This window comes from Myxocyprinus asiaticus, chromosome 24 (assembly GCF_019703515.2).
Source record: "Myxocyprinus asiaticus isolate MX2 ecotype Aquarium Trade chromosome 24, UBuf_Myxa_2, whole genome shotgun sequence".
NCBI lineage: Eukaryota > Metazoa > Chordata > Actinopteri > Cypriniformes > Catostomidae > Myxocyprinus > Myxocyprinus asiaticus.
In genome coordinates, this window is record NC_059367.1 from 30091641 (window position 1) to 30163729 (window position 72089).

Sequence of the window (72089 nt, forward strand, 5' to 3'; positions counted from 1 at the left end):
TACTGTGTCTGAGTCCTTCTATAGTACTCACCTGCAGTCACAGCCAATATTACCCCTTAATGATATACTTGAAATTGAAGATTCTGGAGATCAAGTGGTGCCTTACCTGGGCTATTTGAACTCAATATCAAGTTCCCAGAGGAAATTGCTGGAAGAGCTGCATAGATTCACACATTAGCTTTTGTTGTTCCAGACTGTAAAACCAACACTGATGTTCATGCCTTGACTGGTACCGACACCTTAGATGCTCTTTACAGAACCTGTGTCAATGGTCCTAATTGGAAACAGTCTGAAAAACCCAGAGATTCATGTCTATGCAGCACTTGTAAAAAAGTTGAGTAGCAGACACAAAATAGAAGTTGAGAAATGGGAGAGTTGCAAATGTGAAGCTCCAGGGTAAATCTGGCCATACTGTTCCTGCTGGCCAGAAGATGGTGTTAAATTGCTTCTCCAGAAACATTCCCTTGCTTTCTGGAGTACCCCTCCTCGTTGAGCACCCAGATCACTCAAACTTACCTGGTGGATTGCTTTTTTGTAGTTATCTCTTGACCAGCCAAGATGAAACCTCCTTTAAAGTACCCATCCTTGTGAAGAATTGCACTATTCATGACATTACAATTCAAGCTAGGAAAAATATTGCTGAGATTTCAGTTCTCTCTCTCTATGCTTCTATCCACTTCCAGTCAGGATTTTCCAGCCTTTGTGCAGTGCAATGCAGTGAATTCAGACACCAAAAGTCCCATAAATTTTGACTTTGGCGACTCCCCATTATCAGGAGAATGGAGAAAGATAATAACAGAGAAGTTAAATTCAATTCCTGATGTCTTTGCTGTTGGTGATCTTGACTATGGCCACGCCACTGAAGTCAAACACTGCATACACCTTTCTGATCCTACACTGTTTAAACAGCGGGTGAGATCCATCCATCCATCAGAATATGAAGCAGTAAGACTCCATCTCAAAGAGCTGTGTGATGCCAACATAATTCGTGAGTCTGAGAGCCCTTTCGCTTCACCCATTGTAGTAGTGAAAAAGAATAGTGGTGCTATAAGATTGAGTTGATTACAGGAAATTAAACAGCCAGACTATTAAAAATGCTTATGCCCTACCAAACACTGAGGAAACATTTGCAGCCTTGAATGGGTCCAAGTGGTTTTCAGTATTAGATCTAAAGTCCGGCTACTATCAAGTCAAGGTTGAAGAAGAGGACAAACACGACTGCCTTTGTGACCCCCATGGGATTTTGATTGTTCAATCGTATGCCACAAGGGGTCACTAATGCACCTAGCACATTTCACTGTGTAATGGAGAAGTGTGTTGGTGGTATGAATTTGAAAGAAGTCTTAGTATTCCTTGATGACCTTATTGTGTTCTCCAGTACCCTTGAAGAACATGAGGACTGTCTCGTGTGTGCTCAACAGACTTCGGACTAAAACTGTCACCAGATAAATGTCATTTTTGTCAAACTTCTGTTAAGTACCTAGGGCATGTTTTGTCAGAAAAAAGAGTCGAAACGGACCCTGAAAAGATTGCTGCACTTACCTCCTGACCCAGACCAAAAACATTAAGGAGCTAAAATCCTTTTTAGGAGTTGCAGGATACTACAGAAGGTTTGTGAAAGATTGCTCAAAAATTGCAAAACCTCTCAACAGTCTCACTGCAGGCTACCTTCCACCCAAAAGGGCAGCCAGTTTAAAAAAGGCTTCACATCCCTCAGTTGACTGGAAGCAGCCTTTTAAAGAGAAGTGGACCACCGAATGTGAAAATGCTTTCAAAACATTAAAAGAAAAGCTGACAACCGCACCTGTGTTAGGGTTTGCAAACCCAAAGCAGCCCTATATATTGTGCACTGATGCCAGTTTACATGGACTTGGTGCTGCATTATATCAAGAGCAGGATGGTCAACTTCGTGTCATTGCTTACGCAAGTTGTGGGCTGTCCAACTGTGAAAAGCGCTATCCTGTCCACAAGCTCAAATTCCTTTCGTCTGAAATGGGCAGTGACAGATAAGATCTTTGACTTTCTATACGGGGCTAATTTGTTGTCATGACTGTGTTGGGCGCTTCGTTCAGGAGCGGATTTTGTTATTAGCAATAATTAATAATTCTTAAAGATAATTATGAACTATTAAAATCAATAGGATATTGTTTAGAATCAACATTAGCTTTTTAATCCTTCAAATCAACAATCATCAAAGATAATGATCAACTATCAAAATCCATAGAATATTAATAAGGATTAATATCACCAGGGCACAACCCTGGAATCAGGGATTAATAACCAGACAGTATAGCAGTCTCACTATAGGATTGTTCTCTTAGGAATGTCGACATCTGGAGAACATCGACATTCAAAGGAAACCAATGAAGGCTTGAATCCGAGCACTGACATCCCCTGTCAGCCCATGCCACAGGTGCATGCAGAACAATACCAAAGCACTTCTCTTTAAAGTATAGCAAAGTTTATTAATGCAGTGATATCAATTAAAAATCAATACAATGCAGTCAATAAACTTCCGACTTCCAACTACAAACTAAACAATAACATGATTAGTTATGTTAACAAATAAGCCTATGAGTGTGAATGTGAATGTGTGTATGGAGAGACTGGTTAATGGCATCTGCCCATTTAACACGTGTCTCCACTGGTACGATAACTTAGGGACAAAGCTGGACACTGTTGCCAAGTTATCTGCTCGCCAAATGTGTATGCGGTTATGTTTGTGAGGGGTCGTGTGTGTGGTTAGTATGAGAGAGAGAGAACAGAGTGATGGCACCGAAGTCGGTTTTAGAGAGGGCAACCGTTATTTTATCATTCAGAGACGTGGACAACGGCTCATAATCTGTCCGCCGCGGTCGTTGGTTCTTTAATGGATAAACTCAGTGTGCCGGTCTCACCTGCGATGGTGGAAATTCACAAACAGTCCAACGTGGTTGGACTACAACACAGCGAATCTCATTTGTGGTAACAATAAATTACAATAATCCCTTGAGTATTATTAGCAGCATTGAGCAGACTCTGCTGTCCGTAAACTGTATAAGCAACAACCTTGATACAAAAGAATTACACACTATAATAATCTATCTCTGCCCAGACATAAACCTCTTACTTGAATCATGTGAGGACACGGGTAGAATGTGTGTTCGTCCGTCGATTGACTCCGACTTGGTTCCTTGAAGCTCTGGTGATGACGGGAGGCCGTTTCCTTGCTCTTTCGGCAGGCGGTACGGTGGCTGATTCTCGGCGGGTCGGCGGAGAAAACAGCGAAGTTGACTCGGTTGAAGAGGGAACCAAACTCTTACATCCAGAAACTCTGGAAAAGCCCACTGATAATTTTAGGGCCATGTCATCATGGACATGATTTTCTAGTTAATTTGCAGGGAACCGCACAATGCAGGGCAGTTCTGCATGCTTCTCGTGTACCTAAACCCCTGATGCGTCCTTGTGCATCTCGCAGCTACTGCCGCAGAAGAAAAAAAAATATATATATTTGCTTGAGCGGCAGCCGCATTGGTCTGCAATCAGTCTGAAATCTTTAACTACCAACCAAAGTAGTTTTTCTTTAACCGCAAAAACATGGAGAATAATAATTTTGAGTCATAAATTTAACAGAATTGTCCTTCAAAAGTGTCAGAGATACAGGCTAAAAAAAGACGTGAATATGTTACCCAGTGGTTTACAATAAAAATAAAATAAAATAAACATTTCAAATAAAAATGTCATAACCAACTAAATTCATCCAATAACATGAAGTTTAGCTTCATACACAAACTCTGTCATCGAATAATACATTTATTTTATAGTCTATAATATAATATAAACAAAACATTTCACTGCCCAAAATATCCTAATATTTTATTGTGCATGGTTGGATGTTGTGAATGGTTGACAAATGCTATAAAAGAATGTATTTAAAGCAGCTCAATCAATAATAAATGGGTGCTGTTTATCTGTTTAGAGTTGCTGTCTGCTTTAGCAATAATGCTGTTTTCCCCCAACTATTTAAAAAAGTTACACAGTTAATTATTCAAGCTATTATGGACCAGTTCAAGCTGACAACACTGCGTGGACCACAAGAGACTACAGAAGCCTACATGTGTGATACATTATGCCTAAAAAGTCTTAATATCCAATATTAATACAATTTGTATGTATTTTTATTTCAGTATGCTGTTTTTAGTAAACTGTGAGAGACATGATTCAATGAAGTTCTTGATTTTAAGTTTTTAACCACGATGAAACCGCAATACAAGCACCATCTGGGATGCACAAACACCACACGCAATTTTACCAGTTGTCAGGTCCTGTGTCATGTGAAACTGCCTTGTTTAGTTTCTATTACATTGGATACATACCCGTCTTTATGTTTTCGTCCTGCCAGCTACCTCGGTAGTCGATGTTATACAGTAGTCTCTGTAGTAACATTGAAGCGTATTGGTTGACTGATGAGTGTGCCTGTGCACGTGCGTATGTGTGTGTGCGTGTGTTTGCTTAAACACAGTGAAACAACTCTAGCTATGTCTATGACTTCAGGGGCTAATACAGCTGCATGTAGACAGAGATGTGTTCATTAATTTCTGTTTTGTTATTTATTTATTAATTTTTTTCATTGCATCACAAATGTCATGGTCTCAGAAAAAAATCCAGAGTCCCAAAAGGCTCGAGTCCGAGAAAAAATTTATCCGAGTCCGTGACAAGTCCAAGTCCATTAAAATTGGACTTGTGACTCGGACTCGAGTCCGAGTCCAAACTCGAGTACCACAAGTCTACTGTGTAGATCATTACAGCAAAATATTATTTATTGTAATAGGAAAAGATATAATCTGTTGATAAAATGCACTGAAGGTCATTTAAGCACTGTGATGACTGTTTAAATCATACATAGGCAATGTGTATGTATTTATATTTTGTAGATGAGATGTATTTTGAGTTGTTAAATGTGTGTTTGCTCCCACATTTTGATAGAGATTTGAACGAGCAGCCACAAATACTAACTGGGACAGATCTGAAACCCCATATTTGTTATATTTAATCTAAACTGATAATTGAGTGTATTGAGTGATAATGAGTACTCTGCATTTATGCAGGTTTTTTTTTTTTTACTAAGTGTCTTTCATTGGATGAAGGTTGATTCTGGATCATGTGAGTCAGCAAGATTTATGTGACATCACAACACACCACCTAGTGGAGTGGAGCTTTTCATCCAGATTACAAGGAGTGCTTTGACAACAGGTAAGAGATCCAAGAGATTCAAACACTTAGAACACTTTGAATCATTTGACTTTGAATAGTACAGTATTTTTTCCCTCATTGGAATGTAAAGGACTGAGACATTTTTTTTATTTTCTTTTTTCAAGAAAAAAGAGCTCTTTAAACTTGTTTTTTTTTTTTTTTTTTAATTTATATATGTAGGCCTGATTATATGTTTTGTATTTTTCCATTCTGCAGAAACTTAAAAAAACATTAATACAACGTTACACTTTTCTATCTCAAACATATGTGGTTTGCTGTCTAAAATCCTCCTTTGAACCTAGAAGGTAGTGTGGTGTTTATATCACTGTGCCCATCTGAATTAATTTAGATAGCTAGATTATTATTCTGAATACACCACGCTGTGTAGCGGTTATAATAATAATAATAAAAAAAGAAATGAAAAAGTTATTAAAAAATGGAACAGTATGTTTTACAGTATTTTTGATCAAGTAAATGCTACCTTGGAGGACAGGAGCATCAATTTCTTAAAAAAATAAAAAATAAAATAAAAATGTCTCAGTGATCACAAACCTTTGAACCGTAGTGTATGCAGCAGGTATAGTCAAGTACAACATCTTTTGCAGTAGCCTTTTAAAGGCTCTAGAGGGCAGTGAGAAGACACAGTTTAAAATTTTAAATGCATTCATGCTGGTGCATTAAGACAAGCATCCATATTGCTCAAAGACTTTAGGGTTATGGATATGAACAAACCTCTTATGTTGGGTATTAAGCTCCAGTTCAAATACTGTTTATAGACATGAATGATAGGCCCTACCTTAAATCATGCAGCTTGTTGAACAGAGGTGTGATGTTATTTTGCTGTAAAAGAACCAGACTCACGACTTATTGCCTGTTGAATGAAAAATACACGTGAAACAATGTAGACTTTACATTAAAGGAGGGGGGAATCGTTATGTCTATGGAGAGTCCTCATAATGATAGCTGCATCAACATGTGTGTGTGTGTGTGTGTGTGTGTATGTGTGAGAGAGTGTGTGTGTGTGTGTGTGTGTGTGTGTGTAATGGAAACTTGGCACACTACGGTACAGGAAGTTTGCAGTTGACCACAGAGTCAGAAAAAAATAAGACCGCAGGTCTTAAAATAGCTCTTATGTGACAAATTTAAATCAGTGATGGTCATATTTACATTAAATGACTGATGAATGGTTTAGAAACAATTAACAATTGTTTACAAAAATAACATGAGATATGAAGAGAATCTTCCTTATCCCCTATATGCAATTTTTTTTTTTTTTTTTTTTTTTTTTTGCATCATTCTTAGTAGATGTATGAAGTCAGTTTCCATCAAGATCACAGAGAGTAACCAGATAAAGATATAGTTCATGGAAATGTCCCACTAGGTTTGACAACTAAAAAGTGTCTAAATACGTTTTGTCCTAATTTTGAAAAATATATATTGGTAAAACTGTATAATAAGGTTCCATTTGTTAACATTAATGCAATAGGAATCATGAACTAACAATTAACAACATATTTTTACAGCATTTATTAACCTTTGTTAATGTTAGTTAAAATAAAAAATAAAATTGTTCATTGTTGTTCACTAATGTTAATATATAACTTTTCATTTATAAAATGAATTACTATATGTTAAAATTAACATTAACCAACATTATTAAATACTTTAAAAGTATTGTTCAATGTTAGTTCACGATAACTAATGTTGTTAACTAATGTTAACAAATGGAACCTTTTTGTAAAGTGTTACCGATATATCTTGTGTTCGTAGATAAATGACACTTGGCTTTATGGTTGATATGCAAAGGCATTCTTACTTTTTTAATTGTGGTCAAAGTATCTAATTACTTTTGGGAGCTATCTGTGAGGTTTTACTTATTTCGTTTGCTCATTTGGTTAAAACAACATGAGGAAATTCATGATATTGAGTAATCATTGTGGTTTTAAGCACACTTGCGTGTGCGCGCGCGCACACACACACACACAGTGGCTCTTGCAAAGCTTTGCAGAGAAGTGTAAACTCTTTTGGGCTATACAGGAAGTAGATATGGCGGAACTTGGAGATGCTGTTTGCGTCACTAGTAAGTACAGCATAAGAACCATGATACAATAGATGCAACAGTCTCTAGGGGCTGGGTCGGACAAAAGACAGAGAAAAATGGAGGAGGACATTAGAAAAAGGGGGATGCTGTACCTACAGCAGCAAAGGTTTGGGAAGGTAAGACAGAACATGCTTTACCAGGAGGCTTTTGAATCAGTGATAATTCAAGAAACAATATATAAAATCCAACCATGCATTCTCTGTACCAATAAAGGGTTAACACTTAATATTGTCTGAACACAGAATGAAGGCAGTGTTTTAACCAGAAGGTTGAAATAATGTTCAAATGATGCGACTACATTACATTAATTGCTATAATAATAAAATCCATGCTTGTTGTAAAAGAACATTTGTTTTATACTTGTTTAGTCTCTTTGATTTTAATGTCGTAAAACCTTCTGTAGCACAGAAGTTATCTGAGTTACCGTAGACTTTGTCAGTTCAAACCAGTCTTGCCATTCTATGTTGACTTCTCTCATCAACAAGGCATTTCTTTCCACAGAACTGCCCCTCACTGGATGTTTTTTGTTTTTGCCACCTTTCTTTCAAAAATTCTAGAGACTGTTGTGTGTGAAAATCCCAGGAGATCAGCAGTTACAGAAATACTCAAACCAGCCTGTCTGGCACCAACAATCATCCATGCGATTACCTAATCAGCCAATCGTGTGGCAGCAGTGCATAAAATCACGCAGATACGGGGTCAGGAGCTTCAGTTTACGTTCACATCAACCATCAGAATGAAAAAAAAAAAAAATTGATCTCAGTGATTTGGACCGTGCTGGTGCCAGATTGGCTGGTTTGAGTATTTTTGTAACTGCTGATCTCCTAGGATTTTCACACACAACAGTCTCTAGAATTTACAACGAATGGTGCCAAAAACATCCAGTGAGCGGCAGTTCTGTGGATGGAAATGCCTTGTTGATGAGAGAGGTCAACAGAGAATGGCCAGACTGGTTTGAACTGACAAAGTCTACAGTAACTCAGATAACCGCTCTGTACAACTGTGGTGAGAAGAATAGCATCTGAGATGTGGGTTTGCGATGTTTTGGCGGTACGAGGGGGACTTACACAATATTAGGCAGGTGGTTTTAATGATGTGGCTGATCGGTGTATATGTCATTGAAAGATGACATCTTGTTTATACACTTGTGCGCAGCTTGTTGAGTTCGGTCTATAAATTTCAATTAGCAGCTTTCACTTGGCTTAATTTGAACCACATGTTTGTTGGCACATACTCCCAGTGCTTGGCACTTGAACCAATGTTAAAGCTGTAATAAGATTTCATTATCTTGATAAATTATCTACATCTGTTTCTTATTGGTATGGGTGCACATTTTACCATAGGGCTTGAAGGGAGAAATTTGCGCTGTTTGCCATCTTTCAATTTAAAAGTCTTAGAAAGTCTTTAAAAGTTTTGTACCGTATGACTTGCCATTGTCTTCATTACTGCGGGAAAGAGACACTGAGGGTATTTTTGCCTTTCGTCACTTCCCATTTTAGGGTCAAAGACAAGCTAAATATACTTCCAAAATATTGACACTACTAGTTGCATACTTTGGATCGCTGACACAATGAAAACTGTTTTCAGTTTTAACTATACAGCATTTACATACATTATAGCATCAGGATAAATTTATTGGCAATTTACATTTCATATCATTTTCATTTTCAACCTTTGTAACATAATGTGGGGTTCAAAGTGAAAATGCTTCTATTTTCTTATATTATCAACATAACAATATGATTGAAATGTTGAACAAATTAACATGAATTCTTTTGTATTTGGTATGTCCCCCTTTTGTTTTAATGAAGGCATGTGCTCAAGCTGGTGTGGACTCCACAAGTTTGTGCAAGACATGATGATAGATTTAATCCCAGTATAATTTGAGAATGTTCCAAAGAGCATCTTGTGCACTTCAGTGGATGCAAAATAAAAATAAAAAAACAATAAATTGTCATGGTCAATGTCACAAATTAGCTTATTTGATTAGTGACCTAAACATAGAGCATAATCTTAAATATGTCGTATTAATTTTACATCATGATGTTTCTTTATTAATTGTTTTTAACCTTTTTGTTTTTTTTTTCAAGTTTAAATTACATTTTGTATTATAGATTTTCAATGTAGTCTGAGACTTTTGGACTCCACTTTAGTTCTGCAAATGCTTTCAGACATTCATCCTTTTTTTGTTTTTGTTTCAGAAATGGCGCAAGGTCTGGTCCGTGCTGTACCGAGAAAGCTCCTGTTCTATCTCTCGTCTTGAATTCTTTGAGTTTAAAGATGGAGCTGGCAACACACTGGAGAAACCCAGCCGTAAACAGGACAACAAAAAGGTGAAAAAGAACATAACAAATATGAGTGTTCAGATTTTCTCTCTACAGCAAACAGAACAACGTAACACTATGACGTATCTTTAATTTGATGTAATTCTTTGATTTATCACTCATGGTATGCCAACAATCAAACTCTGTGGGGGGTCAGACACATGACTTATGCGTAGGCAGACATGCACAAACAATATGCAGGAAGTGCCATTTAATCTGTTCCCAGTAGAGCTATGAATTATGACTTGTTTGAATGTATGCAAGAAGAAAACAACCCAGAAAAAGAAGACAAGCAAACAACTAACAGAAAAAAAAAGAAAAAAAAAAAAGAAAAAAAAAGAACGAGAAAACATTGTCATACAAAATGCCACCTTCAATAATTAATGCATGTGGATAAGGATCAGTTCTGGGAAAGCACATTGCACATCATGCATCAAACCACTCAATCAAACTGCAAATCTGGATCAGCTTGGTGCATTGTACGAAACAGATCTACCATATACAAATATTTAAGCAGTTTATTACAGACACATTGAGCCTGTTTACATGCACACCAATATGCCGATTACTCCCAAAAATCAGCTTATTTAAAAAATCAGACAAAGCAAGAAATAAGCTTTTACATGAGTTTTTAAATAATTGTGTTATTCTCTGCATTTCGACATCAAACCATGAAGAGGCATGTGCACAACACTTGGGCACATTGAATTAGCCAATAAGAACGCTGGTAAAGGTGATATCGGGGTAATGGGCAAAAATCTATTCATTTATTCTTAAGCAGTTTATGACCGTTTACATGACCGTTGTCGGCTTATTAAGCATAACTGTTGTAGGAACGTGCATTTAAATGCAGTCACTGAGTATGTAGGTTGTCCAAAAGGTTTGAATTTTAGGAATAATTTTAATGAATCATTTGTCATTCTTCTTCTTTTTTTTTTCTTTTTTAACATTTTCATGCTGCTCTTTTCCATAAAACAACACTTCATAGTGATCATGTCTGTCAAGCTCCAAAAAAAGAAAAAAAAGAAAAGAGGAACAGATTGAAATTTAGCCTTTATTCACTGAAAATCTTCCCCTCTGCTATAGCTCTTAAATCATATATGGTGCCTGTAACACAGACTTGATGTCAATGACATCAAATGTAATTGGTTCTCATGTGTCTCATGACCAAATGTCATTGGCCAAATGTCAAACCTGATGCAACACGTCTAAAGGTGCCATAATTGATTTTAGAGCTGCAGCAGAGGGCAAGACATTTTGTCTGTTCCTCACACAAAGTTATTAGAATGACAGAATTTAAATTTTGGGGTGAACTACTTCCTTTCAAGCATTTGTTGGCCATTTGTTGACAAAGATTTCAATATACATAAAATATACAAATAATAATAATAATAAAACATAATTCTTTAGTTTTTGTTGTTGTTGTTACAGGTGATAAAGTTGAGTGATTGCATTCGTGTATCAGAGGCTGATGTCGAAGGCTGCCCACGGGACTGTGGACCATTTTTGGTGGAGACAACGGAAAAGACATTTGTCTTCGCTGTTGAGACAGCTGAACTAGAGGATTGGATGCAGAAACTCTGTGAAATCGCTTTTCCGGTATTTAACAGTGACTGTAAACTGAGTCCCTTGTCTCTGTCCAGTTTTTAAAGGTGAAGTGTGTAATTTTTTCTTTGTTAAAATGCTTTCTACTATCCTAATTTAACATGCGGAAACCACTGTATGTAATCCATTTGTAGGTTTATTCCCATGAAAAGTGTAAACATTGTGTCTCTGTTCCACCAGGGTCAGAAATCACCCAGGGCTCTTAGCAAAAATGGCACCGCAAATGACGAATATTTTGGGGCAATGTATTTAATAATATTCTTTTAATGGGTTTACTGCCTCTGCAGACACTGTAGTGACCAAATACTGTAATCTGTATGTGCTGTCTCAGAGAGTGTTGTTGAATGGGTAGCCAATGTGAAGTGGTTTGTTATTTTATGGGTAGCAGCCATAATTGCTCATACTGAGAATTTATTTAATTGGTTCACCTAAAGTATTTGACAAATATGCCTCTGAAAATCAATCCTAGGGGGCAAATATTACCCATTAATAACCAAATTAAAGTTCTGACACTTGTGTGGTGCTTTCAAAACTTTGCTCTGTTTGTTTGAGCATCCTATCCAGCTTGACAAGGCAACATTGGCTCAACCAGTAGTGTGATTTAGGGGCGGGACTATCTGTTTGTAGACAAACAAATGATTGACAGGGAAAGCTGTTTGCAATTTAGTTTAGTGATGCTTGTGGTCTGGAAATGACACATTTCACCTTTAATACTAATTGTGCTTTTCTCTTCACAACATTCGCATTACTACAAAACAAAGGTCCCTGTTCTTTTGACTATAAATACGAAAGCCCGAATCTGTCCTTTTATGGAACATTGTGGCCTAACAACTCATCAGACACTTGATTGCAACAGTGTTGAGAGGCCGCGTCAAAGTTTCCAGTCTTTTTCGTAATCACAGCACAGCTGAGTTTGTGTACTCATGTTGCATGCCATTTGGTGATCATGTAGCCTACATGTTTAGCTCTGTCCTCAGCCAAGACTACAGAAATTGTCTGTGTTGACACCTTATGCTGAAATTTCTGCAGACGTAAGGTAAAAGATTCAAATTGTCATGGCTTGACAGGGTTTCTTGTCACATCAACAGAAGGTAAATACCCTTTGAGGCTGATCAGAAAACTTTGCTAGTGTGACTCACTCTCAGCTTCCTTATACTGCTCTAGTTAATGCTAGTGCAGAGAAAAGCTTCTATAGTTTTGGTGGACATGTTTCTTTTATCTTATAAAGAAACAGTCACGGGGGAAGTTGTTTTTTTAGTTTTGTTATCTGATGGTACCATGCATTTTCTTTGTTTGTTGTAGGTGTCCGTAATAATTCAAATTAAGGAAGTAAACAACAAGCAACATGGACTAAATGGATGCTAGAGCATCTCTTTGGGCAGTTGCAACTTGCAGAATCTCTGTCTCTAGCCATGAGTCAAATTTAATGCATTGTAACATTACATGAGGAAGAAGTATACTCAGTGATAGGGGCCGGGAGGTTGCATTGCTATGTCCTAGGTGGTTGCTAGGTGTTTACTTACGAGCCAAATAAAGTCTCTATAATATTCTGGTTCCTAGATATGGCTCTGGTCAATCGTACATTAGTTCTCTTCTACTATAAACAGTACATCTCTCCTTAATAAGCCACACAATTTGGGTTCAATTATTAAAATTATTCTTGCCATAGCACAAACGGTGTGAGACTAAATTTGCATTTACATTTAGTAATTTAGCAGAACAACCCCCTGTGTGGCAGGGTGGAGGGTGGGGCCAGGTGTTCAGAATCATGACCCGGTCCCGCCCTCCGCCCTGCCCCCCCCCCATTATTTATACCATGATCAATGGAAACTTGGGTAAATGCTTCATGCTGCAAATATATAAAAATATAACAATTTTAATACAAATAAAAGGGATTAGGGCTGTGTAAAAATGTAGATTTTCCCATTAATAGTGATCGCTATTTGAATGATCTCAATACTGATGTATTTAAATCCCAAGATCTATCTTTTAATATGCAAAGTTAAGCACAGAGATCCTTTCACTGCGTGTTGAGAGTTAAAGTTTGGTATGACCTGTTCCATTTACAGTAATGAGTGTTCAAAGATGAGAACCACACAATCCATTTGGCATTGATAATAACCTTTCTGTTCTTTACAGTCAGTTGTTGATTAAAAAAACTACAAAAATAAAATAATTTCTGATATAAAGAAGCAGTGCGACTGCACTATCGTTTATATGTGCTCAACCAAAACCAAACACTGAACTGCCAGTTCTCCTAAAGAGACAGTTTAAGCACTTGTTCTACATACTGTATCAATGTAAATACTTGTAACTAGTACACACTGTGCATGGAAACATATAAAATTAGGCAGAGGCTATTTGCACTATGTGCAAATAGCGACAGATTCTATTTTCACTAAGTGTAAAAAGCAACAAAAAGCATCTTCTTTGCGCTAAGTGCAAATAGCATTAGATGCTATTTGCACGCTAGTGCAAATAGTGGCAGATACTTGTACACCCTTGTTTAAATACTAACATACAGTATAGTGGCATCACTGCAGCATTTTTATTGTGTTTATTTGGAGTCCCACAGACACCCTACACCTACCCCTAACCCTACCTTACAAAAATAACCATGGTTTTACTACAGTAAACATCACCATGGTATTTTTCTAGTAAAATCATAGTAACCACAAAATTAAACATGATTACTATTAACTACTATTAACAACATGTCACTTAGTTACTACAATATTACTACAGTAAAACCATGGTTAATTTTATCTGGATCAAATCCTTCTCTCAACTCCCCGACCTTCACTGTGACCAAATCACTGTGAGAAATTTATTTTATTTATTACTATAAGTCATATTATAGGAAATATTAAGAGTAGAAACATGGGAAAAAGTATGTCAGAGGGTGGGATTCAAACATGGATCTCCAGTTTGACAACACATACACATACCATCATTACACCCACACCTACTACAGCTGTACATGGGGGTGCACTTTGTTGTAATATCCTGTGTTTCCACCAGACTATTGGAGCACAAATAGTCACTTAGTTATCCAATCTCTTAATCCACTAAATGTCTAAGCTTTTAACCAGTTTAATGTCTCTGCCCCATCATGAAAAATTCAAATATGCCTGCCTTCATTTGATCAGCAGTTGATTTCCAAATAAATCTGACGTGGCTGTCTTGAGTTTGGTCTGAGCAGTGGTGGGAGGAGTTAGCGTAAGTAGCCTCTGCCAACAAGATGGGTTATTTGCACTTAGTGTAAATAGACACTCTGATAAAGGCATGTATATATATATATATATATATATATATATATATATATATATATATATACACACACAACAGTTAGTTCCGGTCCTCGAATCTGATTGGATGAGAGACGTTCCATGAGCACTGATGGTCTCACACCATCAGCACTCAGACGCTTCACAGTGTGTGTATCACTCCGCTTGTGTTCGTGCCGTTCTAAAATAAAGTGTAAGAGCAGTGTATATGTGTTAAGAGCTACTGTTTGTCTTTTGCCACCACCTGCAGGCTAACATATGTAATGTAAAAAAAAAAAAAAAAAAAAAAAATACAAACAGTAGCTCTTAACACACCTGCACTGCTCTTACACTTCAGTTTAGGATGGCACGAACACAAGCGGAGTGATACACACACAGTGAAGCGTCCAAGTGCTGATGGTGTGAGACCATCAGTGCTCATGGAACGTCTCTTGTTCAATCAGATTTGTGGACCGGAAATAACTGTTGTGTGTGTATATATATATATATATATATATATATAATTAGATTAGTCAAATAATTATTTTGCAATGTACCAAGTTAGAAGGTCCCTGTATAATTAACAGCATTAGTCTGTTCTAATTGCGCATTTCATGCCTCATTTGGCCCATTTTTGTTTTTTTTTGTTTTTTTTTTAAATGTTTTAATTGTTGTTGATAAATAAACATCATGACTAGCAACTTCCTCATTTCATTTGGTACATCAGGGATATTACAATATTAATAATCATGTTAAATTATATTTAGCCTTTGGTACACATCTTAGGTTCTGTGTCAGTGAAGGTGTACTTGAGCATAGCTGATGGTGCTGTGGGGGTATTTGTGGCAAAAAAAGGCTGGAAAACACTGCACTAGTGTATAGTGTAATTGCACAGTGTATAGTGCAGAATTTGAGACATAGCTACAGCTCTTTGCTCTCCTTGACTATGCACTAATGAATCACCATATTTGATCAAATATGGCTATATGCTATACTTTTATGGTCAACTGGTCAATCTGGATTACAGCTTGCTATAAGTGAGATTTTAGGGAGCAAGAGCCTTTGGATTTTTTCTAAAAACAGGATGCAGTCTTTCAGAGTTATTATCAAAAGAGGTACTACAAATAAAAAAACAAACAGTAGAAGCTGTGGTGTTCCTTTTGACTGAGGAATGCTTTATGGAATGGACAAGTTTGGTCTAATGTGCTGGGGAAATGAATAAGGCTTTGTTCTGTGAAGGTTTTTGTTGTGCAACATAATATGGTCACTTTGTAACTGTTTTGGAGAGGGATTTTTAGGATCTGCTTCTTCAACAAAGGCCATTTATACAAACCTCACAGTGGTGAACTCAAACTGTATCTCAGCTAGTGCAAAAACAAAACGAGAGAAGCTCTCCATAGCACGCAGCACTATGGAATTGTATTGTTAAAGGTGACGTGTCATTTCTGCACCACTAGCATCACCAAACGGAATTGCAAAAATAATGACCGTTTCCAAACAAGTTTGGTATTGGTCAAAACAAACAGGTTGTGCTGCCCCAAACTCACAGCATTGGTTGAGCCAACATTGCTGTGTAAAATTGCTGGGCGGAATTCTCAAAACTGGAAATCAAGCTACAAATGGCTTACTTATAGTTGTCTCTGCATATTAATCTGGGAAAGTAAAAAGTATTTTACCAATGAAAAAAATACACACTCCACATAAAAAATGTTGTGTACATGTTCTGTGAATATTCTAAATAACTTAATTGAGTGTTTGATGAATTGTAATTGTTGTAGCTGTAATTATGAGTGCTTTTGGGTTTGTTGCGTGCGTGTGTTTTATAAACAGCTGTATGTCTGTGTATGTTGTAGATGAGTTGGACAGAGAGAGGAGCAGGGAGAGGAAACAGTTTACATTCTGATCCTGCTGATGTCACAATGTCGGACAACACCCTCTACTGCAGTAGAGAAACTGGTAAGATCAAACTGGTTGTACAAAAACAAACAAAATTACAAAACAACAAATGTGAATACTCCAGACATCAATTTACAAAATGAGTTGCATGTGGAACTGCTTTGTTGGATAAGTTGGACTCAGTGATCTGGTTAAGTACCTTAAAAAGGTCAAATACCGCTCATCTGCCAGTTTCTGTGAGAAACACACGCTCAGAAAGTAGAAATAGAGCTCAACCGATTATTTAAAATTTTCCACAACTGACAGTTACACTATGAAATTTGCTTGTTTACTTCTAGTAAATGTATGCCCTAGAAGTACAGCGTCTGACACTTCGAGTACATTTTATGCTGTCAATATTCTAAACCAGAACAAAACTTCTTCATTCTGTGATTACGTAGTGGAAAGTTGTGGCTCGTTTTTGTTCTCTTGTGGTGGAAAAGAAATATCACAGGTGTCTGTGCAGATTTTTTTTTTTTTTTTTTGCAGACTGACCACCAGCTGTGTACATGCGCAATATCCTGCTGCTCCTTGTCCCCATTTACAACTCATTAACCAATGTAATCCCACCGGTCGTATTTGTGACCAAAATTTTGTTTGACACTTGAAGGGTTTAAAAAGGGTTTTTGATGCATTTTACACTGAGTTGTCATTACATGGGTAGTGCAAATAATCATGTGACCAGAGCAATTTAATTCCTCTTTACCCCTCTGAAAGTTGATGTCTGTGTCAAAGCTCAATAAAAGGAAGCTAGTAACCTGTCATAATACACATGAATGTTTAAAGGGTGTATTATTGGTTTATTTATAAAATAGCTCTAGCTCATAGAAATCATGCTGACAGGACAAGTAAACATGTAGGTGGTCACAGTTGTGACCAGTAGGAAAACACATAGCCTCATTTTTAAATAGGTTTGAGTCCCATTATATAATTTAAGATTTTGAAGTATTGTTACAATGAATGAAATTAAGTAACATTAGAAAGATATATGCATTTATTCTTGATTTATAATTTCCTTTGCCTCCAAATTTGCTTGTTAGTAAAACATTTAATAAATTAATTACTTTATTGTTTCCTAATTTGTATTGGGTTTAATTGAGCAACTGAGCAAAATTTTACATTGTAGTTTACCACCAGTTACAACGGTGACTAAGAATAAAGCTCTTTCACTCAGTAATAATATAGCACGTTTACTAATTTAAAAACAAATGCCTGAATTAGAAAAAAATATTCTGTTTGTTTCATTGGGTTATCCAAGGTGTAAAATGTGCCCTCTTTGCTGCATGGGGAAAATGGATTAATGGAGGCCTAATGGTCTTATAGCTAATATAGTGAATTTTGCTTTATAACAGTATATTTATAGACTGTTACAATGTTAAAAGTGAAGTGTGTAACTTTTTCTGTGTTAAAATACTTTCTCTTTTCCCAGCTTAATATACTGATACAACTGTAACTAAGGCATTTGTAGGTTAACTTTGTAGGTGTCTCTGTGGCACTATAAAAATTTATTTTGAGCAACCAATCCATATCAACACAATAACACTGACTCAACCAATAATTCCGTGAGTTGGAGGGACTATCTGTTTGTTAGATAAACAGCAGACAGGGGGCATATTCAGAAAGCTGCTTTAAAAAAAAAAATTTTTTTAAATTCTGTGGTGCTAGTGGCACAGAAATTATGCACTTTAGGTGTAATTCGGGAGTGTGGTTTAACTTATTTTTGCATGCAGTTATGCAAAACTTCTAGGATTGCTTAAAAAGAGAAACTGTATGTGTTCATTTTTTTAACTGATTACACACGCATTCTGTCACTCAGCCATTCTTAAATATCAAAGAACAATTTAATGTATTCGTTCGAGTTCTGACATTTATTTATAATGTTGCGACGTTTGAATGTTACAGGGATAGTTCCCCCCAAAAGGAAAATTCTCTTATAATTTACTCACCTTCATGCCATCCCAGATGTCAGACTTTCTTTCTTCTGCAGAACACAAACAAAGATTTTTAGAGGAGTATCTCAGATCTGTATGTCCATACAATGCAAGTGAATGGTGACCAGACCTTTGAAGCTCCAAAAATCACACAAAGGCCACATAAAAGTAATCCATATAACTGCAGTGGTTAAATCCATATCTTCAAAAGCAATATGATAGGTGTGGTTGAGGAACAGATACATTTCTAATTCCATTTTTACCAAAAAATTATCCTCCCTGACCAGTGGGTTGTGATATGCATGAGGAATGTGAATCGCCAAAAAAAACAAACAAACAAAAAAAAAAAGAATCTGTAAGTTAAAGTGGAGATTTATAGTAAAAAAAAGACTTTTTTTGACCTTTTTCTAACCCACACTTCTCATATCACTTCTGAAGACATGGTTTTAACCTCTGGAGTCTTATGGATTACTTTTAGGTGGCCTTCATGTGATTTTTGGAGGTCTGGTCACCATTCACTTGCATTGCACTTGCACAATTTTCATTTTTGGGTGAACTATTCCTTTAATGCTTTAAAGGGGAAAATCAGGATCTTACTAAGATAATATGCCTCAGTTTGAGTAGTTTTTTGCATGACAGTGGGATGAATCTACCAAACGCTCTGTTCTTCAGTGTTTCTACTTGTCATTTATTTTTCCATCTTATCAACTAATTTGTTTGAGTTTTATCCTGCTTGCAATACATCTCTAAAACATTCCCTGTCAGATGTTGGAATGACATTCCGCAGATGTTTATGATTCGCACATTAATATTTAGGATGGATGTGAACCCACTCGTTTTATGTTGTTTATCAGTTGTTTGTACACAATAATGAGAAAGCAATGCTTTCCAGATTATGTGCTCCTTAAAAGACGTCTTGCCGTCATATGTGTCCATTATTGGTACCAAGTGTCCTGTTAGTATATATTACGATAGGGTTACTGTTGGTTTACTATGCAGCTGCTGTGAATGTGTTAAAGGCATATTTAAATATGTTATTAATACATGTATAGTGTGATATATCTGACATATGCTCTGTTCTTCAGTGTTTCTACTTGTCCTTCCTTCTTCAATCTATTCAAATTCACTGAACAATTTGAAAAACAAGCCAACAGACAATCCAACAAACAAGAGAAACACCAAAAACAGAAAAACATCCGTAAAGTTGGAAAAGATAAAGATAAGTTCTCAGGAGACACCTTTAACACTGGTTCAAAGCACAGATGAATGACAAAGAAGAGAGAATGGGAAATTATAAAAAACATATATACTGTATCACTGATGCTGCACTGGTGCCATGAAATCTGTCTCAACTAATCTGATTTCATTGGGCATTTGAAAACAACCCTGTCTGTTTAATCGTGGGTGATTATGTTGTTATATAAGGCCTCAGTCAGAAATAGAGTTAAAATGATCTCATTACACTAATTGATTTATTTCTGCAAAAAGTTGAGCCATACAGTGCATTCAGAAAGTATTCAGACTCCTTCATTTTGTTTTCACATTTTGTAATGTTGCAGCCTTATGCTAAAATGCTTTAAATTATTTATTGTTTTCACATCAATGTATATTCCATACCTCATAATGACAAAGCAAAAACCAGATTTTTGAAAACTTTGAAAAAACTGAAATCACACTGACATAAGTATTCAGTCCCTTTGCTATGACACTTGAAATTTAGCTCAGGTGCATCCCATTTCTCTAGATCATCTTTGAGATGTTTCTACACTTTGATTGGAGTCCACCTGTGACAAATTCAATTGATTGGACATGATTTGGAAAGGTACACACCTGTCTATATAAGGTCTCACAGCTGAAAATGCATATCAGAGCAAAAACCAAGCCATGAGATCAAAGGAACTGACTGCAGAGCTCAGAGACAGGATTGTGTTGAGGCACAGATCTGGGAAAGGCTACAAAAAACAAAACAACAACAACAACAACAACAACAAAAAACAGCTGCATTGAAGGTTCCCAAGAGCACAGTGGCCTCCATAATTCTTAAATGGTAGAAGTTTGGAACAACCAGGACTCTTCCTAGAGCTGGCCGCCCGGCCAAACTGAGCAATTGGGGAAGAAGGGCCTTGGTAAGAGAGGTGACCAAGAACCCAGTGGTCACTCTGGTTGAGCTCCAGAGATCATGTGTGGCGATGGGAGAAACTTGCAGAAGGACAACCATCACTGCAACACTCCACTGATATGGACTTTATGGCAGAGTAGACAAATGGAAGCCTCTCCTCAATGCAAGACACATGAAAGCCCTAAAAGGACTCTCAGACTGTAAGAAACAAGATTATCTGGTCTCATGAAACAAAGATTGAACTGTTTGTCCTCTATTCCAAACATCATGTCTGGAGGAAACCAGGCACCGCTCATCGCCTGAGCAATTCCATCCCAATGATGAAGCATGGTGGTGGTAGCATCATGCTGTGGGGGTGTTTTTCAGTGGCAGGGACTGGGGGACTGGTCAGGGTTGAAGGAAATCTGAATGCAGCAAAATACAGAGATATCCTTAAAGAGCACCTATTATGGTTTTTAAATGTGCCTAATTTTGTTTTAAAGATCTCATACAATAGATTTACATGCATCCAAGGTCAAAAAACACTTTAATTTGCTCATAATTTAAATTGCATTATTACCTTTTTTTCCCAGTGTCAAAAACGACTCGTTCAATGATCCGTTCTAAAGGATTCATTCTAAACTCCTCCTTTCAGAGAGCCTACTCTGCTCTGATTGGTCAGATGTCCCAGTCTGTTTTGATTGGTCTACCGCTTAGTGTAGTGTTTGAGGGCGGGTCAAAGCTGTTCGCGAGCAGCCAATGAAGAACAGAGGTGGGTTTTTTTGTTACCAAATTACATAGATTAGTACAGGAAGTAAGTCTGGAATTACTAACGACTCGTTTCAGGTGTTCAGAATCGGTTCTTTCTTTTGGGAGTCAGTAACTCCATTTGTCTTGCACTTTGATTTTTGAAACTTTGCAGACTTTTTTTTACATTCACAAACTAAAGCTATATAACACACTACATGAAAGGTAATATTTGAAGAACCATAATAGGTGCTCTTTAATGAAAACCTGGCCCAGAGTGCTCAGAACTTCAGAATGGGCCGAAGGTTCACCTTTCAACAGGACAATGACCCTAAGCACACAGCCAAGACAACACAAGTGTGGCTTAGGGACAACTCTGTGAATGTCCTTGAGTGGCCCAGCCAGAGCCTGGACTTGAACCCAATCGAAAATCTCTGGACAGACCTAAAATGGCTGTCCAACGACAGTCCCCATCCAACCTGACAGAGCTTGAGAGGATCTGCTGAGAAGAATGGCAGAAAATCCCCAAATTCAGGTGTGCAAAGCTTGTCGCACCATACCCAAAAAGACTTGAGGCTGTAATCGCTGCCAAAGGTGCTTCAACTAAGTACTGATTTAAGGGTCGGAATACTTGTTATTGTCAATGTAATATTTCAGTTATCAAAAATCTGGTTTTTGCTTTGTCATTATCGGTGTAGATTGATGTGACATTTAAAAAAAAAAAAAGCATTTTAGCATAAGGCTACTACATAACAAAATGTGAAAAAAAATGAAGGGGTCTGAATACATTCTGAATGCACTGTATGTCTGTGCCAGCTATCCCTGAGCTCCATCATTCTGTTTTTTTTTTCTGTCTTCTCTGGAAAGTGTTGGGCTTAGGGGAGTTTCATATTTAGACAGTTTATCAAATCCATCTGTTTTAATTTAAATATAAGAAGGCCTTGTTCTGTCAAGCAACAGCAGGGTATATCATAATTCTGATGGGAAATGTAAAACTGCATCTGTAATTAAAATACATGAACATATTTACGTGCTGATTGGTGACTTCAAGGCTCTACAGTTTCACCACCAACACAAAATATTTAAATGAATCAATGGAGCACAACCACTGGTACAGTTAGAAAATAGTAATATGAAATAACTTGTTTTATACCATGGTCTGTTCGAATACTTGATTCTGTTTGGATGGAATGCATGCGTTAAAACCGTTTAATTCACAGGTAGTTACAGTCAGTTTTAATCACTGTTCTATATTAATGCACCTACCCTGCTGTCCCATTACTCACTCAAAGTGCTTGTAAGGAGAGTATGGTTTGACATTCAGCTGTTTTGCACGAAGGTGGAGAGAAGGTAACCGGGACCCATCAACCTGGTTCATATAGACATATGTGGTTTCACATACTATTTCATATTAAATAAACTAGCTTTGGTAGCTCAGAGAAGAACATTCTGAAGATACTCTGCCCCCTAGATCAAGATTTCACATCTCATAGGTCATTATTGCCATTTCATATGTCTTAAGAAAGAGGTTTGTAAATCAGTCTACAGGTCTATGACTTGGAAGAGAGCAAAAGATCAACAAATATATTATGATATTGTGCATTGGTCCAGATGACAATTCACTGTCAATTCAAGCTCAATGTAAAGGTTTCAAACTAAAACCATAAACCACCAAAATGCCATTACCCTCAAAAAATGGCATTCTGCAAATGTTTTCACAACATTAATGATTTAGAATTAATTTGAATCTGCTCTTTTTAAGATGTTTATCAGTTGTTTGTACACAATAATTCGAATGCAAGGTTTTCCAAATGTGCTCTTTTAGGGGTGCTTGATATAAGCAAAAGTTATATTGCAATATTCTTAAAAAATTTGTTCGATAACGATATACTGTACCACGCTATTAAATTTTTATGGAAATGAATTTAAAAACTCCTGAAAAAATTATGAAAATTCCTGATTAAATACAATGTCCAAAGTAATTTAATGTAATGTAATGTAATGGTAGACCTAGAAAAATGTCCATTGCAATAAAACAATTAACTTTAACAATAAATATAATATAATTATATAATAATACATTTTTATTATTAGTTAATTATTATTAGAATAATTAGTTATCTGTTTTATACACTCGAAAGTTCTTTTTAGTTACATACATATTTAACATTTGCTTTGATTTTGAAACAAACCCCTTAATTGCATATTTGTTTTAAATTTAGCCATCCACAAAGCCTTTCAATAATACGGCTAACATAACAAATGGCGGTTAAAAATAATATAATGATTATAATATTATGATTATTTGTAGTGCACCCTCTGATAGGAATGCATATTCCCAATGCAACAAAATGAAGTGAAAGCCGCACATTAGGTGTGTAATTAATGGTTTATCTAGCTATTTGATCATTCTCGTGTAGCTACATATAATGATGGGAAATGTAGTTATATTGCACAAGCCTGTTGCTGCATAAACCAGTGAAAATTAGTCATATTTTCTGGCAAGCTTTATTGTTATTCTTCATTACAAGTGCAAAAAGTGTATACAGACTGAACTGCACAGTCAAAATCCACAAGCAAAACAGAATTATTACCAATAACAACTTGCTTCTGCCATGATTCTTAAATTGACACGCCCCCAACTTGGAAAGTCGATGCTAAAAGAAAATCCAGAGTTTCACACGTGTAATTACGACTTTGTTCATGTGCGCTCAACTCACAATCATTCCACATGACTTGAAAGCACCATTAATAAAAAAAGCACCTTCAGTTTGTAATTTGCACAAAAATGCCTAATCGATCTCCATCTAAATTTCCACAGAACTTTAACTGTAGTGCTCTCACTCTTTTCGAGTAAAGCCAAGTGTCATTCTTAAAACCAGTTGAAACACATTAAACACAAAGGTCTAGATCACATGTGTCATCTCAGATTGAGCTTTAAAACACATAATTTTTGTTACTTAAATAAGTGATACTTATTGTAGGGTCAATTATTCCATTTCTAAAATTAAATTATTCAATGTAACAAATTCCATGTTTCTAATGCTTCATAGTCATTGATTTATGCATACTTGTGGTTTAAGCTGGTTCTAATTTTGAAGTAAATTAGAATAAATTTAAATCTGAATTTATTGATGAAGCATGATTTCTGTTTAAAAACGTTTGCATGCATGTTTCACACTCAAATATATGCGTACATGCTGCTGTGAATGTAAAAAAAGCATATTCTAAGATAAATGAGGTATTTGCTCCAAATGCACCTTTAAGTTTTGAGGAAAGAGAAGACTTCTTAACTACTTCCTGAAAACACACCTGGAGGGTAAATGAGAGATAGAGAGCAAGATAGTTTTATGCAAATGAGGTCATGTGGAAACTAAGGTGGTTTAGAGAACTGGAAATGGCGGGTTAAAACCACAAAACAGTTGTTGTAAATTTGGTGTAATACCAACATGATGACAAAAGTAGAGACAGAGAAAGAGAGAGAGAAAGACAATTCAAAGTCAACTTGAATCTCACCAATTCTTGTTCAGTGGAAACAGGATGCAAATGTGGATATGCTCAGAGACTCTCGTTGCAGTTTTACACCAGATTATTTATATATGTATGTATATACAGTACTGTGCAAAAATCTTAAGCACATAAGATGTTTCACAAAAGCATTTGTCTTAAGATGGTTATTTATATCTTCAGCTTTAGTGTGTCAGTAGGAAATATAAATGTTAGACTCCCAAACATTACTTTGCAAATAGAAAAAATTAGAATAGAAGAACAGGGAGCCCTGCAACAGATGTCATGGCCCCCACAAAGCCCCCCACTGAACATCATGTCAGTCTGAGATTACATAAAGAGACAGAAGCAATTGAGACAGCCTAAATAGATAGAAGAACTGTGGCAAATTCTCCAAGAAGCTTGGAACATCCTATCCTCCAACAACCAAGAAAAACTGTGTCCAGGTGTACCTAGGAAAATTGGTGCTGTTTTAAATGCAAAGATGGTCACACTGAATATTTACAGGCACCACTGTATATTTATACTGTATATATATTACGGCTTTTCTGTTCTTTGCAGGAAGGAACAGTGTCATTCTTTCATTTGCAGAGAGGTTTAGAGTGTTTGCTTCTGTTTTAACAGCTGCAAATAGAAGCTAGCATTGTCTTTGCAAAGGCACACTTCCTCTCAATGAAATTTTTCTGTGGCTGGAGTAGCCACATGTTTTAAATGTAAAAGATATCTCCAGACCACATTGCTATGGAACACAGTTGTGGTGTTTAATTACAGTTAAAAAAGTAGTATCTTTACTGTAATGGACTTACTTACAGTTGCACTCAGTAACTTTTGTCTTTGTATCATCTTGGACTTACACTGACACCTAGCGGCTTGGATGTAGCATAATTTAAAATCAATAGTTTTCAGTTTCAGATGCCATTGTAGAAATTTAGTATTCACAGTCAGCCATGATTACTTTAATCAATGAGTGAAAGTGTCAAATAACAGTACGGTTACTGAGATTAAGCAAGTGGTATTTGGCTGATCATGTGATTCTAAAATAACAGCCCCCATGTGTGGACCCTCTCCATGTAGAATAAGCTTTTATAAGGTTACTGATATGACTGGAGTCTTCATTTTAATGTGAGTGGTCATGATCTCCTACATACAGTATTTCCTACATTGCAAAATTACAATTCATGTCATTAGGAGTTAAACTTTTTAATGAGGAAAAAAACTGCACCTCTAAAAGTAGTATACAAGCATTCTGTCTTGCCCTGTTATGGACTTCAGGTTCATAATTGTGACAACGGACCTAGGACATTCCATGAATTAATGAATGAATTCTTGCCCCTTTAAATGTACATATATAAATAATGTTTTTTATGAAGTTGTTGTATAGATCACTTGAAGGGTCATTTGAAATATAGAAATTAAATGCAGTAAAATTAAAAATAAATTGTGCAACTTTTTGTGGCACAAAACAGAACTGCAATCTGTTTGTTTGTAATTACACACTTGACCAATATCTATGTATTTATTTGGAGCAATGTTTAAACCTCTTTGTGTTTCTTGAGAAACATCTACATTTCTATTACATGTATGCAAAATCTGAATTAATATCCCACCCCCGGGGTGGTCTCGATATGGTGTTCTATGAGGTTCGTGCGACCAGGGAGAGGTGAGAACACGTCCGTAAATTCCAATTGCAACTTGGCCACGTCTGTGAGCTGCGATGGCAAGAGGTGGTCTCCACATGGAGCCGGGGTGAATTAATTTGGTTTGAGAGTAACCTCCGGCCTGAGCTCCGCCCTCTCTGGAGCCTACCATCACCAAAGCCACAGGGACCGCCTCCCTCCATGATTTTAGGAGGTTGAGTTAGTACATTTGATGTGCCCCTCCCCTATCCATTCGCTTAACCTCATAATCAAGATCTCCGACTCACCGTGTGACCTCAAAGGGCCCTTGCCACTTGGCGAGTGATTTAGGGCTTGAGGTGGGCAATAATACAAGCACTTTATCTCCCGGTGCGAATTCCCGTAGTCGAGTGTCCCGTCATAAAGTTTGCTTTGACGTTCCTGAGCTTGGAACCAATTCTTCTGTGTTAATTGACCCAAAGTGTGGAGTTTTGCTCTATGATCAAGAACGTATTGAATTTCATTTTTACAGTCTGAAGGTCCCTCCTCCCAAGCTTCTCGTATGACATCGAGCACACCACGCGGTTGACGCCCATACAACAGCTCAAATGGGGAAACCCTGTGGAGGCTTGTGGGACCTCTTGCACTGCAAATAACAGGGGTTCGAGCCACTTATCCCAGTGCCTAGCGTCCTCGTGTACGAACTTCCAAATCATATTCTTCCATGAGGGCTTGATGTTGGTCGTGCTGGATGCCTGTGAGGGACTTGATTACTTTGCCCAGTGGTGAATGGTCCATGATGACGTTATCCTCCAAATCCCGGGTTTTGGCACCAGTGTAACAGAGTTCGTAATTTCAGGGCAAATGGAGGAGTCAGGAGGCAGCAGAACAGTCAACATAAGTATTTTTTTTACTCCTTTAGCGTCAGACAAAACTTAAGCAAAAAGGGCTCTTTATGGCCAAATAAACACACAGGCAAGTCAAATGAGAGTTCACATCCATATTTGTAGTCACATACACAGCCGACTCTCTCTCTCTCTGCTTCCTCTTTCTACCGACTGATGCTCTTGTTGGCCTTTTCAGGTCTCCCTCCGCCATCACTACAACGAGAGACAGGTGTTAATGATAATGACAGCCCAGGTGACGAGCCTTACCGCTCTCCCTCTCCCGCAGACAGACACACGGCCACGCCCCCATCCCCAAACATACAAATCTCCTTTTGACACTTCACATCATGAAATTAGTTAAATTTGATCATGTCTTCTCCTGTGTAGGAAAACATCTGCATGTGAGCCCCCGCATATACATTCTCTCTGGAGAAACAGAACAGTCTCGTAGGCCACAGAGTTCACACTGTTGTTCAGAAATAACGAATGGGGTTGTTGACCTCTTCTCATCGAGAACATCTAATGAGATGCTTTTTTTCTCAGCTATGCTTGTGCAAATCTGTACACTTGTGGAAAAAACCATTATAATGCACACAGTTCACACAAAAAGAAATCTGGTGAGAATAATTGTACATATGTGAGACTGTAACCTCTAATACATACTGTCTGCTTTAAAAGTGAGATTGAAAGAAAGATATTATTATTCTAATTATTATGACAAAGTATTTTTACTTGTAGAATGTTATCATTTTAATACATTTGACTGCTTTTAAAGTCCCCTTTTAACTTTACCTTAGATGTGGCTGATATTAAAGCAAAATCACATGAGCAAGAGAGAGTGCTGTTATGGCCGCAAATCCATAAAAGATATGCGGAACAGCATGATTAAAAGTGTGATATTGCTTTTATATAACAGTTCAACAAATAAATAAAAAACTAAGGAAAAACTACAGACTGTCCCAAAAAATGCACATGGTTGTGGAATAATTTCTAAGGCCACAGATCAGGATCTAGTTACTAGTTCAAAAGATCCCCCCCAAGCATCCGTTACAAATTCAAAACCACACTTTAGAACCAGTAACGATGGCTTAGGCTGTTTCTAGCAAGTTATTGGAGTAACAAAGACGTGTGTGTGTGTGTGTGTGTGAGAGAGAGAGAGAGAGAGAGAGAGAGAGAGAGAGAGAGAGAGTTTGAGCATGTGTGATTACCTTCGCCTGTTAGTTTATTTCTATTCCTCAGTTGTAGTGTGGTAGTAATCCTTTACGTGCTATGGGAATTATTCTATGAGTATGTCACTCACATTCAAGTGTTTTTTTGTTGGAGAGAAAACATGGAGGACGGCAGTTTCATTCTTGTATATTTCTTGGGGAACTCTTATTTTGACTCTTATTCTCTATCTGGAGCAACTCTCAGCTATGATCGGCAGTAATGCTGAAGCTGTTAGTTTAACTCTTTTTCTCAGCTATACTGTAGCAGTAATCTAAGCAATCATGGACTAAGAGACAATGCCAGATTACTTCAATGAAACTCATGCACCGACTGACAGCTCAACTCGCTCATAACACATAAAATACGTTTTTTGTCGCCATCTGCTTGCTGAAATGTTTAATGTCACAGGGATGAATGCAAATCCCCACATCTAGCTGCAGCACATCTGCACTGCTCTTACACTTTAGTTTGGAATGCCACCAACACAAGAGGAGTGATACAAACAGTGAAGCATACAAGTGCTGATATGACTCCTAGGAATGCCTCTCGTCCAATCAGATTTGAGGACCGTAACTAACTGTTGTATAATATCTGCAAATTTTTTGCTGTGATCTTTGTCATTTTGTTAATGTAAAGCTTCTCTTCCCTGTTGCCTTTAGCAATGAAAGACTTTAAGGTGTCAGTGAGGCGCACAGATGCCTCTGAGAGATGTGGCCTGAAAGGATTGCTGTTGTTACGGACTGATTTTGATAGCCTCCTTCTGAAAGAACCTAAAACGGGAGAGGTTCTCTACTCCTGGCCCTACCACTTCCTCCGCAGGTTCGGACGTGACAAGGTATGACTTAGGAACTGATCTTCAACCAGTCATTTATAGCTTGATGCAATGCTTGAGCAAGTAATGCTGATTTTGCATTGCAGATGATTGAGACCATTTCTTAAAAAATAGAGCACCTTTCTTAGCACCTTTTAATTTTGATTTTTAATCTTTTCTCATTAATAAACAGGTCACATTCTCCTTTGAGGCTGGGCGAAGATGCGACTCTGGGGAAGGCAACTTTGAGTTTGACACCAAGCAAGGAAATACCATCTTCCAATCTATAGAGACTGCCATCAATCTCCACAGAGCCAGTTTGCCTCAAAAGCAGTTATCAAGTGGGGAGCGAGAACCTGGCCCATCTACACCTCGAGTGAAAGCTCCAGTAGATGATATCAGTATCTACACTATGGTCTCTGAAGGAGCAATCAAGGAGAGTCCCAAATCACAACAAAACCCCCAGCACTCCAGACTTGAAGCCCCAACAGAGAAGCTTCTCACTGGGGTTAAGAGTCTGACCCTGGACACCAGGCCTCCACCACGTAAAAGCCAGGTGAAGAACTTCAGAAGTTGTCCCTTGGCCAGCAGTGAAGATGAGATGTATTCCCGGGCTATGGCACCAGGTCCAGACCGTGGGAGTCCAGGGGAGAAGAGAGGCCAAAAAGACAGATGTTCCACCTGCTCCAACCCTGAGGACTCAGACTACTCTTTGCCATTTGACACCATTGCCAAGAATGTTATGGTAGATATTTTGGCAGCATCTAACCCACCACCCACTTTAGTAGAGGCCAGCTGTGAAAGTGAGAAGAAAGTCAATGTAGACAGCACAGAACCCCTTTATGACAGTATAGATGAAACTGCCATCAGAACGCGTTTCACACATGGACCAAAGAAACACTCTTACAAACATGTGGAGCACATCTATGATGAGCCAGAAGGTTGTGGTGTGGCCACAAGTGGTCCTCCATCACTCTATGATGAACCAGAGGAGGTCAAAGGTCATGCCTGGAAGATGCTAGGTACAGTAATGGATCCAAGTGGTCATGAGTATCCGTACAACGCTTGTGTCGATGACTATGCGGTTCCTAAACCTCCCAGGAGGGCCTTGCTGCCAGAACAGAAAGACAATGATGAAGATGACGGTTCACCATATGATAATATCATGGTGAAAGTAACGCAAAAGAATAACTAAGGACTGCTTCAAAATCTTTTATATCAGAATCGCAATGATTGGTGATGCTCAGTTGTGTTATGCATTACCACTACAGAGAACACTGAAAAGAAATGCGAATGAGCGACCGAGTTAGAGAATAAGTAAATAAATGAGTGAAAGAGTAAATGAATTAATGAGGAAGTGAATAAAAGAATGAATGAGTAAATTAATGGATAAATGAATGAGTGAATTAATAAAATATTTAACCAACAAATTAGCATAATGGATAATACTTATAAGAGTGCTTAAATGCCCTGTGATAGCGGTGATGTGCACCTAGAAAAAATCCACTGAATATAAATGGGACATGAAAAACTCCACTCCAAACATTAAAGCTCTGTGTGTCCTAATAGCAACCAAGCAGATCTACTATTACCTTCACTATCTACAAAGTCATGATTTATTTTATCAGCTTATAAATTCAGTAGTAATTTGTTTCAACATGGGACTTCAATAGCCCTTCTTCTTTTCCTTTTCTTGCCCTCATTTCAACAGGACTGTGTTGTGACTCAGGTAATTAAAGTCCTGCAGATCTCTCCCTGTATGGATGATGCCCATCACTTAATACTCTGCTTCTAATCGTGGAGCATGGAGTTCCGCAGTGTGTCGTGATGGTGTTATTCAGGGCAGACTCTAACTCTCCCTCTCACAGGCTTCCTATTTTGAGGAACACATGAATAATAATAACTTGACTTATGGAGGGAATCTGGGGCACTGTTAGGATGCTTCCGGGCTCCCTGCCTGCTACTGTTCATGAGTCCTACACAGACTTTACAGTTCACATCCATACAGTTGCTATATATATATATATATATATATATATATATATATATATATATATATATATATATATATATAAATGTGAATTGCAAAGTGAATTTCAGTTCACTTGTATTTCAATGTGTGGTACATGATATGACTCTTTTTTTTTTCTTTACTGTAAATTGCCTTTACCATATTTTAAAGGAATAGTTCACTCAAAAATGATCAATTACTCACCCTGTCTCCCATGGAACACAAAAGGATTTATTTATATCAAAATGTCCAAGCTGCTCTTTTCAATAAAATTACAGTGAAAGTGAATGGTGACCACATAAATAAATACAATTTAAATGTTTTCTGTCTTCCTCGCACAAGGCTATTATATGGCTTCAGAAAACTTGGAATATAATACTTTAGTCATATGGACTACTTGTATGATGCTTTTTGTCCTTTTTAGAGCTTGACAGCCCCTGGTCCCCATCCACTTCCATTGTATGGATAAGAGCAGCATGAACATTCTTCAAAACATATCGGTTTTTTTGTTTTACTGAAGAAAAACGACATGAGGGTGAATAAATGATTTCAGAATTTTAATTTTTGGAGTGAACTATCCCTTTAAATGCACTCAGCATATTGCGATCTCTGCAATTAGACTGGATAGCCTATAGACCAAAGCATACATGATGACCATTTAAAGTTATCTGCCATCATCAGACTGCAGAGAGGAGTGGACCAATGTGGCGTCAGTCTGCTTTTGGAGCACTTTATCACAGTTGTGCAACTCATCAACTTCAAGTATACTGGTGCAGACTTCAGACATCATACGGTGTATGCTGATGCACTTATTCCAGCTTTGGGAGTCTGGTATGAGATGAGAGCTTTGCAGAAATGCTGAAGAAGTTGAAAGCTCTGCTTAGATTAGACTCTATGGCCTAGTTCCTTGTTTTGTAAAATAGGTTGTTAAACACCGGGGGGCACTGTTTCTCCTCAATAGGGGAACAGTGTAATAACACTTTGCTGTTGGATTGATGGTATGCGTCTTTGTGCGAGAGTGTTAAGCTGCAGGGGTGTTGATTTTTTAAATAAAAAATAACATTTTCTCTTTTATTGCTGCACAGAAATCGAGTTGAAGTATTCAAAGGTAGGTTTCAAGTTATTAATGGAGAAAATAAACTGAAATGTGCTTGGTGTTGCCCCACTAAATAAATAAGAGCACTGCAAGCTTATTTTAGGTGGAGATTATGAACCTCATGCCAAGTTTTCTTTCATGCCTGCAATCATTATGAACTAGACTTGACACTAAGTCTAATCTGGAAGCTCTGCAAACAGACATAAGTGATGCAAACCTGCTTCTTCCTGCCATTATGGTCTATTTTTGTATTTTGTCTTTGGACATGTATGGGTGAATGCAGGTAAAGTGGGACACTTTCTGATAATTTGTCGTTGTTGTTTTTAATATATAAATTGGCTACACAAATGTCACCCATATTGGTTAAGAATGGACTTTAAAAGCATAGTTCACCCAAAAAATGTATTCCTCATGTTGTTCCAAACCCATATGCTACACAAAAGGAGATATTACACACAATTTTAGTCTCAGTCACCATTCAATTTTATTGTATGGAAAAAATATGCAATTAAAGTGAATGGTGACTGAGACTAAGAAGAAAGAAAGTAATACAGGTTTGGAACAAAATGAAGGTGAGTAAAAAAAATCACAGGATTTTCATTTTAGGGGGAACTATCATTTTAATGTTGATATTTTAGTGATGGAAGAATATATAATGTACATGATTGATTGTTCACCCAAAAAATTTAAATTTGGTCATCATTTATTCACTTTCTTCAGGGTTCAAAACCCGTATGACTTGATTACTTGCATGGAATACGAAAGTAGATGTTAGGCAGAATGTTAGATTTAGTCACCATTCACTTTCATTGCATCTTTTTGCCATACAATAAAAGTGAATAGTGACTGAGGTTAACATTCTGCCACAATCTCCTTTTGATTTCCAAGAAAGTCATTGGGGTTTGGAACAAAATGAGGATGATGATAACAGAATTGATTCAATTATTATTTAGGAGTGAATTATCCCTTTAAGCTTAAGTGTCACACTTTACTAGTTGTCCCACTTTACCTATTTTCACTCTAGAGTACAATTGCCCCAATTGTGCACACATCACTGACAAGAGTATGGAGAAAAAAACCAAAAAAAAAAAAAACCCCAAAAAACTAAATGTTACTAACGACACTTTTAGGCATATCTATTTCATACTAAATCACACAAGTGCTTGTAAAATCTACCACTTTTCTTTCTTTTTTATAAACCACATAAACCATGGAGGAAAAAAAAAACAAAAAACAGAATGATCAAATAAAAAATATACTGTATGTGAAGATAGGGTTGTGCTCCAGGGTGCATTCTTAAGTAGCAGAAGTAGCCATAGTATTTTAACAACTAACACAAAGGTTCAATCCCAGGAAACAGTGATGTAGCAATGACAGATGAGGCTCTGAATTTACAGTCCTGCTCAATCATTATGATGCCCTTGAGCAAAGCACTTCACCCCAGGTTATCCCATGGGCATTGTGTGCACAATTAGTGCACTGTAAGCCACTTTAGATGAAAAGCATCTGCTAAAATGGCAAATATCTATCCTGAATAATAAGCTGCAGTTGCATCTTCATACTATATGCAGACATGGTCAAACAGACTTAATCTCTTTTTTAAATGAAAGACTCTTGTTTTAATTATTTGTAATAGCATATTTATTACATGCATTGTTGAAGAGGGTTTTTGAGCAGCGTGCCACACAATGCTGATGACCCCACTTTAAACCAATTGTGTCTGATCAATAAATACATGAGGATGTGCAGCTTTCAGTGTCTTGAAGTGGTTAATTGGCTCCAGTGGGTCCAATTTACCAGTGGCACTTTCTAATGATAAGCAGCTATCTAATCGAATGGATTTAGCTTAACAGCCACTTCACATACAGGAGCAATGCCTTTTAAATTCCACTTCATCAACACTGATTACACTAATGAAAATATCAAAAAATTCCTATGCACATGGTGTGGTTGTCATGAGACTAGATGCATTCATTCATACTTGAGAGCTTATTTCGCAATCTGGTCTCATACAACCACATTACTATATCTGGCTTGTTGTACGTATTGTGGCACTTTCCTGGTAAAATATCATGATCACATGAGAAGTGGGCATTTTGTTTTCCGAGAGTTCCGGTACTCTAGTATAGGCCACATTATGCCGACTTACCGACAACCGGCATCTCCTATCAGACATTTTTGCATCATGTCCATTATTTACCTTCCCCTGTGTCAGACGTCAACAGCGTGGGAGACCCAGGTTCAGATCCCGCGTTGATACCAGGAAGAAATTCTATTCATATAATCAGTGATGAGCATGATTCGTGGGTTGCATTTTTCCACCTAACATTACATTTTTACTTCACTTATGGTTAGGTTTAAGTTTGGGGTTTGGGTTGAAGAGTACAGTTTATAAGATGTGCTAATGTGCATTCCTCTTCAGTGTATTACTGTACATCCTATACAGTAGAAAACAACTCGCTTTACAACTCGCTTTTGGTGCACCTCCGTGGACCTTTGACCATGAAAATGGAGCTCACACGTGCCCATATGCCCGACAACAGTTACCACTTTGGCCACTGGGGGCAGTGTTTTGCATTTTGGTAAGCACAGACCGATTTCAGCTAAAGAAAAGTCAACCTACGGTTTCCGATTTTACTGTGAGATCAGTCTGGAAATAAACACAAGAGGCGCTACAACAACAACACATTTTATTCCCTTTCACACAAATCATGAGTAAAACAGCAGATAATCAGTTCATAAACACTTAAGTTTCGCCCTGTTCCAAGCACAATGCTATCTTATGACATCAAAACACATATTTACATTACATAACCAACTACATTTACAATCTTGTTCGAGTGCAATCAAACTGATAGAGTGTTGAGCTTATGATACAAAGGACTGGGGCACGAGTCCTGAAGAGCACGTGAGCTGAAAGTCATAGAACCACAAAATGACGTGGTTGCTTCAGCAAATTGCGTTTTTCATTTCACATTTGCTTTTTATGACAATATCGGTTAGGTTTACGGTAGGGAGGTCAGTTTTATTGTTTTAAAACTTGCATTGGAGCATTAACCTTAAAAACGTTTTCTGTTTGGGAGAAAATTTAAATCGCTTTTAGCACAACTAAATTCTCCTTGGAACTGCTGTGGTACGTGTAAGGAACCACATAATATCATTCTGCCAAAAATGTCGCCACATTCACATAATTTTCCTAAGATATTTCTTTTTCGTGAGCGAAGGGGTGAATCAATTATTTTTTTAGATATTTCAATCTGACTCAGATTCCGATTTGTGCAGTGACATCAGAAAATGAAAATAATTTATTTTCCAACACCCTGTCAGAGGAATGCTGTGCTGACAGCTTAATATATGGCATTTAAAGCCATTTCACCAAAAGCACTCTACCCTCTGCATGGTGCGTCAAACAGGGTGTCAGCAAAGTAAGGGGATACTGTCACTTGAAAGACGTATCAGAAAACATTAGCATATTTTTTAAAGTGTAGAAAGTAATAGAAAGAGTGATAGAAATTCACACCTTCTGATATGATTCAGGAATTTAATATATTCTTTTATTTCATCAAATGAACATGATCTATGCAGTCTTGCAGTACTTGACTCACAGTGAAGAAATACAGAGATCTAAGTGAATAATAGATTGAAACTGGATCAAAACCAACAGTAGGGAATCTTGCTCTGTGCAATCTTTAAAATGATGTATGCTGATTAAACAAGCTACATGTACACATAACATTCCGCCACTTGATTAACTCAGTTGGGCTGATGTTACTGAAAAAAAAAAGAAAGAAAAAAATCAGTGTTTACAGAGTCTAATTGTTAGGTCACAGAAAGGGAGCATCCTGTCCTCATGCAATTGCTCTCATCAGAAACAACTGTAATTAAACTACATCTAAGTCCAAATAAACATATGAGTAAGAGTTTATCAGACCTGCTTGTCTGATTAACTGCTGTGTGGAGGTGAGTACAGCAGATAAACACTGAAAGCACACAGATCTGGAGCCTAATGTATAAACGATGCTTACACACAAAGTGGATATCGAAATGTGTATATGACATTTTTCATGCACACATTGGTATTTATGTAAACTCGGTGTAAAGATGTGTATACCATGCACTCAATCTGGGCTATGTGTACGCACGCACACTTACTGGTGGGAGCAAATTTGGCGATGTTGATGGGCAAGCAACGAACTAAAATGAATGCAGCAAAACTCATAAAACACAATTTATGCAATTCTATAAATCCACCTCCATGTATGGATTGAAACATTCAGATAAAATGTAATCATGATCCATGTGTAAAAATCTTATATTGTTTTATGTGACTAATTAAATTAAAATATTAACTGTAAAATATAATATTGGTAATGTTTTGGGAGACTTTTTCCATTGTATTCTATGAAGGCAGTGTATTTTTATTGACCACAAGTTTTTTTGTGATTCCTGGAAGCAATGTAGAATCATGTTTTGAATAGCATAAATCAAGTTCTGAGTTTAAAGAAAAGCATTTTCACTCAAGTAAACATCAATCAGGGATACTTGAAAATGACTAATGTGAGCGGCAGCCTGGCAAGACAGGCAGTATAATGACAGTCACTGCCGAACACGTTTGGTAGTCGAACGGACCATTGGTCTGTGGAAATGTCAGTAGTCAGCTGTTTGTAGGTCTGATCAGATGGCAGAGTACTGTACAGACACACAAAGATGTGCTGTAGTGCAATGGCATGTTCAGCAATGCACAACATTGCACAGAAAAATAGGTTGCCTTTCCCCCTTAACCCCAACCAGATCACTAGATCTGTTTCTATTGAGGATACACTACCTTGAGGTGAAAACATTTAAATGAGGGTTGTCAATTGTAGGTGCTACTGGTTGTTTAGATCAGTGTTACTATCAGAAATAATTAATAAATATTTCTTTAGTTATTAATTAATATTTAAATTAAATAATAGAATCCAACTCATTAAAGCCTCACATGGGGCACCATTAATGTTGTGCGCTACATTCAGGAGCGGGTTTGGTTATTAGCAATAATAAAATCTACAGAATATTAATTATTAAAGATAATCATTAATTATTAAAATCAATGAAACATTGATTAAAATTAACACTAGCTTATTGATCCTTCAAATTCAACAATCATCAAAGATAATGATCAATTATCAAAAATTAATAGAATATTAATAAGGATTAATATCACCAGTGCACCACCCTGGAATCAGGGACTAATAACCAGACAGTATAACAGTCTCAATATTAGATTGTTCTCTTAGGAAAATCAACGTCCGGAGAACATCGACCTTCAACAAGAAACAATGAAGGCTTGAAACTGAGCACTGACATCCCCTGCCAGCCTTTGACACAGGTGTATGTAAAACAAGCCAAAACACTTCTCTTTGAAATATAACAAAGTTTATTGATGCAGTAATATCAATTAATAATCAATACAATGCAGTCAATAAACTCCCGACTTACAACTACAAACTAAACAGTGACATGATTAGATATGGTTACCAAAATTAGCTTATAACACATGAGAGGAAGATATGTGTGTGTGTGTGTGTGTGTGTTTGTGTGTGTTTGTGTGAATGGGTGTGTGTATGTAAGGAGTGACGCGAACAAAATGGCGGACGTGACTCTTGTGGAGAGTACGTCACGTGAGATTTCTGGCCAGAGAATATGTATTTAAGAAGCCGGTTAATGGCGTCTGCCCATTAATCGCTGGTACGATAACTTAGGGACAAAGCTGAGCTTTATCACTAAGTTATCTACTAGCCAAAAGTGTGTGGGAATGTTTGTGAGGGGTCGCGTGTGTGTGTGGTTAGTACGAGAGAGAGAGAGAGAGAGAGAGTGAGAGAGAGAGAGAATAAAGTGGCGGCACCAAAGCCGGTTTCGTGATCGTGGGAGAGAAAGCGGAAACACACAACAGTCCAACGTGGTTGGACTACAACACAGCAAATATCTAATTCATGATAACAGTACATTACAGTAATATCTTAAGTATTATTAGCAGCAATGAGCGGACTCGGCGGCCCGTAAACTGTACAAATAATAATCTTGATACACAAGAATAACACACTATAATATTCTATCTCTGCCCAGACGTAAACCTCTTACTTGAATCACGTGAGGACGCAGGTAGAATGTGTGTTCATCCATCGTTTGACTCCGACTCCTTTCCTCGAGGCTCGGGTGATGACGGGAGGCTGTTTCCTCGTTCTGTCAGCAGGCGGTACAGCTGCTGATTCTCGGCGGGCTGGCGGAGAAATCAGCGACGTCAACTTGGTTGAAGAGGGAAGAGAAATCTTCTTTCTTCACTTCTGCAGGCAAATGGATGAAGATGCGGACTGCTCAGCGGTCTCCTTCGGATCCGTTAGAGTGTTCGGTGGAACACAGAGTAATATCAACTCATCCAGCGAGATGGAGATAGTATGGCCATAGTTTCAAGTCGTATGTTTCTTCCTTGTGCCACGAGGCTACACCTGAGAACAGCGATGAGCTGCGTCTACACACAGCAAACAAAGTTGCTGGAAGCAATGCCCAGATGGATCTCAGAGGTATTTCTACTCCCGATGACATCATGGTTGAGGGGCGTTCTGTCGTGTGCCTTATCCAATAGGATCCGATAGCAAGGCTTCATGAGATTTGTAGTCTGTTTTGGACTCCCTTTGTTTGATTTTGGCGTGGTTTTTATCAGTAAGATTTATGACTTTGTGTGTGGGCCTCATTCGGGCTTTACGATTGTGAGCAGGCCTGCCTTTGTCTTATATCTGAATACATGAGGCCCAACACAATTTAGTGTGTTAATTTAGTTTGATTAATAATATAAAAAATAGTGTGTTCAAAAGTTTTCGCAATTAATCCTGCTTCCAAGCTGTATGAATGTTTTCTAATACCAAAGGAGCAATTCAAGCTTGAAATACCACCTTTATATTTTTGCAAATCTCAGTCAACAGGAGGCTGTCAGCGCAGCTTCAGCTGTACACGCAATAAACAACACTTACCGAAAGCAGAGGTGCAAAATAAGTCTTACTATAGCAGTATGCATTCTTTTGTTCAAATACAGCTGGTCAGAGCAGCTGGATGGATCGGGAAACGTTTTTCAAAGTTTCACTCTACATTTATCTTGACACTGCATCCGGAAGATCCAACGTTTATGCACGAGACACTGAAAAAAGGTAAAACGCGACACAACCACAGCAAGATGCTCCAAAAGTGTCCATCTGACGCATGTGTAAATAGACCAACAAAAATAGCGCAGGCGGAAATGAAAAACTCGTCCTTTGAAAACAGCTTTATAGTCTACTTCTCAGAATCAGAATCAGCTTTATTGCCGAGTATGCTTACACCAAGGAATTTGTCTTGATGACAGGAGCTTCCAGTGTACAACAATACAAAAACAATACAAAAACAGCAGCAAGACATAGATAATAATAAAAAATAAAAAAATAGTTATACACATACGTACATACACATACGTAGTGCAATCTAATACAAATCTGTTATCTGTTATGTACAGTGCAAATACTAATCTGTTATGTACAGTGCAAATGTTTTTTTTTTTTTTTTTTCTTTTTTTTTCAGAGGAATGAAATGGCAGAAGAGGTTGGATGTGTTGGATAAATATAAAAAAAGACTAAGCTGTGTATTGCACACAGTTATTGCTCAATGGGGCAATTTAACTGTTGATGAGATGGATAGCCTGAGGGAAAAAACTGTTCCTGTGCCTGATGGTTCTGGTGCTCAGAGCTCTGAAGCACTGGCCAGAAGGCAACAGTTCAAAAAGGTAGTGGGCAGGGTGAGTGGGGTCCAGAGTGATTTTTCCAGCCTTTTTCCTCACTCTGGAAGTGTATAGTTCTTGAAGGGGGGGCAGGGGGCAACCAATAATCCTCTCAGCAGTCCAAACTGTCCTTTGTAGTCTTCTGATGTCTGATTTCATAGCTGAACCAAACCAGACAGTTATTGAAGTGCAGAGGACAGACTCAATGACCGCTGAGTAGAACTGTATCAGCAGCGCCTGTGGCAGGTTGAAGGTACTTCAGGTACTTCAGACAGATTGACAAACTTGACTGCATAATAGATTATTGTGGACTATAGGTCAGTGATAGGTTTATGGTTTGTAAATAAAACAAACAATATTTTGACATCTAAAGTCAGCTTTTGTCTAATCAATGCTTAACCTGTCTGCCACAATAATGCATTTAAAATATCTGAATTTATATTTATTAAAGGTGCACTCAGTAACTTTTGTCTTTGTGTCATCTTGGACTTACACTGACACCTAGCGGCTTGGATGTAGCATTATTTAAAATCAATAGTTTTCAGTTTCAGATGCCATTGTAGAAATTTAGTATTCACAGTCAGCCATGATTACTTTAATTAGTGAGTGAAAGTGTCAAATAACAGTATGGTTACTGAGATTAAGCGAGTCCTATTCGGCTGGTCATGTGATTCTAACATGGCAGCCCCCATGTGCGGACCCTCTCCATGTAGAATAAAACAGCTTTTATAAGGTTACTGATATGACTGGAGTCTTCATTTTAATGTGAGTGGTCATGATTTCCTAAATATATTGCAAAATTACAATTCATGTCTTTAGGAGTTAAACTTTTTTTTTTTTTTAATGAGGAACAAATTACTTTTAAATAAATTAAAAAAATTTGTAAATAAATTATATTTATAATTGTATATTATATGTAGGCCTATTTATTGAATGATATATACAGTATTACTGTATATTCGGGGGGTCTCTCAGCAAAAAATGTTATATGCGATTAACAGTGATGAATTAGATTCATTATGTAATTAATTCGATCAAATTTTTTATCAATTGACAGCTCTGAAATCTAAATTGCATCTGTGCAAAATACATCATATTATGAAGATTATCAATGCATGAATCAAACTATCTTGGAAGGCCGACAATTTCTGTCATGATTTTCACCATAATTTTTTATACTAATTATATTGCTGATTGTGGGTAAATCACATAGAACAGTGAAAACGCTCACAGTAACATTCATTTTTCAATATTACCCACATGTAAATACAGTCTCTCATGAGTAACCAGTGTTCCAATGTCTTCGTTCCTATTGCCAGTCACTACATCATGCCACTGCTCATTTGCATAAAGTTAAACTTCTCTCACCTTTGTCATATTAGTAGACACACTCATATCACATCTTTAGGAGAGGTAGGGTTAAAGAGGGGACCCTTCATTAAGAAACTGTAAATCCTAGAACTTACACAAAACGCCAACAATTATTGCTCACTTGTATTTGACACATACACACTGACACATGCACACAAGTACACACATTAATACTAATACATTAATACTAACTTCTATAGCCAAAGGCATTGTGAGAGATCAACACTGAGTGCCACTGGAAGAAAGACATTGTGCATAGAGCAATGGCTGCAATTCAGAACCCACACAGCATGAGGGCATTTATCCCCATTTTTCAGCCCACCCTCCCCCTCTCCCCCTCCCCCTAAGTCTCTTCCGGCTAGAGCAAGCATGGGAGGAATGTGCTAGAATGGTCTGCAGACACCATAATGCATCTATTACCTCACTGTAGTTACAGCACAGTCAGACAACCAGTTCTGCACTCACAACAACACAACTATCCCTGCAACACTGCTGTTTGCATAAAGCCCCCTGTGTAATAGTATCAAGCTGTTTTTACCAACTGCTTGAATTGAAATTACAAAGATAAAGAGGCGTATTCACTAAACAGTTGTGCCACTGTTTTGCATTGCTTTTCAGCGCAAAAACCTGCTTCTTATTTAAATTAAACAAGCTACATGTATTAATTCTGTATTTATTCATTTATTCTGTATTTAAATTAAGTGATTGTCATTCTTTACACAGAAAACAGCACAATTCTATGTTAAGTATGCTTATAATCAACCCGGTCTCAACCTGGTCAAGTCATAATAATATGCCAAAGATGCCGAAATCTTAAGAAATATTATGCCTTTTTTTCCTTTGAGAAATTTAAACAAACTATCGAACTATGTTATTAAAATTTTTTACTCCTAACACAAACCTAAATTTAACCTTAAAATCTAAACCCTAACAATATTTTTTTAGAAAAATGTCAGGGTTTTGAATAAGACAAGTTAAGCGTGTAACAGATTATTCATATGCATTAATACGTCATTATTGCATTAATAAATATATTAAATGAGTAACCAAATTTGTTTTCAGATGTTTCCTTTCTTAAAATAAAGTGTTGAATAGGAGAAAATTTGATGGCTGTATTGTATCGATTTTAAATTCTGTTTGTTGATTTATTGTTATGAGAATAAAAGTCGTAGCCTACCTTTTCGTACAAGCCAATTCGTACAGTTTCACAATTTCGCAATTTCACCATCTTGTATGAGTTGTTACAAGTTATCAAAAGACTATTTGCTTATAATAGCTTTTATTTTTGTCTTGTTTATAATAAATTTTTATGGTGAAAGACTGGACAAAAAAGTTTCTAAACTAAAAAATAAATCCAGACCCACAATGCCAACACACTTTCTGCATTTTTAAGAGCCGACCCAGGTGCCTCGATTGCAATTGTTGAGTGATGTTGTACAGTCCCATTAAAGTGTCTGAGTTTGCGGGAATCTGTTGCATCCTCCACAATCTAGCTCACAGATTTGACCGGCAAGATCTGGAACTAGCCATGCAAATTCCATTCAGCACTAAATTTTAGGGTGCGTTTGCAGTGTTACCTGATTTGCATAATTCCTTTAGTGAATCAGGGGTAAAACAATGCAAACAGCATGTGCAAAAACACACACTATAGCATTTAATTCTATGGGAATTAACCTCTAAAGAGACAAATACTCAAACTGAGATATTCAAGCAAAGATGTTAGCATGAAAAGATGGTTGAAAAAAAAAAGAAGGTGGATTTGGCAACAGAGCTGTTAAGATGCCACATCTCACTTCCTTTCATCTGACACCCTCTGGGAAATGATAAAAGTGAGATAGAGAGGGAAATGGAAGGGATAGGGGAAAATACAGGTATTTCCCACCTCCCCCCATGCTGAGGCTCGTCATCATAAACATAAAACAGGTGTCAGCTCACACCTGTTGCCTGTGTGCAGTCTGCTCCCACAGCCAAACCCTACCAGCACCGGAATGCCAAATTGATTAGTATTTTACGCTTTCTGACCAACCACAGGAGATTTAGCATTCTGCACAGTATCTCAGTGAAGCCTTATGGGATGCATGCGATGGAAGATCTCAAGACTGCAGTGATAGTTACTGGGCAGAGTGGATGATAATATTGAAGTGTTCAGTAGACCTGTACAGACAAATTATATTGCAGTTAAACGTATAGTTTACAAAAAGTAAACATTTTCATAATTTACTCACTCTCATGTCATTCCAGTTTGGCTCTTTATTAAATGGAACACCAAAGGATACATTTAGCTGCAATTTCCAGTGAAAATAGATGGAGACCCATGGCTTCAAGCTCCTTAAAGGACTAAAAAACATCATAAAGGCATTCCATAATCTACTTAAGTCTTCTGAAGCCATATCTTTGTGTGTGAAACAGCCTGAAATTTAAGTGTTATTGACTGCTGATCTTGCCTTGAAAATCTGACAGAAAAGCCATGTTTACTATATTCACTTACATTACATGGAAAAGATCACCTCATTCACATTTTTAAAGGTGAAGCCATTACAAACTAAAGGTTTGCCTAGCACCTTCAAACAGAACTACAAAAATAGTGACTGTTTTCAGAGAGTTTTCATGAATTTCCCATCTTCCATTTATCAAACAAATGGATAGTCCCACCCCGAAATCACACCATTAATTGAGCCACTGTTGCTGTGCCAGGCTGGTGTGCGTTTCCCAAAAGCATTGTTAGTCAACTATGGTCGCAAGTTCCATCGTTAGCAACATAGTTCAACGGTTTGGTGTTTCCAACAGACATTTGCAAACAGCATCACAAATTTGTGTGGCTGTTGGAACTACAGCTCTTCACCTGTGGTTAGAATCATAGTTCCTTGTTAGCTTGCTGTGTGGACATCATTTTACTTTGCTGAGGCTTCCATATATATCTTTCACTCTATTAAGACTTTGACCACATTTACATGCACTTAAGAAAACTGCTTTAAAGAAAGCACATTAACACACACGGTTTCTGTCAAAGAACACATCTTATGTGTCCATGTTAATGTAAAAGTGAAGTTCTTATATGTTTTTGAAGAGTGCTCAAATGCATCGGGGAACCCAAAAGTCTGATGTAGAGGGAAACCCCACTATTGCAGCGCAATAAATGTCACATTACATGCTGCTCACAGCTTTCGTGACTTCAACAGTTTTCACATATTAAATAGTGTGGTGATGGGGGCGTGTTCGTGTGTCTGTGGGAGAGAGGGAATGGTGTGGCTCGTCAAGCTGGTTGACATGATTTCTAACAGCTGTTTATTGTTACAGTGATAGCGGGGAGAGACCTTAAAGGCAGCCAAAACACACCAGAGAGGCAGAGAGAACGACACCAAAGTGCAGTGACTGTCATGCCTTATTGTGAGTTTTATTATTATTATTGTGAAGTTGAAGTGTTCAAGAAGTTTATTAAGAGTTCCCTATCTGTCACTCACTCGACATTGTGTCGATGTAATGACACTAGGGGTCGCTCTTGGGAGCCCCAAACACCTCTGATCTTTGAGGGAATCTCCCATCAGGGAATGGAGGCTACAACAGTAACCAAGATGTTTTGTTGCATTGAACTGACAAATATGAAAGCCCTGAGAAGGCTGCACTCAAATTAACTGAAGGCAGAGAATAAAAGCCTACCTGAAGTGTGTCACTGCTCCCTGTCTCCTCCTTCCATACCCGAACCTTTAAAGAGTGTTACAAACAGCTTTCTGGTGTATGTGTAAATGAGCTATTACGATTTGATATCCAAAAAAGGTATTACTCAACCCCCTGCATAACGTCATTAACGACAGCTTTATATTGTTAAACCAATATAGTTTGAACAATAAACTTGTGACATAGTTACTACAGTTCTCTATCTGTCACTCACTCAACGTTGTGTCGATGTAGTGACACTAGGGGTCACTCTTGGGAGCCCGAGACACCTCTGGTCTTTGAAAAAAGGCCAATGAAAATTGGCGAGTGGTATTTGCATGCCACACCCCCAGACATATGGGTATAAAAGGAGCTGGTATGCAACCACTCATTCGATTCCCCAGTCACAGGCTGATGCAGAGATGACAACATGCTTTCCCGGGCAGCCACGAGTGTCGGCTAGAGTGGAACCCTCAGCTCTTCCCTGAACCCTCGCGGCTCAATGATTTGTTCCTGGGCTCGCGGCGCCGCTCAAAGCCACGCCCCGCCCCCATTCCTTTCTTCCCGGAAGTGCATGAAGAGCTGACAAGGTCATGGGAGGCACTTTTTACTGCCCGGTCCCGATCTTTTCAGCTTCACCGCCCTCACTACCCTCAATGGTGGGGCGGCCAAGGGCTATTTGGCAATCCCCCAGTGGATAAAGGCACTCGCGTTGCACCTATGCCCGCCGCCACCTGGTGCGGGTGCCCAAAGCCCCGTCCAAGGCCTGTAGATTTACGTCGTCTCTGACGGCCAAGGCCTACGGTGCCACTGGACAAGCCGCCTCTGTCCTGCACGCCATGGCTCTCCTGCAAGTACACCAAGGCAGTACTCAAGAGTTCAGCAAGAGCGGTTTCCTTGTTCCCTGGGTTACGTATCCTGTGTGCACGGCCGTCACCATGACCACCGTTCACCACTCTATTTGGCAGGTTTGGCGCTCCAGCAGCGGTCTCCCGCCCCTGAGTGCCCAGCTGTGGCACAAATCCGCCCCCGATGTGACAGTCTCCATGGGTCACGAGGACAGGCCTCTTCCTCCCCCGTCCCAGGCTGTTCCGGGGGTGGTCACAAGGAGCCAGGTAAGTGCTTCGATGTCTCTAGACTCAGCACAGCTACGACATAGTGTGGCACCTCGAGCTCTGCCCCGCCGTGAGGCCCCACCTGCCGGTACATCCAATGACGTTGTCCCTTTGGTCCCCCTTGCGCGGAACTTGGATGCGTGGCTTGTGCTTTCCAATCCGTCGTGATGGCTAGTCCGGACCGTCCGACTCGGCTACGCAATTCAGTTTGCCAGGCGTCCACCCAGGTTCAGCGGTGTCCACTTCACCTTGGTGAAGGACGAAACGCAGCTACCTTGCGCGTGGAGATCGCTACCCTCCTACAGAAAGGGCGTGATAGAACCTGTCCCTCCGGCCGAGATGAAGAAGGGGTTTTACAGCCCCTACTTCATCATACTGAAAAAAGTTGGGTTGCGGCCAATCTTGGACCTGCGAGTACTGAACCGGGCTTTACACAGACTCCCGTTCAAGATGCGGACGCTAAAACACATTCTGGCGAGTATCCGGCATCAAGATTGGTTCGCGGCGGTAGACCTGAAGGACACGTACTTCCACGTCTCGATCCTTCCTCGTCATAGACCCTTCATGCGGTTTACATTTGAGGGTCAGGCGTATCAGTACAAGGTCCTCCCTTTCGGCCTCTCCCTGTCTCCTTGCATCTTCACGAAGGTCGCAGAGGCAGCCCTCGCCCTGCTAAGGGAGGTGGGCATTCGCATTCTCAACTATCTCGATGACTGGCTAATCTTAGCTCACTCTTGGGACATGTTGTGCACACACAGGGACTTGGTGCTCTCACACCTCAGCCGACTAGGGCTTCGGGTCAACTGGGAAAAGAGCAAGCTCCTCCCGGTTCAGAGCATCTCTTTTCTCGGTTTGGAGTTGGACTCAGTCTCTTTGACAGTGCGCCTCACGAACGAGCGCGCCCAGTCGTTGTTGGCCTGTTTGAAGGCGTTCAAACAGAAAACAGCGGTTCCACTGAAACTTTTCAGAGGCTCCTGGGGCATATGGCATCCTCAGCAGTGGCCACCCTGCTCGGGTTGATGCATATGAGACCGCTTCAGCACTGGCTTCAGACTCGAGTCCCGAGACGGGCATGGCGCCACGGGACACATCACGTGGTCATCACGCCGGTCTGTCACCGTCTTTTCAGCCCTTGGACCGACCTCTCATTTCTACGGGCAGGTGTTCCCTAGAACTGGTCTCCAGGCGCGTTGTGGTCATGACAGACGCCTCCAAAACAGGCTGGGGCGCTGTTTGCAACGGGCACGCAGCCGCCGGCTTGTGAATGGGCCCACGACTGCATTGGCACATCAACTGCCTCGAGTTGTTGGCAATTCTGCTAGCCCTGCGGAGGTTTCGGCCGTTGATCCAGGGCAAGCACGTGTTAGTTCAGACAGACAACATGGCAACGGTAGCATATGTCAACCGCCAAGGTGGTCTGCGCTCTCGTTGTATGTCACAACTCACCCGCCGTCTCCTCCTCTGGAGTCAGCAGCACTTCAAGTTGCTGCGAGCCACTCACATCCCGGCCAACCTCAACACTACAGTGGATGCGCTGTCATTACATGTTACCCTCAGGGGAGAGTGGAGTCTCCACCCTCAGGTGGTCCAGCTGATTTGGAGTCGATTCGGACAGGCACAGGTGCACCTCTGGTACACCCTGACCGAGGCCCCCCTCCGCATAAACGCGCTAGCACACAGCTGGTCCCCTACAGTACAAATGGATTACTTATATCAAAAATCAAATAGCACCTATAATGTGAAGAAAAAAATGCCTTATTACAAATCATTTGCCATTTATTTGTGAAACTGAAACATTAACCCATGCTAAACAAATGGAGAGTTAAATCTATGATTACAATATATCGGCATCGAAATTCAAGACAATCCCCAGGCTTTAGCTCTTTATGTGCAGCCAGACCTCGTCTTGCCTACAGTGAACCCAGGCCTCAAGCACACTAGCCAGAGACATATCCACCATGACAGCTAACTGATAACCTTGGTCTGTTTCACTCATGGCCTTTGGCAAAACTCTTGAGCACAGAGCTTAGTCCCAGTCTTGTTTGTTGGACCAGGCCAGATCTTTATCACTGACTTGTTATCCTTCTTCAACAAATGACAGAGGGGAAGAGTGCTGCTTCCTCATCCCTGTTTACTGAGAATAATTGAGCGCTGGCCTTTTCCTGGTCTTTTCCAGCAGATAGCTGCCCTCAAAAGAAAGCAGACTGGAAATGAAATGATAACATCCATCTGTACCTGAGGAAGAGAGGAGCTGGGAGGTGAGGAAAAAATGAAGAGGGGAGACAGTGAAAGAGGAGGAAAGTGTAAATTTGAGCTAGAAATTAGGGATTTTGGGGAGTGGAAAAGAAATCTATTAATCCTTTGATATTGATATCTCAATTGTTTCTCCTAGACTATGAGATTACTTGGAGAGCTAGTGAAGAATACGTCTTCTGATTTTTCTCCTGGAAAGCAGACATTCTCTCGTGTCTCCTCAAGGTTTAAGATTTGCCAAGATACCAAAGTCTGCAATCAAAAGTCAGAGTTTTGAGTAAGAACTCAAACATTTCTTATCAAATTCTTATTAAAAAAAAAAAGTCCAAGTTATCTGGGCTCCCTGCAAAAAAAAAAAACCAACTTAAGCCAGCTTAAAGTGCTGAAATTTTATGAGACAAAAATAGCTTTCAAAAATATATTGAGCTACATGTAACACATAAGCTACACATGCATTTTCTCTGGCATTTACTGAGTCTAAATGGACTATAGTTTACTTCCACATTGCTTCTTCATCAAATAGCGATGTCAAATGTAAATCATGTCACTCAAACACTCATCATCAATCACTCAAACAATAGGGTTACCTTGAGTTACAAATAGCATGTATAATATGTTTACACACATATAGGATACTGATAATTCACCATCGTCACACAGAAAATTAATATGATATAGTAGTCATTTTTTTTATATTGTTGTCTAAACTTATATTCTGTAGAGATGCAAAAATATTATTTATGGAAGCGCAAATATATATTGCGATCTTATTATATCTCAGATCACTAACAACCCTATATACTTTTGGTAATCAAGCAATTAGAAAAAATATACACTGGTGGCCAGAAGTTTGGAATAGTGTACAGATTTTGCTCTTATGGAAAGAAATTGGTACTTTTATTCACCAAAGTGAATAAACTTTTCAACTGATCACAATGTATAGTCAGGACATTAATAACCTGAAAAATTACTGTTACAATTTGAAAAAAATTTCAGCACTTTTTAAACTTCTTCAAAGGGTTCTCATAAAAAAATCCTCCACGTGCAGCAATGACAGCTTTGCAGATCCTTGGCATTCTAGTTGTCAGTTTGTCCAGATACTCAGGTGACATTTCACCCCACACTTCCTGTAGCACTTGCCATAGATATGGCTGTCTTGTCGGGCACTTCTCACACACCTTACAGTCTAGCTGATCCCACAAAAGCTCAATGGGGTGAAGATCCATAACACTCTTTTCCAATTATCTGTTGTCCAATGTCTGTGTTTCTTTTCCCACTCTAACCTTTTCTTTTTGTTTTTTCTGTTTCAAAAGTGGCTTTTTCTTTGCAATTCTTCCCATAAGGCCTGCATCCCTGAGTCTTTTCTTTACTGTTGTACATGAAACTGGTGTTGAGCAGGAATAATTCAATGAAGCTGTCAGCTGAGGACATGTGAGGTGTCTATTTCTCAAACTAGATACTCTGATGTACTTATCCTCTTGATTAGTTGTACATCTGACCTTACACATCTCTTTCTGTCCTTGTTAGAGCCAGCTGTCCTTTATCTTTGAAGACTGTAGTGTACACCTTTGTATGAAATTTTTGGCAATTTAAGCACTGTATAGCCTTCATTCCTCAAAACAATGATTGACTGATGAGTTTCTAGAGAAAGCTGTTTCTTTTTTGCCATTTTTGGCCTAATATTGACCTTAAGACATGTGGCAACTCAAAAACAAACACAAAGACAATGTTAAGCTTCATTTAACGATCCAAATAGCTTTCAACTGTGTTTGATATAATGGCAAGTGATTTTCTAGTACCAAATTAGCAATTTAGCAATTTAGCATGATTACTCAAGGATAAGGTTGGAGTGATGGCTGCTGGAAATGGGGCCTGTCTAGATCTGATCAAAAATTACTTTTTTTCAAATAGTGATGGTGCTGTTTTTTACATCAGTAATGCCTTGACTATACTTTGTGATCAGCTGAATGCCACTTTGGTGAATTAAAGTACCAATTTCCTTCCGAAACAGCACAATCTGTACATTATTCCAAACTTTTGGCCGCCAGTGTATATTATTGAAATATATTATTGAAGAACAACCTCTGAGCAAAACAATCTTCTGGGGTGGGAGGAAAACATGGTTGAGGAAGGGAGAGAAACAAAAAGAGAGTGGGTTGAAGATTTGTAAGAGTGGCTTTCAGAAAAGCTACCAAATGGGGATGCTGTCATTCGGAAAGGAGATAATTTGCAAGAAAAACAGAAGGAACATAAGTTGAGAGCTCTGGAGTGCATGTACAGGTCTTGGAATGAATTGCGTCAGCCTAACTCACACGAAACTGATGATTTTCATCCATCATCCACATTTACATACATATCCCTAATCAATAATGAATATTAGCACCATTAGATCCTCATTTCAGTCCCCACATCAGAAAACCATTCTAACTGCTGCCGCAACTGTTAACGTGAATGTTCCTCCTGCTCTCCTCCAGCAACCTCACATACATTTGCCATTGAATGGAGCGTGAGAAGGTGTGTGTGTGTGTGTGTGTGTGTTTTGAGTAGGTGGTTTCACCATCGACACATCCTCTCCGTTTGGCAGCGCTCCTGCATTGCTCCTTGTTCATGGCTATTTAAAATTTCAGGAGCCTGTCGCCTTGAGTAACACAGAGCAGTGCTGTAATGAGGACATGAGGGAGGTTGTATTGATTTACTCTCTTGCCTATTGCCAATCATTGAGGCTCGTATATGTGCACACAGTAGAGACCTCAGACCTGTCGCTAATGCTAAATGACGTTGCTCCTACCAGTTTGCATATTAAACTATTTGCAATATGTAGCTAATGTCATTGTAGTTGAGTTTTAGCCAGTATTAATATTGTTTATGAAATGAAACTAAAATGGAAAATAAATGACAGGGCCTGATTAACCATATGAGCAATTTGGCACATGCCCAGGGGCAGCACGTCCAATGGGGAATCACGCAATTGTATTTTTAAAAACCAGGACCAAATTTATTTCAGTGGTTATTAAAGTTTTCCAGTATCATCAGTCAGGTGTCCAGATTTGACTGTGCTACCTGTTACTGTTACTTTTCTCAGTGCAGGCCAGGATTGGCCAATCACAATAGTTTATTATTACTGAATAAAGGTTTAAAAAAGGCATTTATAGATACTGCTGGGGTGGATTTCATTTCACAGGTATGGATCCTTGCAGTTATCAGTTTTTAAAAAAATCACTATCCAGTGTAAAAATGTCTCCAATGAGATATAAAATGTTCTGAGGTTTAAATGTGGATGAATGGAGTATTCGGTTTCCTGAGTCGTCAAGTGCCCCCTGCAGGAAGAAAACCTAGTGGTGGATTGGGTGGAGGGCACTATGTACAGTATGTGTGTACTATACTATGTGTGGTCATGCCCAGGGGCACTAATAGATAATTGAAATAACAGGAAAACTAAAATATATGTTCATGACCCATAAACAAAATAAAATAAAACTAATTTATGACGATAATTTGTTTTTGATTAACAGTACAGTATTTTATAAAATTTGAAACCTTTACAACCCACCTACATTCAGGGTTGGGAGGGTTACTTTTGAAATGTATTCCACTACATATTACAGAATACATGCTGTAAAATGTCATTTGTAACGTATTCAGTTAGATTACTCAAGGTCAGTAACGTATTCTAAATACTTTGGATTACTTCTTCAGCACTGGTAGAAGTGTTTTGACTATAAAAGTCACTTTTTATAGTCACTTGTTTTGACTATAAAAACTCTGCCAGTACAGTAAGATAAAATGCACGTTAAAAATACATTCTCTGAAAAACCTAAATATCTTATGCAGTGTTGTTTCTAAAACAAGATAAATCAAATTGATCTTCTTTGAAGGATTTTTAGATATTTTTACAGGAAAACAATGCAAAAAATATTATCAAGAATACGATTTTTGCCCTAATATCAAAGGTCTTACAAGAAAAAAAAGAAATTATGATCTAACGTGAATTTCCTTGATAAAAAATATGATCGTGCCTGGTAACATGTGCATGTAAAATGGCTAGAAATAGCATTTTAGCTTAGCGTAAAGCTGACAATTTATACAAGGTTTATATCTATTTCTTCTGCTCCAAACTTACTTCAAATGTACTTCTCTGTCTGCTCGTATGAATGTAACACATCATAAGAAAGTGTTTCACTGCTGTTCAAATGCACTTTGGATCACATCATTTATATGTATAAATGTTTTCCATCTGAAAGGACTAAATATTAAATGAAACAAATGACAATAAAATGCAAAGTAATCTCTTCAGTAATCAAAATACTTTTTGAATGTAACTGTATTCTAATTACCAATGATTTAAATCGTAACTGTAGTGGAATACAGTTACTTATATTTTGTATTTTAAATACGTAATCCTGTTACATGTATTCCGTTACTCCCCAACCATGCCTACATTACACATAAAAATGCCACTAGATAGCGATTTAACACTAAATGGTCATGAGAAATGTAACGCCTTTAAACATATTTAAATATCTACAACAGTTAGTTCTATCAGGAAGACTCGCAGACTTGAGTGAAATTTAAGATGACATTTATTTGATGACTATAAAACAGAAATGTCTCTCTTTGGCATAAGCCCTGTCTGGCGGTCCGAAGAAGTTGTACTCGGAACCGTCATATCCTGCCGGAGATTGGAGGCAGGGGCGAGGAGCCTACCCTCATGCAGGACGGGACTCGTCTGGTTGGGGTGGGGTGGTGGAGGTTGCCGTGTTAGCACACTGAAACAGCAATGTGATAGATTGTGAGCAGACTTATAAAGCATTGGCTTACATGTGATTGGCTAGGAGTTACCTAGTTAATGGTGCGATGATGTACAGCTGCTAGTCTTCCCGCTAGAACTACTCTGCGCTTACATTTCTGGTCCTCGAATCTGATTGGGCGAGAGATATTCCATGAGTACTGATGGTCTCACACCATCAGCACTCAGATGCTTCACTGTGTGTATCACTCTGCTTCGTACTGTTCTAAAACTAAAGTGTAAGAGCAGTGCATATGTGATAAGAGCTATATGTGTCTCTTTACATTTAATTTTGTGACATTACATATTTTAGCCAGCAGGTGTCAGCAAAAGACCATTTTTGTGTGTGATGTAAAGTGAGTCAGCATCAGTCAGTGTTTTCATTCATCAGCACTACGTGATCGCTCGTATTACTACTTCACTACTAAAGCTAGGAAATAGCTTTAAATGGCTTTAAACTAACAACTTCAGCATTAAGGCTCATCACAGCTGAGAGACACAACAGACTGATTCATTACACAAACTCAAGGCACTTACCTCTTACCGGAGGTTCCACATTGGAGAGGACATACTGTTCAAAATGGTGGAGGAGATTGCGGTTTCTATAGTGAATGACTCTTGTGCACCGGCTACCACAAAATAGGGAGGAATACTCCCGCTTGGACGGCTATTTTTCCACAGAGAAAATAGGATGAATTTGACCAAAATCACATTATCTCCAGAAAACTGACTAACACACTACAGCATCTCTGTTTGGGGGTGACAACAGGTGGCTCCATATCTTTTCTCTCTCTCTCTCTCTTCTCTCTCTCTCTCTCTCTCTCTCTCTCTCTCTCTCACACACACACACACACACACACACACCCTTGTTTCTCCAGTAACTTGTTAGAAACAGCACAAGCTGTGATACTAGTTCTAAAGTGAGATTTTTGAATTACTAACGAAGGCTTGGACACATCATTTGGTTTGAACCAGCAACGGCTGATTCTGATCCGCGCCATAAAAAAGTGATTTTCAAGTCATGTTATTTATATTTTGTTCACCAGATGGGAGCCTCCAATCTGCCTCCAGTATATGTCACATTCTCATATTTTCTTCATGTTTCAACTAATAGACATGTAGGTTTTTACTGTAATAAAGTTTCATAATTTTGCTTATTTACATATGCAAATTAATGGTCAAATTAATACATTTAGATGTAAATAAGATAAGAATAGCATAAAATCCCAAAAGAAGTCTATAATTTTACTGTTATTACTTCAGGGAATAAGAAATTGTCTCATTATCATCATCATCATCATCAAAAACAAACAAACAAAAAAACACCTTTACTCTTTATGACCGGGAAGAACAAAAGTAGGGCTAATTTATGAATCCCATAGGAGGGTTAAGGTACTGTATATGCCTATACAGAAATTGACTTTCAAAATAAAAACCTACCCTGACAAATATTCACTGGAGTAAAACGTCATGGTTACTTTCGTATCTTCCGTTCCCTGATGGAGGGAACGAGACGTTGTGTCGATGTAGTGTCACTAGGGGTCACTCTTGGGAGCCCGAAACACCTCTGATCTTTTGAAAAAAGTAGTTCCATACACAAATGAATTTCTTATGACCATACTCAGTTTTTCCTCATTTTTAAAAATGTACTTGTTCATTGAACTGTTGTATATAAGCAACATCACACTCGCACTAAATCAGTACTGCTGTGATTACCTACGGCACTCGGCCTGCCGCCAAATCTCAGCAGTGTTGATGTAGGGCCATATCGCACTGTTACTCATGTGATATTGCTTAAATAATCAGTTAAAAGGAATGGTTCACCCCAAAATTCTAATTCTGTCATAATTTACAGAACCTTATGTTGTTCCAAACCCATATGACTTTCTTACTAAATTCTGAAAAACTAAAGCTAACTAAAACTAAACTTAAACTAACATAGTGAAAACAATAACAATTAAGTAAGTGGAAAGCACAAATTGAGAAAAAAATAGAAATGAAAACTAAGTAAAAACAAAATTAAACTATAATAACCTTGGCATTACCTACTTCAGTGGCTTCAAATTTAGTCTGCAGCAATGACGTGCACTTATACAGTAGAAATGGGCACATGGAAGCATGTATAGGTCAATTATCATGTTTTTGTGCATGTACATGTATATATCTCAGAGGTATAACATATATGCTTCATGCATGCATTTGTTTTTGTGCGGTTTGTGCAGAATACAAACTTCTGAAAATAGCCATGGGATTACAAGGGAGTCTTCATGCGCCTTTGCTGTGGTGGAACCGGTCTCAGCTGGCATGCAGTCTTTTCAAAGATTTTCCTTTCAGTGCAGAACATTCATGAAGAATTAATGCAGAAAGATAAAAATGCAAAAAAGAGCCATGATGAAGTTGTGACCAGGGCAAGTGAGCATATAAGGGTGTAGGAGTCAGTGGCTGAATTAAATATAATTAGTCTATGCTGTGGAGACACAGGAAATAATGATATGAGACTTTGTAAAGATCACACTTTGCACCATGTGTGTTCTGCAGATGAGACCCATCACATGGATAATATCTACGTATCATAAGATATTAGAGTAATGCACACTGCACAGCGAGACTATATCTATGCTAATCATCTATATTTGACAGGGGAACCAGAGAATGCATAAGCTAAGAGAGAAACATGAATAATGAATATGCAGTTAGTGTGAAGCATGTCTAAATAAGTACCAAGGAGAATTAGAAGAGATTTAAAGAATTTTTTAGGAAATGTACATGCACTTTCTAAGCGATAAAACTATATAGGGGAGGAAGTTTATACATGGGGAAAGGCTATATCTTTTTAAGCAAAATGTCCAATTTTACAAAAGCATCATAAATTAGAATAATTTCACTTTAAGGTCTGTAACCCTCATATGGTCTTCATCATTTTTGACCGGAATCACTTTTGCTGATTTAACAAATATTGTTTCCTTTATTTGAGCATTACATGACTTGGTGATTTTTCATCCACTTGCCATCAGAACATACAAAACAATTTGGGTATGATTTAATAAGTCTAAGTAGTTGTAAAAAAAAAAAGAAAAAAAAAGGGCAACACCTTTTGTCTTCATGGTCAGAATTGGCCGAACATTGAAAATGAATGGGAAAGACCATTACACAGGAGGACAATTTTTTGATCTGTCAAATACAATCAATAAATCAACCACAATGCAGACAAAACACACACAGAAATTAAAGGGTGAGACTATAAAACATCCAGAGTGCAAAAAATACACACCCACTCACACACACACACACACACACACACACACACACACACACACACACACACATACTATGTTTTTATATCATTGTGGGATCTCTCCATAGACTTCCATGCAGTTTTTGGATTTTATACAGATCTAACGATAATTTCTGTCCCCTAACCCTAACCCTACCCCTAAACCTAACCCTCATAGAAACCTTTTTGCATTTTTACATTTTCAAAAAAACATCGTTTAGTATGTTTAATAAGCCATTTCCCTCGTGGGGACCGCTGGCTGGTCCCCACAATGTAGGTTTTCTCAGGTTTTACTATCCTTGTGGGAACATTTGGTCCCCACAATGTAGTATAAACATGTATACACACACACACACACACACACACACACAAATTAACACACACACACAAATTAACACACACTCAGAAAAGAAGGGGTGAGACAAAACACACCCACAATGCAAAACACACACAAACACACACACACATACTACACACAGAGAGATATAAATGGGTGAGACTAACACAGGTAGAATGCAGAACACACACACACACACACACACACACACACACACACACACAGAACAAAGATCGAAGAACTAATTCTGAGTGACCCCAATGTATGAAAGTATACCTTTTCCACTGTGGAAAAGTTTACACTTAGAAGCAGATGTCTCACCTTCTAGACAAAACACTGCATCTTTATGTTATGGAAACAAACACATTTTCCCACAGCTCTAAGTTATAAATGTGGCCTCGTAGAGCCTTGCTCAATTTTAATACTGTAGCAGCACCATGATGAAACTCTTTACTGTTCAGGAGACCATGCAGCCATCTACTGGCTATTATTGTCACAACATGATTTTCAAGTCATGTTATTTATATTTTGTTCACCAGATGGGAGCCTCCAATCTGCCTCCAGTATATGTCACATTCTCATATTTTCTTCATGTTTCAACTAATAGACATGTAAGTTTTTACTGTAATAAAGTTTCATAATTTTGCTTATTTACATATGCAAATTAATGGTCAAATTAATACATTTAGATATAAATAAGATAAGAATAGCATAAAATCCCAAAAGAAGTCTATAATTTTACTGTTATTACTTCAGGGAATAAGAAATTGTCTCATTATCATCATCATCATCATCAAAAACAAACAAACAAAAAACACCTTTACTCTTTCCGACCGGGAAGAACAAAAGTAGGGCTAATTTATGAATCCCATAGGAGGGTTAAGGTACTGTATATGCCTATACAGAAATTGACTTTCAAAATAAAAACCTACCCTGACAAATATTCACTGGAGTAAAACGTCATGGTTACTTTCGTATCTTCCATTCCCTGATGGAGGGAACGAGACGTTGTGTCGATGTAGTGTCACTAGGGGTCACTCTTGGGAGCCCGAAACACCTCTGATCTTTTGAAGGAGCTGGTATGTAACCACTCATTCAGGTTTTGTGCTGAGGAGCCGAGACAAGGTCCCGGCCATTTCAGCGGGTAGTTCAGCGTTGTGGCAAGGGGGACACGAGGTTATGAAAATAAACATGACGTTCCCCATCTGTCACTCACTCGACGTTGTGTCGATGTAGTGACACTAGGGGTCCCTATACAAAATGCCACAACTAGCTGAACTGTGTTGCGTGAACTGGTGGTGTGTGATGGGCAGACTGCTGCGTGCCTCGTAGCCAGCATACCAGGCTGTCACGTAACCTCCCCCAACGCTCTTATGAGCATCAAACGGTACATCAGGAACAAGTCGACTGCCCAACTATAGGGACAGGCTAGCCCAGCCAAGGCCTCTTTCCCTCTTTTTTCTCCCCAAAAAGAGTGGAATTTTGTTAACGGACTGGGATCCGTGAGTGTCCACGTCGGGGGGGGGGGGGAGGGGTCACTCCCAAGGGGAAGACACCGCGGAGACCACACCCCGCCCAGAGAAGGGGGGGGGGTACCTCAAGTGGAAATACATCACATGGTCTTACCGAGTCTTGTCGGAAGAATGTCATGTGGAGAGTCTCATGGTAGGTCCTACCCAAGGGGGATGGAGATTCTACAAGCATGGCGACCAGAGCAGAGGGCCCTCTACTCAAGGAAGACATAGTTTACCAAGAGGGAAACGATTTTATGGAAGATATAACACATGGGGTTACCTATGGGGAACCACCGTATGCGGAGCACCTACCTCAGTACAGGGCCTTACCAGCGCACTTACTGAGCCGGCAGCGAGTTTCTCCCCAAACTCGACTGCTACAGGGCTAAGGAGGAAGTCATCCAGGGATCACAGTCTGTGAACACTACTGGGAGTCAAGAGCGCACGTCTTCCCCTCAAGGGAAGGGAAAGGCACTATGCGCAAGTGGTTCACCCGGCCAGCTGTCCCAAAACTTACCTGCTTGTGCCTGCCACAACATGGGACTAAACCGATCCAAGGGCTCAAAGAAAGCTCCCCGTAGACCCTGAAGGACTATAGAGAGGTCCCACAGGGCAACGAGGCACGGTCTAGAGGGGTTCAACCTCCTAGCGCCTCTCAGGAACCTGATGATTAAGTCATGCTTCCCCAAGTACTTTCCATCTACTGCATCGTGATGAGCCGAAATAGCGGCAACATACACCTTCAAGGTGGAAGGAGACAGCCGCCCCTCCAACCTCTCCTGCAGGAAGGAAAGCACCGATCCGACTGCGCATCTCTGGGGGTCTTCGTGTTGGGAAGAACACCACTTAGCGAACAGACGCCACTTCAAGGCATACAGGCGCCTCAAAGGCGGTAGGCCACTTAAGTCCTCCACGTATCGTCCAAGGGCCAGACGTGGAGATTCCAGAGGTCTGGTCGTGGGTGCCAGATGGTGCCCCGTCCCTGAGAAAAAGGTCCTTCCTCGGGGTAATTCGCCGGGGGGGGCTATCGCGAGGAGTGTGAGATCTGAGAACCATGTCTGGGTGGGCCAGTAGGGTGCTACTAGGATGACTTGCTCCCCATCCTCCCTGACCTTGCACAGGGTCTGTGCAAGTAGGCTCACTGGGGGAAACGCATACTTGCGTATTCCAGGGGGCCAGCTGTATGCCAACGCGTCTATACTGAGAGGTGCCTCGGTCAGGGCGTACCAAAGCGGGCAGTGGGAGGATTCCCGGGAAGCAAACAGATCTACCTGTGCTTGACCGAATCGACTCTAAATCAGCTGGACCACCTGAGGATGGAGTCTCCACTTTCCTCTGAGGGTAACCTGACATGACAGCACGTCCGCTGCGGTGTTGAGGTCACCCAGGATGTGAGTGGCTCGTAGCGACTTGAGGCACTGCTGACTCCAGAGGAGGAGACAGTGGGCGAGTTGTGACATGCGATTGGAGCGTAGGCCACCTTGGTGGTTGATGTAAGCTACCGTCGCTGTGTTGTCCATCCGGACCAACATGTGCTTGCCCTGGATCAACGGCCGAAACCTCCGCAAGGCGAGCAGTACTGCCAACAACTCTGTTGCTGCAGGAAGATGCCCTTGGCGATGAGCAGACGGGGTGCGGGATCTTGAGCCGCGCCGGGGCAGGATGTGCTTTATAGCCTCCGTCTGCTTCTTTACCACCGAGAACTGCTGGGAAAAGTCCTCGACGGTGTCGCCAAACAGGACAAACTGGGAGATGGGGGCGTCAAGGAACCGTGCCTTGTTGGCCTCTCGCATCTCTACCAAGTTGAGCCAGAGGTGGCGCTCCTGAACCACAAGAGTGGACATCGCCTGCCCGAGAGACCGCGCTGTGACCTTCGTCACCCGGAGAGCGAGGTCGGACGCCGAGTGCAGTTCCTGCATCAATCCCGGGTCAGAACTGCCCTCGTGCAGTTCTTTTAGTGCCTTGGCTTGGTGTACTTGCAGGAGAGCCATGGCATGCAGGGTGGAGGCGGCTTGTCCAGCGGCACCGTAGGCCTTAGCCGTCAGAGATGATGTAAACCTACAGGTCGTGGACGGGAGCTTCGGGCGCCTGCACCAGGTGGCGGCATTCTGCCAGTGCCTTTTCCACCTGGGGGATCACCAAATACCCCCTGGCCGCTCCACCATCGAGGGTAGCAAGAGCGGGGGAGCCGAAAAATCGGGACCGGGCAGTAAAAGGTGCCTCCCATGACCTTGTCAGCTCCTTATGCACTTCTGGGAAGAAAGGAACGAGGGCGGGGCGCAGCTGTGAGCGGCGCCCCAAGCCCAGGAACCAGTCATCGAGCTGCGAGGGTTCAGGGGAGAGTGGAGGGTTTCACTCTAGCCCGACGCTCATGGCCACCCGGGAAAGCATGTCCATCATTTCCACGTCGGCCTGAGACTGGGCGACCGTTCCTGAAGAAGGAAGCCCAGCCGAAGCCTCAGCGTCAGACCGGACGAGCCTGCTTTCCGATGCTGCGCTCGATAACTCATCATCTTCCGGGGTGCCAGATGAGCCGACGATTTCGTCCGAGCATGCGATCAGGGCAAGCGAGCGTGCTGGGGAATGGGAGGTCCGTGGGGGGATACCCAGCAGAGGTGGTCCCATTGAGGTCCCCAAATCCCCCCAGTGCTAACCGGCACGGCCTCATACCCGTAGAAGGACCAAGGCAGGGAGCCGCTGGGGTGGCTTGCTTTCTTACTAATGCAAGCCGTGACCGCAAAGTTGCCATGGTCATGTTCTCGCAGTGAGGACATGATCCATCCACGAACGATGTCTCCACGTGGGCAGCGCCCAGACAGCAATCGTGGCCGTCGGAAGCGGAGAGATAACGACCGCAACCAGGAATAACACACAAACGGAAAGGCATCTTTAAAAAGACGTTCCGTGTGTGCCGCTCTTTCAGAAAGAAAATATACTCTTTTAGAATATACTCTTTTAAATGTTCTGCCGAAGCACCCAGGGGCGTTCTCTGCAAACCACAGATGCAGAGGGGGAGAAGCCGCTGAAATGTGCTGTAAGATCCAGCAGAGAGAGGTGAATGAACTCGGCGGATGAATTCAGCTCAATGAATAGAGCCGCTCGGCTCTGAAGAGAAAATCTGAATGAGTGTTTGCATACCAGCTACTTTTATACCTGTATGTCCGGGGGAGTGGCATGAAAATTCCACTCGCCAATTCTCACTGGCCTTTTTTCAAAAGATCAGAGGTTTTTCGGGCTCCCAAGAGTGACCCCTAGTGTAACTACATAGACACAACGTCGAGTGAGTGACAGATAGGGAACATGTGACAACTAGCCCTTGTCTCCCCTACTCCTCATTGTCTTTAAATACATTTAAAAGACAAGGTTTTCTTTCTTACACACTCAAAATGTTTTTAAAGGGGCAACGTGGGTGCTAAAAACCACATTAATATGCATTTGTATTCCAATGTATGTGATACATCATAATGACAAGAACACAGATGACTTCTAAAGAATTTTATTACATGGTCAACTTCAGAGTAAATCTACTTTGATGATCTTTTACAAAGTCAGTGTCATCAAAATTTAAGATTTCCGCAAGAGCCAGTGCTTAGCTGTGTTTGGAGAATCAGTAAATAGTGCTGATAGACTTTTAATAGTCTCCATTTAGGCTGACCCTGTGTTTTAAGTGTAATAGACAAGTTATAAAAACGAATAAATAGGAGGGCATGATTAATGTGAACAATAAAAGCATCAGTGCTGGACAGTAAAAGCCAAGACAACATGGGAGATATCTGCCTGATGTCGAGTGGCGTTACAGAAATAGGATTTTAGAGAATTTTGATGAATGTAACAAAAAAAAACAAACAAACAAACAAACAAACAAACAAACAAACAAACAAACAAACAAAACAAAAAAAAAGCATTTAAACTATAATTGAATAATCTACCAGCATTCTTTATCATTGGACAGTTGGCAGATGCTTTTCTTACAGAGCAACTTACAGTAAACTACTTGCAGTGATAGTCATAAAAGAGTACTCTGGGGTTAAGTACCAAACTCCTGGGCATAATCGTGCTAGAGCTTTACTGCAAGTCTTTAGAACTGCTTGCTCCAAATATAAGCAAATACATCTTCTTTTTTTTTTTTTTTTTTTTTTTTTAAAAAAGATTTTTTCAGCTGTCCAGATAATAAACAGCTATCAGACTTTGAATCATCTGCTGCAAAATTGCCTTTCATAGAGAGCCAAGCCTGGCGGCAGTGTTGGAGAATCCTCTGTGCCCTGCAGCCAGATTTCACCCTCTCCTTTCTGTTTTGTTTCTTCTTCTCACTCTCTCTCTCTCTCTCTCTCTCTCTCCCTGATAATACTGATTAAACACATCCACTCAGACATAAACAAGTATAATTATGTAGCAATTTCATCATGATATGCATATGCATGAATGATGCACACTTCTTGTTTATATGACAACATGTGCTGAGCATACACAAACATGCAGTTGTTTTTCAGAAGTTGTAGCACCTGTGGAAGTTCCACAGCCTCTGAAACCATGGAAAATCTGAATGTAAACTCCTATCACTTTTCTAGCAACACTTTGATGAAAGCAAAATATGTGAATATGTTTGATATGGGCTTAGCCTTCAAATGGAGGTCTGGACTGGAGCGTTCTGTTCTCTTAGATTCCTGTAGAGCATAAACAGTCATTACCTTCTGCAGTTCATACGTCCCTGCCATTGCCATTTGTACTTTTTTACGTTTCACAAGCAACCGGCTCACATCCTCGTTGTCATGGCCACATGTTCTCTGCTCTTTGTTTTTGAAAGACATCTTTATAAGTGCATGTTCAAGGGGTACAGCCACCCAGAAGATGAATGTGTATTCATATAAGAAAAGACTTTCTTTAGAGAGTTGTATCTTGGATGGATAAAGCAATTTTTTCCCTGAATTATTATGTATAACCTGTTAGGATGTCTTATAATGAGTAATTCAGTTCGGGTGCTGGCGTCACCATTGCATGGCTCTGGACTATTGTTTTATGAATTCGGTCCAGGCATGTGTTATTACTCTCAAAAGGGCCCTTTGGGAAGATCATTTCATGTACTGAAAATAAGCCTCTGTTATCAGCACCCTTAATTTCCTCACTTTTCCTCTGATTATTAGGGGTCATAAGGCTGATATGTGTTTGTTGTGTTTGTAACCATGTCAGGCTATGCTACAAATAATAATGTTACTGGAATCATCATAATGCGGATATCATTATTCTGACAGTGCCTTGGAATTGTACACACTTTAAAGTGTTTCCTGCAGGCTACTTTGGTTGTTTATCTATCTCCTCATACAAACAGAATGTGTTAAGTAGAGTGTGCATCTGTGTGTGTGTGTGTGTGTGTGTGTGTGTGTGTTACTGTGTGAAATGCACCAACCTATAGCCATGAATAAAGAGAAGTAGAGCTTAAGGAATCAGATAGATAGTCGAGAAAAATCATAGAGGTTTGACTCTGTTACTTCCCTGTCCACTACAGTGTGGCTACCACTGACTACCTTCATGAAATGACTTTCCCAATACATACTGACATAAAAAAAAAAAAAAAAAAAGAAATTATTTTGCAGCTGAGTGCAAAAATTAAAGAAATTAAAAATAAGAGACATAATTCAGCAGTGCCCTCAAAACAAACAAGCAAGCAATTAGAACAACCTAAATAACACATACAGCCCAGTAGACTACCTTCAAGTTAATTTAATAAGGTCATGTTGAAACCATGTTGTATAAATAGCAATATTAAATTATTATTTCAAAAATATTACAATGATATCATTTCAGAAAGGGCTCTTAAACAGCTCTCAAACTCTGTAAATGTGTAAGTTCAAGAGAAGATTCAGAAAAAGAAGTTACTCTAAGTCTCTATTTCTTTTCTTCACCCAAACTGCATATGACTAACAATATGTACTGTATTTGTATGAATGACAAGGGCGTAGGAATGATCATGGCAACTTTGAATGGAACCTTTTTTATTACCTTAATGTAGCAGTTCTAAATTAAAGTTATATGTGAAACTTATTGTAAGTCACAGAGATGGTATGAGGTGAAATGTTGAAGCACAGATACATGTATTACTTTCTAAGACTAAAGCTAACCTGTAATAGAAGAACCCCCATCCTTACTCATGTTATAGAGAGCAACATCCCCTGACCTCTCTTGACCTTTCGTTTCTTACCCTCCAGTTTGTGGAATCACCTGCATACAATTATCTTTCATTCCCACTCAACACCCAACAACATAAGAATAATCTCTCAGCATCTGATAAGTACCTGTACCACAACAACCAAACAAACATAAACATCCTCTCTCTGCCTCTGCCATAGTCTCTCTCTCTCTCTCTCTCTCTCTCTCTCTCTCGCTCTCCCTTACTCTTTCCCTCGCCCTATCTCTCTAAATCCCTCTTTCACTCCTTCATCTTCTTTCTGGTGATGAGAAGGTTTTGCACAAACCTGTGGAGTACATGCCAGCTCAAGTGCATGCTGTCATTCAAACAAAAGGGGAACATACAAAATACTAAGAAATTCATGTTAATTTTTAAATTCAGATTTTCACACACATTGTTATACTCATAATATACACTGCCTGGCCAAAAAAAAAAGTCGCAGTTTGGATTTAAATAAGCAGATACTTATGATTGGATCATTATTGCAGTGATTAATATGTTTCAGCTGGCAACAATTCTTTTAACCCTAACTGATGATGCCAGAAGATGTATCCCGTGGACGTGGAAAAGATGTTACTGTTTCAGAAAGGGCAAATTATTGGCCCGCATCAAGCAAAGAAAACAACTAAGGAGATCGCTGAAATCACTGGAATTGGTTTAAGAACCGTCCAATGCATTATTAAAACCTGGAAGGATAGTGGTGAACCATCAGCTTTGCAGAAGAAATGTGGTCGGAAAAAATATTTTTATTATGCGGCAATAAAATGAAGTCAGCTGATTACCAATGACCAGGTTATTTTTTCTTCCCTGATGGCACGGGCATATTCCAGGATGATAATGCCAAGATTCATTGGACTCAAATTGTGAAAGAGTGGTTCAGGGAGCATGAGGAATCCTTTTCACAGATGAATTGGCCACCACAGAGTCCTGACCTTAACCCCATTGAAAGTCTTTGGAATGTACTGGAGAAGACTTTACGAAGTGGTTCAACTGTCCCGTCATCAATACAGGATCTCGGCCAAAAATTTATGCAACTCTGGACGGAAATAAATGTGACGTTGCATAAGGTTGTCGAAACAATGCCACAAAAATGCACAGCGTAATCAAAGTTAAAGGCAGTCCAACAAAATATTAGAGTATGCAACTTTTTTTTTGCAACTTGTAATTTGTAATGAAAACGAAACTGTATTTGAAAAAATCTATATTAAAGTATCTTTACAAGATGACTTTTTTGAACCCCATTGAATGTATGTTAGACAATTCCCAAAGTGCAGAATTGGGCTGTAAAAAATAAATAAATTGTTACATACATTTTGTGCATTTCCAAAAAAACAAAACAAACTGAAAAACAAAAAAAAAAAAAAAAAGATGAAAATATGGAATCATAATAAAACATTTATAATGACTAAATAAACAAAACCTTCAGTGGACCCCCCCAAAAAATAAAATATAAAATTAAGTGGCATCTGCAAAAAATAATGCAGACCTTTTCTCAAAACTATCTAACATACTGTAATTTATTTAAACCAACTGGTGCAAAGGTCATTTTTATGTGATATATTACTTAAGTCAGTTGCCCTAAAGTTCTCACAGGTGTCCTAGCAAAGTAGACACTTGTGTAGTTCATCATATTGAATGGTAGTTCACCCCCCAAAAAATGATAACATTATTTACCCTCCCTCACGCTGTTCAAAGCAGTATGTCTTTCTTCTGTGGAGCATGAAAGGTGAGGTTAGGCAGAATGGCACACTCAGTCACCATTCACTTTTTATTGTATTGAAAAAACATGCAATGGAAATGAAATGTAACTAAGACAGACTGCCTAACATCTTTTTTAAATGTTTTGAATTGTGTGCATATCCTCTTTTATGCTATTTTAATATTTAATGGAATGTCATTCCTGCATTTTTAGGTGTGACAAATAGTCCAAATACAATTTGAGGCCACTGTATGTGATTATACTATTAGCACAAATACATAATATTTTCCCCCAAATGTACATTTAATGCAACCTATTTGTATTTATTCGTATGTTCATAAATTGCTCAACATTACTTTGGCAGTTCTGCATTTCAATTGTCAGCCCAAATTTCAATGCATTGAACAGCACAAAAGGGAAAGGGGACAGGGAGGCATTTCAGATCAAATTATGTCTGTGATATGATGTGGGAGAGTACTATAATCCAGAAAAAACATGGTCCCCACCTCCATAACCTCACTATACACTATAAGAACTGTGAGACAGAAAGAGTGAGCGAGAGATAAGAGAGAGGATTATCAAGAGGAGAGTAATGTATCTGCAGTTGTGTATTCTCTCTGCTCTGCTCTTTCCCCCCTGCATACACATTAATCTCTGTCATAAATGCTCATTTTGTAAGCGGCTGCTTTTGCTACCCACCATGTGTGGGAGAAGAAAGAAAGAGCGGGAGAGAGAGAGAGAGAGAGAAAGAGAGACTCCAAGACTCACCTTCTACTTTGGCAGTCAGGGTTATGGCAGAAATAAAAGATAGAGATGGCTTCTGAAAAACTCTGATGGAAATAAAGTTCCCAGACTCTCTGTGAAGCTCTGAAGGGGCGGGGGGGGAATGCTTTTACATCCCTGAAAAAATGTTGATGCTTTCCTTGACTTTCATGTTCTATGGAACAGATCAGTTTGGCAGTATGTAGTCAACACTCCAGTGAAGTTCACAAGCCCTGCACTGAAAAAAAAAAAAAAAAAGTTTCAAAATAAATAAAAACATATATAATAAAATACAAATTATTTTGCTGCTTGCTCAGTTTACTTAAATGAGTTAATACAAAACTATTGAACATTTTGCTGAACTTAATTTCATTGTGTGCGATCCATTTAAATTGATAAAATATGAATTTACTTAATCAGTTTGCATTGGGATGACATGAATAAGCACTGCTAAACAGTGAATTTCCATTTTCCAGCATGGTTTGATGAGGAGAGTAAATGTTGAAATTAAGTGTTATTTTATATGTTTTTGAGCAAGGTGAAAAAAATGGGAAGATCTGTTAGTGTTTAATATTCTATTATGCTGGGATTTAAATGTTATTATGGTATTTTGAAGGGTTACAATTATGTTGAAGCGTGAAGATGTGCTTAGGTTGAGGATTGGTACCTTTTGCTCAAATCAGAATCTATTTACTATGCATATTCTCCATACATTTATAGAGAGAGAGAGAAAAAAACAAAACAATGTTTGGTGTTTAACACAAGTTAAGATCAATTAACTGCATTTTTTAATCATCTAACTCAGAACTAACTAACATTAAAATATCCCAAGCAAAAATCAGGGTTAGAGTACATTCCTGGTCACACTAGGCTTTGAGCACACAAGATTACTTCGGACATCGCAACAGACCAGGATATGATGTCATAAGCAAGAGCTACTGGTTGTAATAAATAATAAATCACAAATGACAAAAATATTTTATTCAAAATGTTAGAATACAGTCTACAATCTTTCCAGCAACAATAAAAACACGCATCTTTGATATATGTATCCTTTTAATTGAGCTGAGAGGTCAGTGTATGAGGTTTAATCTTCTGTTGGTCTACAGGTCTTCTCGTCATCCAGATTCACAGGTCAGAGTTCTCCAAACTTTAACTTTCCTCTGCAATGTGTAGAGCTGTTCAGCCATGACGTCAATTTGAAGGCTATACTGGAAGGCTAATTCACTATGGATTCTTTGATTTATAAAATTGGTAGGAAAATGAAGTCTGTGGTAAACATTTCTACCAGAAAGACTCAGAATAAATTAGAATAATCATGATAATGGGGATAGAATAGTTTCCTTTGGTGTAAGCCCTACGGTTCAGCACTCAGATTCTCGCTCGAACCATCAGATTTTGCCAGAAGACGATGATGACAAAGGAGAGGAACTAACCTCTACAGCACGACGGGACCTAAACTGGTGGTGATGGGGTGGATGGGGGATGAAACCAACATGCATAATGAGCGATGAACGATGAGCTGCAGAGCTTCTAAAGCAGATACTGGATTATGATTATATGAGATGCCTGAATCGAATGAATGGTGTAAAGCTACTACGATTCTTTTTTCTTTAAAAAAACCCAAACCATTATATCACATATACTTTAATACTATTGCAAATTTATATGAGCTATTATCGAATAATTAAAAAGTGAGCACTCTAAATACTAAATGCAATTATTGGTATGTAATAATTAGATGTAGGGAGCAGCTAATCCCAGACACTTTCTGTCCTGAAAAATTCCACAATCACATGTGCTACACACACACACACACACACACAGGGTTGGTGTAAGGTTTAGAGTGTGTGTTCATGTATATCATGTCTTTTATTTTGTTTTCTAGTTCCTGTTTCATGTCATGTGTTCCCTAGTTATGTGATGTCCTGTTCCCTATCTGTCACTCACTCGACGTTGTGTCGATGTAGTGACACTAGGGTTCACTATTGGGAGCCCCAAACACCTCTGCTTTTTAAAAAAAAAAAAGGCCAATGAGAATTGGGGAGTGGCATTTGCATGCCACTCCCCTGGACATACGGGAATAAAAGGAGCTGGTATGCAACCACTCATTCAGATTTTCTCATCGGAGTCGAGTTCTATTCATTGAAGCTGAATTAATCTGCGAAGTTCATTCACCTCATCTGCTGAATTCTACGGCGCATTTCAGCGGCTTCTCCCCTTTGCACCCTTGGAGTGCAGAGAACGCCCCTGGGCGCTTCAGCAGAAACAACTAAAAGAGTATATTCTAAAAAGAGTTTTCTTTCTAAAAGAGCGGCACACACAGAACGTCTTTTTAAAGATGCCTTTCCGTTTGTGTGTTATTTCTGGTTGCGGTCGTTATCTCTCCACTTCTGATGGCTACGATTGCTGTCTTACATGGAGACATCATTCGTGGATGGGTCTTGTCCTCATTGCGAGAACATGACCATGGCAACGTTGCGGTCATGGCTTGCATTCGTAAGAAAGCAAGCCACCCCAGCGGCTCCCCACCTCGGTCCTTCTACCTACGGGTATGAGGCCATGCCGGTTAGCACTGAGGGCGACTTGGGGACCTCTGCTGGGTGTTACCCTACGGACCTCCCATTCCATAGCACGCTCACTTGCCCTGGTCGGGTGCTCCGACGAGATCGCCAGGTCATCGCAGGGTGAGTTTGACCTCTCGTTCGGAGCCCGGGAAGAAGACGAGTTATCGAGCGCAGCATTGGAGAGCGGGCTCGTCCAGTCGGATGCAGAGGCTTCGACTGGGCTTCCTCCTTCGGGAATGGTTGCCCAGTCCCAGGCTGACGTGGAAATGACAGACATGCTTTCCTGGGCGGCCGTGAGCGTCGGGCTAGAGTGGAACCCTCCACTCTCCCCTGAACCCTCGCCGCCCACAGCCACGCCCCACCCCCATTCCTTTCTTCCCGGGAGTGCATGAGGAGCTGACAAGATCGTGGGAGGCACCTTATACTGCCCGGTCCCAGTCTTTCAGCTCCCTGCTCTCACTACCCTCGATGGCAGAGCGGCCAGGGGGTATTCGTTGATCCCCAGGTGGATAAGGCGCTGCAGATGCACTTATGTCGGCAGAGCGCCACCACCTGGTGCGGGTGCCTGAAACTCCCGTCCAGGGCCTGTAGGTTTATGTCGTCCCTGATGGCTAAGGTACGCCCTGCCTGAGGCACCCTTCAGTATAGATGCGCTGGTACACAGCTGGCCCCCTGGACTACGCAGGGGGCCACAGACCCTGTGCAAGGTCAGGGAGGACGAGGAGCAGATCATCCTAGTAGCACCCTACTGGCCCACCCAGACGTGGTTCTCGGATCTCACACTCCTCACGACAGCCCCCCCTGACAAATTCCCCTGAGGAAGGACCTTCTTTCTCAGGGACAGGGCACCATCTGGCACCCATGACCAGACCTCCGAAATCTCCACGTCTGGCCCCTGGACGGGACGCGGAAGACCTAAGTGGCCTACCACCTGCGGTGGTAGACACGATCACTCAAGCTAGGGCTCCCTCTACGAGGCACCTCTATGCCTTGAAGTGGCGTCTGTTCGCTAAGTGGTGTTCTTCCTGACGCGAAGACCCCCAGAGATGCGCAGTCGGATTGGTACTTTCCTTTCTGCAGGAGAGGCTGGAGGGGCTGCTGTCCCCCTCCACCTTGAAGGTGTATGTAGCTGCTATTTTGGCTTATCACAATGCAGTAGATGGTAAGTACTTGGGGAAGCACGACTTGATCATCAGGTTCCTGAGAGGTGCTAGGAGGTTGAATCCCTCCAGACCGTGCCTCGTCCCCTCGTGGGACCTCTCTGTAGTCCTTCGGGGTCTACAGGGAGCTCCCTTTGAGCCCTTGGAGTCAGCTGAACTTAAGGCAGTCTCTTTGAAGACTGCCCTCCTGACTGCACTCACTTCCATCAAAAGGGCAGGGGACCTGCAAGCGTTCTCTGTCAGCGAAACGTGCCTGGAGTTTGGTCCGGGTTACTCTCACGTGATCCTGAGACCCCAACCGGGCTATGTGTCCAAGGTCCCCACGACCCCTTTAAGGGATCAGGTGGTGAACCTGCTAGCGTTGCCCCATGAGGAGGCAGACCCAGCCTTGGTGTTACTGTGTCTGGTGCGGGTTTTACGCATCTATTTGGATCGCACGCAGAGCCTTAGAAGCTCCGAGCAGCTCTTTGTCTGCTTTGGTGCACAGTGGAAAGGAAGCGCTGTCTCCAAGCAGAGGATCGCCCACTGGCTCATTGATGCCATAGCTATGGCATATCATGACCAGGACATGCCTTCCCCGGTAGTGCTATGAGCCCATTCTACCAGGGGTGTAGCGGCCTCCTGGGCCCTGGCCAGGGGTGCCTCTCTAACAGACATTTGCAGAGCAGTGGGCTGTGCAACACCCAACACCTTTGCAATTTCTACAACCTCCGGGTGGAAACGGTTTCATCCTAGGTAGTGGCACGCAATACAAGCGGATAAGCCCGGGATAGCCGGCCGGGTGTATTGCTTGCACATAGCGCCTTTCACCTCCTCTGAGATGAAGATGTGCACCATTAATTCCCAGTAGTGTTCACAAACTATGTTCCCTGGTTGACTTCCTCCGAGCCCTGTGGCAGTCGAGTCTTCAGAGAGACTCGCTGCCAGCCCAGTACACGTGCTAACTAAGAGCCCTGTTCTGTGGTAAGTGCTTCGCATATGGCGGTTCCCTGTAAGGTCACCCCATGCGATGTATATCTTCCGCTAATTTGTTTCCCTGTTGGCAAACTGCATTTTCCTTGGGCAGAGCCCCCTCTGCCACAGTCTTCATGTTTGTAGTAACACTTCCCCCATTGGGTAGGATCTACAATGAGACTCTCCACATGGTCGGCAAGACCATGTGATATATTTTCCACTTAAATATCCCCCCCTCTCTTTGGGCAAGGTGTGGTCTCCGTGGTGTCCTCCCCTTGGGAGGGACACCCCCGACTAGAC

The 72089-nt window shown here is 39.6% G+C and overlaps 1 protein-coding gene across 1 annotated transcript; it reads left to right on the plus strand.

Annotated features, from left to right (window-relative positions):
- The first annotated feature begins 7286 nt into the window (after positions 1-7286).
- LOC127414768 (docking protein 2-like) lies at positions 7287-31273 on the plus strand. Its single transcript, XM_051653035.1, has 6 exons — positions 7287-7449; positions 9535-9666; positions 11089-11256; positions 16382-16484; positions 29118-29293; positions 29463-31273. Exons 1-6 carry the CDS (start codon positions 7345-7347, stop codon positions 30462-30464), a joined length of 1686 nt encoding a protein of 561 aa, XP_051508995.1. The 5' UTR covers positions 7287-7344; the 3' UTR covers positions 30465-31273.
- Positions 31274-72089: the final 40816 nt, after the last annotated feature.

What these genes read in the sequence shown, in the direction of transcription:
- LOC127414768 (XM_051653035.1), top strand. Translation starts at nt 7,345, where the DNA reads ATGCAACAGTCTCTAGGGGCTGGGTCGGACAAAAGACAGAGAAAAATG. An exon ending in GTAAACAGGACAACAAAAAG is followed by an intron (nt 9,667 to 11,088) that starts GTGAAAAAGAAC and finishes TTGTTGTTACAG; the next exon opens with GTGATAAAGTTGAGTGATTG. An exon ending in TCTGTGAAATCGCTTTTCCG is followed by an intron (nt 11,257 to 16,381) that starts GTATTTAACAGT and finishes TGTATGTTGTAG; the next exon opens with ATGAGTTGGACAGAGAGAGG.